Genomic DNA, 72,089 nt, shown 5'->3' with positions numbered 1-72,089 from the left:
ATAAACCGCCCTATGGCGTGACTATAAAGTACAAAACTATATACATCTTATGTTTTCATAGGTGGATAAACAAAAATAGATGTGCAATGTAAGTGGAATTGTTGACAAGAAATATGCTTAAAAGAATAAACAAATCGATTGATGCTTTTACTTTAAGATTTCTAAGAAAAAGATTACAGGATGTGAGTAGATTACCTTAAAATGGAGTAAGCGATAAGAGCAAAAACCCTTTTGCTGAGCCCTTGCTGCGGATTATTCTTTGTTAATGTGTGTAAACTGCTTAAGTGAGATTTGACTGATCAAATACACAATATGTATCATAAAGTATCTAAATGCAGGACAACATGGTTCTTGTATCCAGTTTCTATCAGGAGGATAGGAATCCATTACACTGCACTGAACTACATGGATAAAGCACATTTCTGATACTACAGTCTCAGAATGTGGTTGGAGTCTTGGCCAAAAGACTGACCCTCGTCTTCGGGCTTTCATTTCAAGGGTAAGACAATGAGTAGCTTATTTACAAGCACTGTGCCCTGCTGGAAGGTCAATTGTTTTGATGTTCCGGTGGCGCACAGTGCAGGCCCAGCCTACGAGGCCACAGAATGCCACCCTGCATGGCTTTTCATGGCCTTGTAGAAATGGTGTGAGGCAACGCAGCTCAAGTGGCTACATTGACTCGGACTGCTTCGGGGAGGTGTGACATGGGCGTTGCGGTGGATGTTCCCACTCAACGCCCATTGTATTTGACACGTTCCCAGATTTACAACATAGCGCATATCTGGGAATGTGTCAAAACTGTGTGATTCCCCAGGGCAGGCTCAATGTTTTTGTAAAGGAAGGTGTCCCTTACTGCACAAAAACAAATATATTTCCATAGCAGGAACCCTTGCTCCATGGCACTAGGGTGTCTTTATTAGTGCAAGGTGCCTAAACAATGCCAGCGCAAAGGAAAGGAAAGGGATGTGTTGTATTGACGTAAATACAACACATCCCAGCACTTTACTTATGTGAAGTCCATGGACATGTCTTTTAAACTTCAGGGCATTTTATTCTACATAGAAAATGAAGAGTAGCAACAGCACCCTCTTGAAGCAGTAAGAAATAGATCCCATCTCCTTGAGGGGCCACTTTGTGAAAAAGGGGGCAGCCACAGCTAAGTAGCCATCCACCCCATCCTATTCTGAACACCCTGCCTCCCCAAACAATATTTCCAAGCCACCAGGCTCTCGTGCACCGTACCACCACTACATATGGTGCCTTGGCAGGCATGCCACCACTGCCACCGATAGTTGTATCGTTGTCCATTCAGCCCGCCTCTGATCCCCTATGGTCATCTAAACCGTCAGCTCTCATTGGTGACCGTGGCAAGGTCTAGCTTTCATCCCACCGTTTCTAATTTCAGAATGTTCTACCCAAAGAGCAGGAAATAGCTGTGGGGGCAGTTTGTTGTTACTATGCCTCAGCAATCTAAGCAAATCAGGAAACTTCGGTCAACTTCAAAAAGGCTGGCATTTTCTAATCTCACCCTACTTCACAGATATCATAAACAATTCACACATTCCTGCTAAAACTAGAAAATATCTCTTGGACGTAAAGAGTTATTTGTCAAAGTATCAGATGACGTTGGCATCAAAAGCTAAGTTCTAATATACCTGTCTACCTCCTTTAAAAGCTTTCGTCACAGCATTGTACTAAGGATTCTGTTAGACCTAGCATCTTCCTCATGGTTTTCCCTCTAAACTGTTGTCTTCAACCCTCCTATTTTTCTGACTTCGTTGTTGCTGACTTTAGGACTCTGTGGATGCACTACTAATCAGTGCTAAAGTGTTTGTGCTTTCTATTTAAAATAGTTTGGAATTGGCTTATTCCTATTTTCCATATTTAATTTACTTGTAAATCCTTAGTAGGGTGGCACTACCTGTGCCCAGGGCATGTAAGTTAAATGCTACTAGTGGGCCTACACAACAAAAATCGATGCCCTGAACTATAAATCCCTAGGTCTGTTTATAAAGGCTGTGTAATTAGTCCGAGACTGAATCTTCAAAAACACATTTTACATTTATCAAAGAGTTACTTTACTGTCATCTTACACCTGTACATAGAGCAAAGAGGTTTTAAGGACATTGACTGATAGAAACAACAAATTGACAAATTGTTAACAAAGAACATCGTGAAAAAGTATAGATAGAGGACATCACTTTAAATTAATTAAAGACACAGAGCACATGCATTGCCTAACTAATAACAGCTCATTGTCCCCCAAAACATTTTTACATCACAAAATGATAACAATACAATCACATGAATACTTAACATGGTCTAAAGAATTAACAACATTTAACATCAATCCACAAACTGACATTGATGTCAAACACAAATGTCCATATGACGAAGATGTGTCCAACATTGATTGCATCAATTTAGGAGCTTCAAATTTGTCCTCCTCATTCTTGTCTAGATCAAAATGGTGCTATAGAGTTGGACAGTTCCAGTATCATAATTCGAGCCACTACTTTTTGGCCTCTATTAACCTTTTTGTGGGTGTGCCCTGGATGTCTATAAATTATGCTGGCGTGTTTTGACCTTCTGTGGGCCTAACAACTTTGGACGAAGGTCTTCCTCAGGGCCACAAAATTTCATGACGGACACAGTCTTGCAGTAGTGCAGAGGGTATATGCCACAGATTTTTTGCAGATGTGTGTCAGGAGTTTATTCTACCACCATTTTATAGTTGCCCTATGGGCTGCTCTTTGTATACTGTTGTGTGGGATATATCTCTGCCCGTAATTGCAGGCAGGCTTGTGAACCAGGTCATGACTGCCACAACAATACGCTCCATGTAAATACAGCTGCCTCTCTACAATTTTAAGTGTAATCTTTTCAAAACAAATGGCCCTGCATCACTGATTGTGACACCCACTTAAATAGCACTTTGAACATGTCTCAGGCCTGCCAGCCTGTGTGTGCAGTTTTAAACTGACATTTCTACCTGGCTAATAAACTTTTGTGCCAGACTCAATTCTTCCTTTTCAATACATTTGTCACCCCAATTGTAGGCCATGCAAAGCCCAGAAGGCAGGGTGCAGGGTATTCAGAAAGTTGGACTCGTAAATTTGACATGTCCTGGTAGTGAAAAACTCATACATTTGTTTGTCACTACTGCAAGGCCTACCTCTCAGATAAGATAGCTTTGGAGTTGCCTTATTTTGTTTAATAAACTGTAATTTCCAAATGGGAGGAAGAAACCAGTTCATGTTGGGTGTCTTTGAAATTGTAATGAAAAATCCTAACTTATGGTAAAGTCAGATTTAAATTTACAGTTTTGAATATATCACTTTTAGACAGTTGACATTTTCTTGCCTTCGCTATTTGGTGCCTGCAGCCCTATCTGGGTCACATAACTGGGTGTAGTTGCCATTTGGGCTTTGTGTATTCCTCTTACACAGCCATACACAATAGGGAGCTCAGGTGTGCCTGGATGAGCCATCTTTGGCAGGATGGAAAGGAGGATCTGGGCAAAGCCCCACCAAAACTTGAATAGGCTGTGTCCTGCCTCAACACAAAGGGCTAAATACCCCCTGTAATCAGTTCGGAGCCAAAGCAAGAAAATCGAGGCCTCTGTGCACTTGTAAGGCATGCCTCTAGAAGCTTCTTCACACTTCAAAGTAACAAACAGGTTTAAATACTGGACCTCAGACACCAACTCTTCAGTATACTTCTGGACCTGTGGATACTCTGCCAGGAAGAAGGACTGCTGTGCTGCTGAAAGGATTGCCACGATGCTGGATTGCTGCTCTGAAGGAACTGCTGCCCTGCTGTGCTAACCTGCTGCCTGCTACCCTCTTGCTTGGGTGAGAAGGCACTGGACCTGCATCAGTTTAACGCAGGACCCCAAAGTGACTCCAAGGGCTAGTTGGCTGGCCTCCCGACTTGAGCCTCAGGGACAGAAGACTCCAACAACCTTGACGCCAGCAGCTGAACTGTGCCATCTGTGAGTCTACCCTGCCAAGTGGTGCCACCCCAGACCTGTACCCTTGGAAGTGGGCCTAAGGTGCTCTGCCAGCCTCTGTTGATCCAGCAGAACAGACACATCACCACTGCTTTGTGGTGCAGCCCCAAGCAGAATGTGCACATCGTCACTGCTGCAATGGATCGGGTAGATTGCAAAGACCTGCATTGCATCACAGCCCATCACCTCATTGGAAATGACACTGCGCAGTACCTCCAAGGCACAGGCTCTTGCATCCATCATCAATAGCAGCCTTGATGACTTTGCCAGACTCTGTATTACAGCCTCGCAGGTCCTCAGAACCGATGCATTGCCCCAACTGCACGACAGGTCCTTGATGCTCAACACCAGACTTCACATTGCAAGCCATCGTCAACGGAATCCTCAACTATGACACAGGACCTCACATCGCTGCCTCACCTCAGACCCGACGCAGCCCTTCGGCTGCGTGACACATCTTTGACAGGGACCTTAGCACTGCTCCACAAACCAAGATTCAAGGTACTTTGTTTAGCAGTCATAATTGTGTCCCTGTAGCCAGCCCATGGTCCATCACTGTTGGCCTGAACTTGTGACTTTGTGCTGGTTCGACACAACCAGACATCCGCAGTTGGTGCTTTGTGCCGTTTAGCTCTATTTTGACTGTATTCTTTAAACTTGCATGTCTCCTGTTCTACTAATTGGATTTTTTTCTTTTTGGCCCTGTTTTATGTATTTAAAGACACTATATTTCTAACCTGGTGTGGGATCCTCTCTGTGTGGTATTTTTCACTTTATTACTGGTTGAAGTGTTGCACAAATACTTTGCACATTACTTCTAAGTTAAGCCTGAATGCTCTGTGCCAAGCTACCAGAGCAGGAGCACAGAGTATTTTAGGGTTGGTTTGTGCCTCAACTTGACAAGGATTATGGTTGCTGCTTGACTTAGACTCCCATTCCAGTCAACGAACAACCAATTTTCTTTCTGAGTTACATAAAGATAAGAGATTATTAGAGACAGTTATTGGCTGGTTATCCTCAATTCTATCCTATCAATAGGACCGATGGTGCAGTAACACGTTCGCACAGTGCTTTAAAGGGCCCACTGCACCAAAATGCTGTGTTCATTTGACTAACCCACCAATAGAGGAGGGTTTTTGTTCTTTCTTGCTCCCGTGCCCATGTCATCCTTGTCACGCCACCCGTCTAATGTTACATACATTACAAGCCTGCCTGAATGGCAACAATTTTCCTCAAATCTTTATGAATCATAACTGGATGTCAGGCTAAAATAATTGAAAGAAATTCACTTCAATATCCAAGTAAAGAGGCTTCATGACATTCCTGTAAATGTATGCTGATGATTTCAAATATATGGACATTACACACACTACAGAATTACTTTTACTCCAACTAATTTAGAAGTTTGTGCTGATTACATTTAAAGTAAGCCTTTATGTGTGGCAGATCTAAAAGCTCTTGATTTCCACATTTGCATGAGAGTTTGCATCAAAACCAATAGCACATTAAAAACCAGATGATGCTTGGACTGTTTGACTTAAAGTCAGCCACAGGTAATTGCCAGGCAGCATCCCAATCCATTTGTTTTTCAGCATGCCAGCATGCCACCTCAGTTTGCACTCAGCCATGTGCAAATCAGTCTTGACCCTGCTCCAGTGCGAACAGTCCAGTTCGAACTGCTAGGCCAAGTAAACCCTCAAACAGAACACCAGCTGTCCAGGACAAGTTTCACCCTGGACTGTTCACATTGGGACAGGCTCAAAACTGATTTGCATACCGTTGTGTCCAAACTGAGGTGGCATGATGGGTGAAAAACAATGCATTCGGATGCAGTCTGAGTGATTGTCTTAATTCAAGCAATCCATCCATCACCTGGTTTTTCATGCCCTATGTGTGACGGGTATGCCCAGACATGGGTCCTATGCTTTCTTTGCCCCTGGAACCAAGCATACCTGGTTGATCTGGCATCAAATTTCTCTTAGGGCCCTTTGTAGGAAATGATTCAGCCAACCTATACTTGGCTGATGTTGCGTCAAAATTCTACAAGGTCCCTTCGTAGATGACAATCCAACCAGCAGGAGGTCTGTCTTATGTATTTCTTCTGTCCTTCAGTTTGACCCCCAACTTATGAGTGAATTCCCAGCTCAGTCCATATCAAAGGCATTCCTGCACCTTATGTTGACACTACATAAGGATGTCTCTTAGAGCATTAGACCCAGAGAAATTTGATTGGACTGCTCTTTCTTTCACGGAGCTAAGAGTTGTCAGAGTTATTCAGCAACAAATTTAGCAGCCAATAGTGATGTATGTGGACAAAAATTTAGTGTGTAAACATTTATGAGGAAAATAATGTTCTATATTGTTATTTTCCTGGATTGAGTTGCAAATTGTGCCATAGTGAGAAAAGGGGTAAGAATTATTGGAATTTGTTTTGAATTATACAGAAATTCAAAATCATTGTAGCGAGAAAGCCTTAATGGGGGTAGATTTAATTTGAAGTTGAGCTGTTCATTGGCCATATTCATGTGAAAGCGATATTGCATGGTGTACGTGATGCCGACAGTACATGCCCATCCAAGTTCAATAAACCTTTTCCTATTTATATCACATATTTATGTTGTTGAAGTCACACCCCTCCCCGTCCTTGCCCAAAATTAATTTCTTTGTCTGCTCTTTCCTTCTTAAATGAGCTATGCATGAGGTTTAAACCTTGATGACATTAGTGGAATTGAAACAAATGTCAAACAAGGTGACCTTTTTACGGTCAGCTATTATGGCTCCATAATTTGCATAGGCTGCTCTATTAATTATTCTATATTTAATCTTATATATATAATTTTTGCTGGAATATATCAAACTTACAAATACATGACATACAGATGGATAGAAGCATTAATATATCAGCAACTTATGACGTTAGTGAAAACTCACATCATCATTGTCCTTCCATAACAGAAAGTTCTCACTGCTGCATATGCATTGAATTTGCAAATGCTGGGAATCCAATCCATGTTTAGTGGCTATATTTATGAAAAGCTCCATTTTTTTTTCTCAAAACTCTTTGTTTTAAATCATTTCAGTACGTTTTGACTACTTCAGAATCACTGTTCACCATGTCTACAACTTTTGCTTTAGTAAGAATTTGCTACGCGATCTGATTTTTACATGTTAATTATGTTCTTTTCACCCAAACTAGTCAATCACTCCTCCTCAAGGAATGCAAGATTACGTCAACAGTTTTGGCTTTACAGTAAACTTTGGGGCATAGTCTCAAGGAGCTATCGCAGAGTTAACGGCACTTTATCGCAGCCAAAGTTGTGATAAATTTATCTCCACATTCACAAGCTGGTGTTAACAGCCCACAGCACCAGTTCAACCGCGATAGCAGCCGCAAAAAACATCGCCACAGAAGACCCCCGCAACTATCGCTAATGAGATGCAGAGTAGGCGTTCCCGTGCCAAAATCCACAGCAACACCACTCCACAACATTCACAACGACCAGAATGAACTGCGACCAGAACACAAAACAGGCGATAAGGCACGTTAGCAGCAGGAAAATAACACCTGCTCTGACCTGGTGCAAAGTCGGACCACAGCCTGCACCACAAAAGGGAGCACAGCCCACAGCCACATCGGAAGGGTAACAGATGCCATGGAGCCACTGGTCATGCGGCCCCGGACACCCAAGAGGACCAAAACACCCACTGCCACCACCCCAGGACCCCAACCCCCACCCGGAACACCCCCCTCCCCCGGACCACCACAGAGGCAGCGCAGACAAAGACAGCAGACCCCCAGGAAAGGCACCAGCCTCACAGAACCAACATCTGACAATGTCATTGCCCACTACAGGCCCGAAAGGACAACCATCCTATGCATCTTGACCAACAACGCCCAACAAGCCGACTGAAACAACACAGCGAACAATCAACATCCCACACAAAGCTGCTGGCTGTGCTGCACCTGTTGGCCCCTGGTACCCCCAACCACCACCAGCCAGAGTCAGAGGAGTCACACAGCCAGCCACATCCAAGTCCCTCGCACCTGTCCTGGACATCACCACAGCCTGGTACCCCAGTCCCTATACGTCCAACACAATGTGCAGGATCCACTGGAACCAAGCAAGGACCATACGCCATAGCTGGATTCACGCATGTGTTGGGAGCAATCCACAGCACACATGTCATAGCTGTGCACCCTGCCGACACAGCACACAATCACCACAACAGAAAGCACACATCTCACATCAATGTGCAGGCAACAACTGAACACCGTGGAACCTCCACCAAAGTCACCTCCAAATACCCAGCCAGTGTGCATGATTCCTCCATCCTCCGACAGTCCATCAGCAACCAGCATTCTCAGGATGGCACCAAGGGAAATGCACAGCCCGTTGGCAAGATCCAAATGAACACCCCACTCACCTCAACTCCACAACCATGCAACTCACAACCCTGGCAAAACAACATGCCCACCCACCAGACACGACAGAACAACTCACAATGGTAACCTGGGCAAGCCCTGCACATGAGCCATCAACGGCATGGCACCTCAGCCACACACTAGCCGAATGTGGGGAGAGGTGGCAACCAAGCATGTGTGAAGGAGGAAGGAGAACCGTGATTGGGAAACTACACAATGCCAAGAGTGGCGGAGATGTGCTGTACAGACCGCAGTATGCAGAACACACCCATATCCATGGAGACATACACCTCTGGCGTATGGAGTGTAGTGGACAGTGGACGCAACCATGTCACCCTGGCCAGTGGGGGAGTTCATGGAAATGTTGCCTGTTATGTCCCCCCGTAAGCGTGCACGGAGTGGGATGGCCCGGCCTACGCCAGGCCAGTGTAGGGGTGTGAATAAAAAGCACGTAGCTCTGGGCATGGTCCTCTTCCGGGAAGCCCAACATCTCTGCCTGGGTGGTGCCTGTCACCACGCCATGAGGCCGACGCCGTCCACGTGAGCAGAGTTGCTTGCGATCCTGTGTGCCTGCCGTACCCTGGCCCACTGGTCCCCGAACCCGTTAAGCCCACCCCTGCGCAGCCAGGTCACACTGATCACCTGCCAACACCGGCATGTGTCACGGAGGGCCCACCATATGCATGTGCAAGCTCCAGCCCGAGGGCCGCAACCCTGGCAGCCTCTCAGACTATCGCAGGCCCCCCCGACGCTGGCCCACAATACTCCATCCTCATTCACATAATACACCAGCGTCATCTTCTGCCCAGTAGGTCCCATATGTGAAACTGTGTCCTGAGTCCTGAATGGCAGTGACCCGAAAACCGGGGCAGTGGCCACAACACCAGACCCCCCCGATCAGTGAGGCATAGTTCCATATGGGCATCTTGTGACACGTGGTGCCACTAACCTTGTTCAACGCCAGCCGGCGACACGTGGAGCCACTAACCATGTTCAACGTCAGCCGGCGCCACGTGGTGCCACTAACCTTGTTCAACGCCAGCCGGTGACACGTGGATGAGGGACCAGAACTACCCTGAAGACCAGTAGGTCCGACATCCAACACCTAGTTGCGAATCACGAATGGCAGAGTCCACACCAGTGATCGCACAGAGAGGAGTAAGAGGAAGATGCAGCTCAGTCCGGACGAAAACCGGGTCACCGTCAGGGAGGTGTCCGAACACTATCAACAACTGACCTAGTGCCATCAACCCTGTTCATCGCAAGTCCGCGTCCCGTGGGGCCATCCAACCTATGCTGGCGACACTCTGTAAATGGCCCGTGCTGACCGATGCCTCAGGCCTGCAATGCGGTCCATTAGGTCACACATGTGGAACTGTGTCTTGGATAAGATGTGGAGGACTCCACAACATTGGACAAGCCTCATCACAGGAGGCATCCCCTAACAGCCTGGTGCCATTAACTCTGTGCGCATTGAGTCATAAAACCATCTGGTTGGACCTTGGTGGCGTCAGAGCCCATGGCCTGGTGGTTTTCTGCATTCTCTTCTGGCTGGACCGGACTTGGTGTCCGACATGTGTCTGTTCCATTCATCTCCACCATGGTGACTGTATCAGCATGGGCCTGACCTCTGCCTCCTGTCCTGGGGGTACACCTTCCACTGTCCATCGATACACTTCGTGAGAAGGCCCCTTGTCATCCCGTGAACCTGCTCTGCACCCGTGACCCTGCCCCAGTGCACTGCAAGTCAGTGGCCCATGGCGGCAGGCCCGTGCAGGACGCAGTGCATCCGGAGCTACTAACTCTGTGCAGCACAAATCATGGGGCCTTTATGGTTGAATGGTTGTGTCCTTTACGATGTACACTATTGTTGATTTCTGACTGCTCCAGGTAGCCCTTGCCGGCTAGTGTGCACACACCCCACACATATCCAACACAGGTGTCACTCGATAAGTGCGCCTGATAATAAATGTGGCCATGAGCACATGCCCGTAGCCATTTTCCCCATCTGAGAAAGTGTGTCCGTGTGTTCATTGTGCCAGCATGATGGGCACGGGCCCTGCAACATCACAGTGTGCTGTCTTCTGCGGACATTGCCATGGTATCTCAGCATTGGCAGTGACCCTGGACATGTAGCCCCGCACCTACCCCCCTGCATGCACAGGCTGCGTGTGCTGGTTCAGCGGGGGGGCAGGGCGTGGTCCGGACCTGGGCCAGTGCATGAAGTACGGTAAGTGTGTCTATGTTTTGGGTGCTGTCGCCACCAGGGCCACAGCACACAATGTTGCAATGTGGCATGTACCAGGAGGGCGGGCCCACAGGGACGGGGACATATAGGAGCGCGAGAACTCTCGGGTTCTTGGCACATGCTTGCCAGGTGTCTTGTGTATCAGTCTTGCGGATGCATGAGTCTGTTGCCTGGCCTCATTCGCAGCGCGATCTCAGACAGCCATGGGCTGAAAATTGTGTCCACCCTGTCCAGACCATTGGCCTACACGCAAGTGTGTGCACACCTTTGATGGCCAGCGTCACGGTATTGTTGGCATGGCACTGGACATGCGCGGACAGACATCAGAATGGTGTCCCGTAGGAGTGCATGTGATGTTAATGTTAATGTTAATAAAAATTCATAGAGCGCACGTACGCCGGGTGGCTTCATGGCACTAAGGCTCGGAAAGCTGTCAGAAAGAGACATAGAAGCTAACCCTGTGCAAATAGCCACGTTTTCAGGGATTTCCTGAATTGCAGAAGGTCTGTGCACGACCGTATTTCTAGTGGAAAGGAGTTCCACAATTTAGGAGCAAGGGTTGCAAATCTGCAGCCTCCTTGACGTACCCGTTTGAACCCCGGGATAGAGAGGAGTGAGAGATGGGCAGACCTTAAGTTGCGAGTGGGGGTATGCCTAAGTATCATACTGTTAATACACTCAGGACTGATGGCGTGCAAGGATTAAAAAATGAGGCACCCCCTTTTAAAGGCACAGCGCTGAGAAATGGGGAGCCAATGTAGTTTCTTCAACAGGGGGGTTGCTGATTGCCATTTAGGTTGTCGATAGACCAGTCGGGCTGCGTGGTTCTGGACCATCTGTAGACGTTTAAGCAGGTAATGTGGCGTGCCTAAATACACAGAGTTGGAACAGTCCAGATGAGATAGAACCGTGGATATCATGACCTGAGTCAAGGCACCATGAGTGAGAAGGCGATGTATTTTCCTGATTTTGCGCATTTGAAAAAAACACTTGGACACAACCGCTCCAACCTGAGTTTTCAGGGAGAGATCGCTGTCAAGAGAGACTCCTACCTCTCTTACCAGGGTTTAATTTGAAATGGTTGTGATCCATCCAGCTTTGGATGTATAACATGGGGGCCTGGAAGTCAGTGACAGAGTTGTGCGAGCTGTCGACTCTGAGAATAAGCTGCAGATCATCTGCATAATTGAAGACCAACACATTCCTGGATCAGGGGTGCCATATAAAGATTAAACAGATGAGGAGAGAGGGCCGAGCCCTGTGGGACCCCACAGGCGGTATTGTGTGGAGGTGCTAGGAACGGTCCCTAACGAACAGCCTGAGAGCGGTCCTCCAAAAAGGAAGTGAGCCAGCGAGCCGCCATCCCTTGAATACCAGCCTGTCTGACACGGTCGGTCAGGATAGTATGGTCGACCGTGTCAAAGGCTGTGGAGAGATCCAGCAGCACGAGAGACTGGGGGGAGCTTCTATCAGCGTTGTCCATGACCGCTAGGATCACGTATTCGGTAGAATGGGCTGGCCGAAAACCAGTCTGATGAGGGTCCAAATATTTTGATGCTTCTACATAATTGGAGAGGCATTTAGCTACATGGCCCTCTAGAACCTTAGCCAAGAAAGGTAGCAGGGAGATTGGGCGATAGTTGGATAGGAGCGCGGGGTCAGCTCCAGATTGTTTCAAGAGGGGTACCACTACTGCTTTCTTAAAAGCCAGGGGGACTATGCCAGATGAAATAGATTCATTCAATAAGGCAAGTGCAGGGCCAGAATGGATTGCGAGGCAGTCTTTCAGTATATGAGGGGGGCAGTAGTCAGACGGAGCGCCTGATTTGATTTAAACTAGCAGGTCTTGAAAAATCTCATTACTGATAATGGGAAAGCAGCTAAGGGTGCTGTTGTTTCGATGTACCATAGATTAGTCGGGTGAAGAAAGGTGGTCAGGGATGCTGGCCTTTACAGTGATAATTTTATCAATGAAATATTCATTTAGTGAGTTACATAATGCTTGGGAGGGCATAGCCTTCAAAGGATTAGATAATTCGTCAATTATGGCAAAGATTTATTTCGAATTTTTATTAGATTTAAGAATACGTGTGGAGAAATGGGCAGCTTTGGCGACGAGGATGCTTTTCTTGTAGTCTTTCCGGGAAGAAGTATGTAATCATTTTTTTTCAGGGGAGTACTTCAGACGTCACTGCCTCTCTAATTGGCGTAAGGCCAGTTTCTGGATCTTGAGGTCATTGGAAAACCATCTTTGTGCATCCGCGCGACATGCTAATTTAACTTTTTTTATGGTGCATGCTTATTACTAGCATCAAATAATCATTTGGATACGTTCATTTCCATGGTATTAACATCATTACCAGGAGGTGGGACTGTATTAGATAGTGTATCAAGAAAGTCTTCTTTATTGATGGAGTTCCATCTCCTGGCGGGACCTCCTTCGGCCACATTGATTTTCCTGATGGATAGTCATTCCAGAGTGAATTTTAGCAGATGGTGATCAGACCAAATACAGGGCGTAACTGTAGGGGTAGAAGTGGACAGACCACTCACCCAGATCTGGTCAAGGATCTGACCCTTCAGGTGGGTAGGGGATAGAACCTGCTGAGAAAAGTTTAGGTTTCTGAGGAGATCAGACATCTCCGCAGATTGTGGCCCTTCCTGAGGGTCATTATACCAATAATTAAAAACACCCACGAGGAGGACCATGCCATGCTCAATCACAAGCTTAGCCATCTGTTCGCTGAGTGATAACGGAAAGTGAGACATCTGATTAGACACAGTCAAAAGAGTCATTGGCTAATTCCAGTTTTATGACTATGTTCTCGGTATCTATGAGAGAGAGACACGTCAAGGAGCAAAACCTAAAATTAGTGTGGATGATGGCTGCGACTCCCCCTCCTGATTTGCCAGATAGCCGATTGGCATGGATAATATATTAGTCAGGGGGAAGTGCTGCCAACATGTCTGGGACAGAGTCGTCGGTGAGCCAGGTTTCGGTCAATAGCAGGATATTAGGTTTGTCGGTAAGCAAGAGAAGCAAAATGTCCAGCTGATGATTAACCAGGGAGCGCGTATTGAGATAGTATATCGATATAGGCACATCCCTAAGTTTGGCCTGATTCCGGGGACTGTGGTTAGAGACGATAGAGGTCTGTAATTCAGGGAAGCTGCTCCGTTTGATGTAAAGGTCATGAGCAACTATAGGAGGCAATGTTTCTTGTGCGGGGCACCAATGGAAGGAGTGCATAGTTTTCAAGGTGGCCAGTGAATACGTGAGCAATTGTGCATGACAACTGGCCCCTGGGCCGGGAAGGGCGCGGACGGGCGCATACGGGCTTGCCTTTGGCGCGTCTCTGGCACGCCACCGGCGTGCCTGCTGCGCGCGTCCACTGCGCTCCCGCTCTGCGTGCTGCATTTCACTTCCGTTCCCCGCCCTCGGCTCCGCCCTCTTGCAGCGTGATTGGCTGCTACCGGGGGAGTCACTCGTAGCACTAGGAGAGCCGGAACCAGCAGAGCGAGAGAGCGAGTGAATAAGTAAGTTTCTAGTGCAAGTTTCAGTGCAAAATACAATTTTCAAGTTTCTTAAGATTTTAAAAACAATGTTAAAAAGCAGTCACAAAGCGGTCTAGCAGGCCTAAGGTTGCGTTTACGATTCTTGGAGCAAGGAAAGCCTAATGGGAAACTCCCGCCCTGTGTCCTGCTTTTCACCTCCGTTCCCCGCCCTCAGCTCCGCCCTCTCGCAGCGTGATTGGCTGCTACCGGTGGAGTCACTCGGAGCACTAGGGGAGCCGGAACCAGCAGAGCGAGAGAGCGAGTGAATAAGTAAGTTTCTAGTGCAAGTTTCAGTGCAAAATACAATTTTCAAGTTTCTTAAGATTTTAAAAACAATGTTAAAAAGCGGTCACAAAGCGGTCTAGCAGGCCTAAGGTTGCGTTTACGATTCTTGGAGCAAGGAAAGCCTAATGGGAAACTCCTGCGCTGCGTACTGCTTTTCACATCCGTTCCCCACCCTCAGCCCGCCCTCTCGCAGCGTGATTGGCTGCTATCGTGGAGTCACTCGGAGCACTGGGGGAGCCGGAACCAGCAGACTGACGCGTGAGAGCGAGTGAATAAGTAAGTTTCTAGTGCAAGTTTCAGTGCAAAATACAATTTTCAAGTTTCTTAAGATTTTAAAAACAATGTTAAAAAGCGGTCACAAAGCGTTCTAGCAGGCCTAAGGTTGCGTTTACGAGTCTAGCAGCAAGGAAAGCCTAATGGGAAACTCCCGCCCTGCGTCCTGCTTTTCACCTTCGTTCCCCGCCCTCAGCTCTGCCCTCTCGCAGCGTGATTGGCTGCTACCGGTGGAGTCACTTGGAGCACTAGGGGAGCCGGAACCAGCAGATTGACGCATGAGAGCGAGTGAATAAGTAAGTTTCTAGTGCAAGTTTCAGTGCAAAATACAATTTTCAAGTTACTTAAGATTTTAAAAACAATGTTATAAAGTGGTCACAAAGCGTTCTAGCAGGCCTAAGGTTGCGTTTACGATTCTAGCAGCAAGGAAAGCCTAATGGGAAACTCCTGTGCTGCGTACTGCTTTTTACCTCCGTTCCCCGCCCTCAGCTCCGCCCTCTCGCAGCATGATTGGCTGCTACCGGGGGAGTCACTCGGAGCATTGGGGGAGCCGGAACCAGCAGACTGACGCGTGAGATCGAGTGAATAAGTACGTTTTTAGTGCAAGTTTCAGTGCAAAATACAATTTTCAAGTTACTTAAGATTTTAAAAACAATGTTCAAAAGCGGTCACAAAGCGTTCTAGCAGGCCTAAGGTTGCGTTAACAATTCTAGCATCAAGGAAAGCCTAATGGCAAACTCCAGCGCTGCGTACTGCTTTTCACCTCCGTGATGCAACCGTGCAGTGCACACAAGTGTAGGTGCCTGTGGCAGGGAGGAGCAGCTGTGTGGCAATGTGACACACAGTGAGTCCGCTCCTGTGCATCGTGCTGGGCATATCATCCATGAATCCCAGGGTCGCAAACGTCCCACCACATCCACGACCGGCCTCTGTACATCTACGGTATGCATGCAGCTGGTGAAGTTACTGTAGGGTTGAAAGGTCCTTTGTCTGTACTATCAGGTGGTAGAACATCTGCAGCTACGAGCAGGAACTCGCATGTGCCCTGCACGCCCTGACAGATACGATAGCATTTGCTTGCGACTCCCACACTACGCACTGCCCGACGTGAGACCAACATGTACACATCCCACACACAGTAGTCCTTGGTGGTAGTTGGCATGCATGAAATGGCCTTCATACGTACTCCCACAACACCCAAGGCCTGCACCCATTGCACACAGACACTGCTCATTGCACCGAGCTGTGCCATTTAATCCACGGACTGTCTCAGGGCAAGCCAGTGCTGCTTCAAGCAGAGCCACTGACGCAATGGCAGACCATTCCAGACAGATGCTCGACTCCAGTCACGTGGAGCTGTACCATGCACGTCTGCAGCATGTACTGGGGGCACGGCCATTGGCAGTGCTGCGGATCAGTTACCAGCTGAGCTTCTGCCTTGCGCACGTCACCTGCGTGCAGCCTGTGTTGCATTGTTGCTTGTGCATATTCGAGTGGTCCATATATGTCTACCTCTCCAACGTAACGGTAGCTGACCTGGATTATGACGTGTGTGTGTGCCCCTTGTTGGCCCATGACCAGGAGTGTCACCAGGATGACCGCTTATGGCATGCATGGATGTTTGTCATGCAGGCTGGAAACTGGACCTGGGAGATTGCACAAGTTGTCATGTGCAGTGAGCGCATTGAGTCACTACCCGATTGGGCTTTGGTGCGCATTGGGTCCAGTGGTTGGAGTCAGCACATCAGTCCGGGTCAGCTGATGGATTACGTCGGTGACATGTCAGATGTGGTGGACGACGATCGCTCATTGGAGATGTTGGCCTACACAGCTGCACTCGCGTTCATGGACGAGTGACAAGGTACCTGCAGCCACAACTGGATGTGAGCCATTGCACGTGTCCTGACAAATGGTGGCATGTTGTGGATATGGTCACATGTCACAAGACGACAGTGGACATGCTGCATTGGCCAGGACTCATGTTCCAGGCGCGGAGAACCCCCGAGGTGGACATGGGTGCTTTCCTACGTTCCTCATTCAGATATGCTGCTGCATTTGTCTGCATATCGTGACACTTCTCTTGTCCGCTCTGACTCGCACTTGTTGATAACGTTTCCACACTTTCACTTTCTCTAACTGTGTTGTGTTTTGATTTGTATGCCAATGTGTGTGTCACGGACTCTCTGGCTCCCTGCCATACATGCATTTCTACCCCATCAGGACTGTGTCGTTGTACTTGTGCATTATCATGTCCCTGTTTCGTGCTTTGCCAGTTGTGTATGGCCGTTTACCGGCCACAAGCGGGTGCACTTTTGTCCTGTGTTTGGTTGTGCAGAAGTTGGTTTTTGTACCACATTGTGTTCGATGTTGGGGTGCTCTGCTTCCTTTGTGTGTGTGCTGCATTGTGTGTGAGATGTCCCTTCAGCTCTGATTTGGCTCACCCTTCTCCCTTTCAGGCGGTGTTGTCAACTTCTGTGCTTGTTCAGTGGTGTGACATTGCCGGGTTGTGTGACTTGTGCTCCTGGTTGGTGTTGTTACTCTTGGGCATGGTTTGTCTGCAGTTGTGCTGTGCTTAGTTGTGCATGTGTGCCATTGTGCCCATCTCCCCCTGTCCCCCAGTCCCTGCTGGTTCCTCTCCCTGTTGCTGTTGTGTCTGTTGTTTGGTGCAGTTTGCGGTCCGAGTCCTGCCACCATCTCCAGACTGATGTGGTGGACACCATTTCCTCCATGTCATCCAACTGCTGGTGTGGCCCAGGACTTCCACCTCCGGTGTTCATTGCTGCCTTCTTGTTGTTGGTGTGTTTCTGCTTGTTTGTGCCTTTCGCATCATTGCTGGAGTTCTGTTTTTTTGCCATTGTCCTCCTCTGCTCTCAGGCTGCATTCATCTTGTCCAAGATGGCCTGCCATGTACAATGATTTGTTGCCAATGGGTTTGGTGGGGTTGTCTGCTGGCTCGGGTTGCCTCCATTGTGTTTAGCTGTTGTTTTCTGTTTGGTCTGTCTTACTTTTTCAGGCTTTTGTTGTGCTTATTCCCACCTGCCGTGTGTTTCGCGGTCCTGGCGGTGCTTATTCCTGCTTTCCTCATCACGAAAGGCCTCATCGCACGTTTTCTGGTGTTGTGGTTTGTGTTTTTATCTCCGTCGAGGTGGTTGTATTTCTGACATTGGCCACGTTTTTGGCGAACTATCGCATGCTACCGCCGTGTTTTAAATTCCACATTAACACGGGGTTATTTTCCCGCGATGGGCTGCCATGTGTAAAGTTGCGTTAGCATTTTTTGGTGATGTTCATCACACGTTCTTGTGAATATACCCCTTTGTCTCAAAATGTGTTAATGATATGTGGGAATGTGGACAAGCCATCGATGCAACTGTTGCATTTGGTCGAACCCAACTGTTCTTAAGAGACATTGTGTGACTACAACAGGGTCTATCACGTGCATTTAGCCTAATTCAGCATTTGTAAAGTGACATACTTATTCTGAAATCGGTGGGTATGAGGCATGTATATTTATGCTTTTAACTAATGGTTTTTCCTCGGCCCTTATAATGTGAATTTCTTCCATTTATCACCAGAATAAATAAACTAATACATTACTCAACTAACGCTCTACATACCATAAGACCATATCAAATTATGTTTTATCACAAATTGTCACCTCGTAGGGAAGGCAGGTAGGGCCTGTTATCTTACCCTCTTATTACTCATGCCTGTTTAATATTTCATCGTTGAACATATTTTTATTTTGGAGAAGTTCCTTTGTCACAAACATCCAGGCCAGCTTGTTCTATTCTCTGTTGGATATGACAAGCCATGCCCTGCAGCAAACACGCATTTAAAGAGCACATCTACAAAAATTGAAATCCGTGGCCAGACAACCTTTCACTTCAGCCCATGGCATTCTGCGGATTTTATTTATTAGTTCGGAAATCCTTGAATGCATGCAATCTCTGGCTGCCATCTTCTTTAGGACTCTAGGGGAAAGCAGAAACAGAAGACAAATATAGCTTAAAACGCAGCTCGCAGGACAGGAGCTTGAGCTCGGAAGTAACTGTCCAGATAACGGATGACATGCTGGGCATATATATTGATCATGAACAGAGCACAGAATCCAGCAGTGCACCTGTTTTGAAGGAACACTCGCTGTCTGTATGAACATTTACTAGCCTGTTAAGTGTACAAACTATTGCATGAGCGGCAGAGAGCACAGCTTGGAGCATATTAGCAGAGATGAGTCTGTTAATTTGCCCCACGCATAAAAACCCTTGCGCCATCATGGATGCGCCACATTTACAATGCGGCGCACCATGGCGCAAGAGTTGACAGAGGCGTGACGCATCTGTTGGCGTAAAGGCAATGCATTGCTGGAGTCGTGTCACAAGCACGACGCAACTCCAGCAATGCTCAGGAATGCCTATTTTATATTGCTGCGTCACTCCTTACGCCTGCTTCAGTGAAATCTTGTAGATTTCACTGCATCACTTTAACAAGGCTTTCTTTCGTCGGAACGCCCACCCTGAATACATTATATCTGACACTGGTATAATGTAGCGCAGGGCTTTACAAAGTGACGCATCTCCCTAGATGCATCACGTTGTAAATGTGTCACAACGTGGCGCATTGTTTACGACGCCGCAAAAGTGACAGAACAGCAGCGTAAATGTGTCGCAAGGGGTTTGTAAATCTGCCCCTTTGTGTTTCTAAGCTGTGCTAGCTGTGGCTCATAAGCTTACTTAGAGGAGCATATTTACAAGCCCCTACCGCCACCACAACATCACTTATCTAAACTGTGGTGGCGATAGAAGCTTTGCCTTATTTACAAAGCGGCGTTAAGCCACATAACGTGGCTTAATGCCACCCTGTGAATAAGGCACCATTTCACACTATACTTAGCGTGAAAGGGGCGGGCAATGGGTGTTTTGGTGGGGGTTCCACCACAGCACCCATTGATTTAGAAGCTGCCCCATATTAACAAGGGCGGCGTAAATACAGGGCAGTGCCAAAATTAAGACCAGGGAAACCTGGTCTTACCTTGGTGCAACGAGGAGAAATGTTTAATTTCTCCTCGTTTTTGCTGTTTCCATGTGTGCTGCATTGTGCAGTACACATAGAAACAGCAAAACACCATTGATTGTTTATTTGAAGGAAGGAACACCTTCCTGCACATAAACAATCATTCACCCAAACGCAGGCACCCTTGCACTATAGTGCAAGGGTGCATGGTTGGCACTAGGCAGCTAAATTAGCGCCAGTGCAGGGGGAAACGCAAAGCTGCACCGTATTCCGGTGCAGCCCTGCATTTCAGAAGTGGCGGAGCGTGGCATTAAGCCAACAAGGCTAATGCCGCACTCTGCCACTTCCTTGTAAATATGCCCCAGAAAGTTTAATAGGGTTTTAAGTTAATGCGTGCATGGGTATATTGAAATAAGATTTAGTGCAAGAAAGATGCTCCATTGTGATGGAGCAAGGACTCGTATAAAAGGAGACATGCTCGGATGTAAGTCCCTCAAATAACTCGTAACTCTGCACTAATTGTGTTTGTAAATACAAATTTGTACTACATGTTCGTACATTTAAATCTAGGGGAAGCTTGCCTACGTGTTTTACTAACAAATAACCCGAGTGTCTCTAAAATGGCTGCTAAATACGGGATTCTGCATTGCACTTGCGTCTACTGCATCTATGATAGAGAGATAGAGAGGCAAAGTAGGCAAAGAAGTTGATGATAGAGAACAAGGGTAGAGATAGATGAAACAGGTATCCTGAAAGGAGCAACGTATTTAGAGAGGGGAAGGACAGGGAAAAGATTTACAACTAAAGAAAGTAAAAGTGTAAAGGTGAGGTAGTAAACTAATGGTGAGGCAAATTGAGAGGTTAGGTAGTGAGAGAGAGAAAGCAGGGGGGTATAGAGAGGTGAGGTTGTAAGGGCGATCAGTGGTAGAGAGAGAAGAGCAGCTGAGATAAAGGAAAATAATAAAGTGATATAGGAAAAGTAGTAGACAGGTGGCCGGAACGCGTGTGTTAGCTTCTTGATTCCTGGAGCAAGCTGGAATAAATTTAGATTTTTGCATCGAGCCCGAGTGCGCAGCTTTCTGTGTCCTGTGACATTGGTGTTTTGAGATATATATACATATATATTATATTTTTTTATCATATCCATTGCAGTTAACAAATGAATCCCTATAGGTGTTTTTGTGGGAAGCACCTTGAATATAGCTACACAGTCCAGGTACCACATAATTTTGGAACATGGTTGCCAATGACAATATACTGTTCTGGCCTGGCATGATCATTTTTTATTTCACAGGTACCTGAGAGAGCGCCTTTGTCTCTTTAGTGACAATCGTTTGTACTCATTTTTCATGTATTTCTCATTGTGCAATTATTTCTATAGCAGAATGACAGTGTAAGGTCCTGATGAATGCCCCTCACACCTCACATAGGCTAATTTTGGGAGGAAATATGTTGACCTCGACTTGCTGGCAAGGATGAGTTTCATCCCTGCACCACTTCACCATTTTTAATCCTACCCATGGGGGATGGAAAAAAGTTGTAGTGTCCCACCAGGAGATAGTTTTAACTTCATCATATTTATTTCTGTGAGAAACCAGGGTTTTTGTGCAGTGTTCCCCCACTTTTTGCCTTCATTTCGACTACTAGATGCAGTTTTTTTTTACTCTGATTATGCCTGAGCTCTGCTAACCAGACCCAGGGTCTGTGCTCTGATTAAAAATATGGGGTAGTTAGGAATGATTACAATTAGTACTGACTACCTACCTGTGAGTCCCAAGTATATGGTAGGGCATGTAGGTTTAGAGGCCCAGCAGATGTAATGCAGTTAAGTGTGCTCTTTTGTAGTTCCTGATGTAATTTTAAAAGACAGTCCTGCTTTTTAAGTAAATTATATGCAAATTCATATTTGCATTTAAAGGTACTTCCAAAGTCTTAAAATACCCTATTTTTACATATAGGTCACCCCTAAGGTCTCCCATAGGTGCACCAGGGGTAGGGTGCCTTGCAACTATAAACAGGAACATTATAAAATAATGTTCCTAAGCCCTTGTGAGGGAAAATCTTCCAATTACATTTTTCCCAATTGTACTGCATTAGCTCCATAGGCTAACACAGGAAGGCTTTATTAAATGTTAATAAAGTCTAACTATTGACATAAATGAGTTTAAAAGATACTTCAACGTGTCTAAATGACAGTTAGAATAGATCCAACAACTTGACGTGGTTGGATTTATAATAACTATGTCAGAAAAGAAGTTTTAGAACTTGTTTTTCTGTTGTGCCAAAATCCAACCTTTTAGAAGCCTCACTGATTGGCCAGTCTTTGACAGCCTCAGCCAAACTGCTCTAATGAGATGTGAAGTGGCCTGCATAGAGACATAGGACATCTGGTGGGAGGAGATCTGCAGCTGCAGAGCAAGAGGCAGGAAGGGTTGGAGTAGCCAAACTATAAATAAAAGTCATACTTCGGCATCCAAATTTTGATTTCAATGCCGAGTTAGACTTTTTTCTTTTTAGCAAAATGAACATAACAATATTTCAATATCAGCTTCAGGGGAACATTTAATGGATGGTGCATGCACACAATGAATGCCGCTGCTATTCAGAGCAGGAAAATTTTAGGCACCTGGGGCAGAGCAGCAATTATGTTGGGTGCAACCTTTTCAGCACAGCATATAACCATGGATCAGTGATTGAAAGCAAAACCCAACCTATACAACAGCAAAAAGCTTGGATACTTTTGCTTTAAGTAACACTTTTGTTTACCAGAATGGCATAATAAGCAACAAACAGGTCCCCATTGCCTAGGAGGGAGGTGGTGGAGCAGCCAAATTTAGTCTCCACCCTTTATTTGTCACGATTTGCAATGAAATACTCATATCTGACATTGTATTCACTGTGTGTATTAACTTCCTTAACATGTGTGAAGCATTTAAATGCATAAATGGAATATAATCATCGTAGGGATTAGACGTTTATATACGAGCGCACTGATGTTCAGTTGAAGCATGTAATCATGTCTTCTCCTATTCATGTTTTGCACTTATTCTTATAGTACCTATGTATGTATAATCATGTATTTGAAAATCATGTTGACTGCTGTGTTAACTTAGCTTGACTACAGACCTCAATTGTAATGTGTTTAGCCTTGCCAGTATATTCTTTCTTTATATTTGCAGGTGCATTATCATGCGTTTCGTTAGTTAGAGAAAGGCATTTTGTTTGTATTAGACTGTCGACAGTGAGGCTTTGCAGGAGGAACTTTGCAGTGAACGTGGAAAACTAATTGTAAAAAGAGGCTTTCTGGACATTATGTACTAGGACAGCAGGATGTTCAAAGTTGCTGTTTACATTCCCAGTTTCAATGCGATGGAAACTTGAGGGATGGTCTGGATGCTTCTCTCAAGTAACAATGTGGTTGGTTTTACGTGGTGTGAGTGGTGATAAGGATGTTTCTGAAGCTCCAGTTATTTTGATTGGTATTCCCAAAGTCACAAGGGCAGATTCTTTCTAGACTTGGAGAGGAACAGATTTATCTGCTCACTTTTCTTCCTGCAAGTGTGAAGCTTTTGACTGGACACTTTTTTTTTCTTTTTCCAAGACTTCTACAGAGGTCTATATTATGCTAACACATTCTAAGGTCCCTACATAGTAATACTGGACAGATGGTCCTGTAGTTGATCTATGTTTAGAAGAGATAAGGGAAGTGTCTTTATGGCACACCTATATAAGTTAATTTGTTTAATTATTGTTGGGGCTTTGTTATTCTGTATTTCATGTTATTATGGCTCAATCTATTGAGATATTTCAGCTGCATAGTTGTAGCTCTTGAACTTAATTTTGTTTCTGCGTATATACTGGATTGATTTGTATTCTAAAATAAAATTAAGTTAAATATATTTGGTGATTCCTGGTCCTTATTGTGGAGTCACATTAGCTTCAGAAGCCAGAAATTGAGATTGATGTGGCAACATCAAAGAAATCAAATCCATGTCAATATTGTGACATTTGGGGCATTGGAAGTGGGAGTGCCCGCCTAACCCCAACAGGGAAATGAGCAAAAATCAGGTTTAAAATTCAATGTTTGTGCAGATGCAGGTTAACTACCCCATACGGCCACCAAATGTTACAAGGCCAAGATTGCAGGTTCCTAACATACCACAAGCTCCAGTGATGCAGGTTCATCAAGCCCTGATGCCTCAGAAAAATGGGATTGGTCCTAGATTTAATCCTACAAGGTCCACAATTTTAATCAGAGTTCCTACCAAAATCAAGACCCATTTCAGAAGTTTCACATGTTTGACTCACTTGGAGGCTATGGGTCTGATTTATCACAACAATGGAGTCTGAGGGGGGAGGGAGATTGTGTACTTGGCGCAGTCTTTGGGGTAGACAAGAGTGGTCCATTTATGGAAGACAAAGTGAAAGGCCACTACGTCATTTTTGATTGACACTGGTGCTACCTGTTCCATTATTAGAACTGCAAAAGTTTCAAACCTTCTCCTCTTGGGAAATAGAATCCAAGTTGTAGGAGTTGAGAATGAACAAATGATAAACCCTGTAAAACAAGAAGCACCTGTTAGAATAGAGTCCTTTGACAAAAGCCATCATTTTGTAGTGTGTGATTCTAGTTCTGTGAATCTTTTAGGATGTAATTTGCTGTCTAAACTAAATTGTGCCATTTATTGCACACCAAAAGGACTGGAGTTCCAGATCGATGACAAGAATGTTAATTTCAAATTGATGTGTCAAGGGCCAGACATTGGACTATACCCATTGAAGATGACTGATGATTTGCCACCGGATCTCAGAGATACGGTGAAGCCTGAAGTCTGGAACTTCTCAGGAAAGGACATAGGTCTCATAAAGGGAGTTGAGCCTGTCCGTATAAATGTTAAATCGAAAACTTAATAATCAAGGACCCCTCTGTACAATTTGACTCTCGAAACGATAGCCGGGATCACCTCAATGATTGAGTCAATGATACAACCAGGCATTTTGAATGAGATAACAGGGAGTCAATGTAACTCAACCACATCATGGGCCCACAGATACCTAGCAGCAAGGACCTCATTATGCAGGATCTGACAAAAACGTATAACATTGTTGTTTCCAGTTGTCCTGTGGTACCGAATCCAGCTGTGAGTGGTTTACTGTGATGAATTTATGCCACACAGTCTTCTCTATGCCCCTGTATGAGAACAGCAATTACCTCTTCACCTTCTAGTTCAAGAACAATGTTTTGGCATAGTGCCGAGTCCCACAGGGGTATACAGAGAGTCACTTGATCTTTAAACAAATCCTTACATAGCCTTGACTCCCTGGTAATGCTGTGTAACTTTGTCTTAGTTCAGTACATTGACTACCTGTTAGAAGCATCAGATACCCAGGAAGCTTGTAAATAAGACACCACTTCAGTTTTAAATCATCTGGCTGAGAATGGACAAAAAAGCGCGCCCGAGTAAGTTGCAGTATTGCCCAAGAGAAATTCTATATCTCAGACATCACATTCAGAAGCCAGCGAGGAAGGTGTTACAAAAAACTATTTCTGCAATTCTAAAAATGAGTCCGCCAATCACCCAAACAGTATTCAGCTTGTTTTTGGGAATGATGGGCTACTGTCAAAAGCAGATCTCCGACTTCTCCCTCATGGCTATGCCCTTACAGAGGCTGGCATACAAGAATGTGTATGTGCCACTGGATAAAGATTGTTTGATTGCCTTCCTAGAGCTGAGAGAAAGTCTATCATGCCTGCATGCTGGGAATGCCTTATTATAATAAAGTTTTTACGCTTTTCTGCAGTGAGAGAGAGAGCTGTGCTCTCTCAGTGCTTGCACAGATGCATGGGGATGCATGGAGACCTGTGCCTATTTTTCTGATGCCCTTGATCCTGTAGACATATGACTGCCTGGATGCCTTAAAGCCACGGTGGCAATAGGCGTCAGCATTGAAAGATGTGAGAGTATCCTCATTGGACACTCACCTACTATCACGGTGCCCCATTCAGTGGAAATACTGGTGGTGCATACACTCACTCAGCTCTTGTCCAACAGCCGATTGACGAAATATGAGCAGATTATACTTGCAGCAGAAAACATAACACTGAAGTGGTGCACTTCCTTGAACCTGCTACCTTGTTACCCTTGCTGAGAATAAAAATGACAATGGGGAAGTAGAGCATGACTTTGTTGATGTCACAGAGCTATGCACCACGTAAAGACCAGATATACAAGATGAGCCACTGGCAGAGCCCGATTGCATATTTGTTTGTAGATGGGTCTTGTTTAAGAAAGATTGGGGAGCCCCAGGAGCTGCATAATCAGTTTGTACTGTCACAGAGCTAGTGGAAGCCTCCCAGCTCCTAGGTGTTTTTTTTTCCACAAGTGGCTGAACTGATCGCTCTTACTTGTTTCTAAACAGCTGAGGGTTACTATTTTTACTTCAAATCAGTACGGCTTTGGTGTGGTTCATGACTTTAGAGAGTTATGGAAACACAGAGGATTTATGACATCATCAGCATCCCCCATCTGTAATGGGGAACATGTGATGAGATTGCTTGCCACAATTGCAGTTGTAAAGTGTTTGGCACACATGGGCGGATATGATAATGCAAATGTCGGCAACTGATATGCTGATGAGGTTGCACTTTATTGTGCTCATTGGTCCTGAACATTCAATGGAGGATATGTGGATGAATTTGGAGATGAGGCCTGTTAGATCCTTTTGTTATCAACAACTGATGCGTCTGAAGAAGGGAAAAGGTTGTAGGAAGAAGTACTAGAGTCAGAACAGAAGGGTTGGATCAGAGTAGGTTTTTTTAAAAGAGAGGGTGACATCTGGGTTTTACCAGATGACAGGCCTGTATTTCTGGATAGCTTGCTGTTCCCAACGGCTAGACATTTTCACCATCCTGCTCATGCTGGGAAGGAAGCCATGGTCAGGTTGTTTCAACAGAATTAGCTTAACCCCTGTTCAGATTGATGGCTAAAGGATTCTGTCACATATGTGCTGTGTGTCAGCAGATGAATGTCAGGAAATGGACTTCAGTGACATTAGGCCATATAGGAAGATCAGGAGGACTATTCAGTATGTAGTTCGACTTCATTGAAATGACTGTGTGCAATGGGCTGAGATATGTCCTGCTGACTGTGTGTATTTTTTTTAAATATTGGGTTGAAGTATACCCAGCCGGAAGAAATGATAGACACACGGTAGCTAAGTTGTTGTTGAGGGAACTGATCCCTACGTCAGATTGAAGAACCCATCTTAATAATAAGGTCCTGAAAATGTTGTGTGCAGCATTACAAGTGGAGCAAAGACTATATAGCAGTTATAGGCCTGAGCCTTCAGGCATTGTGGAAAAGGGGAATGTGACACTGAAATCCAGGTTGGCCAGGGTGTGTGCGTCAACGTCTCTGAAATGGCCTAATACTTTGCCTCTTGTGTTAATGAGTCTTCGCAGCATTCCAGGTCGGAGGATAGGATTGTCTCCACATGAAAATCATCATGGGTCGAGTAATGAGACTGACTGTAGTGCCTGCAAATGCACTTGTAAACATTACAGATGGCATGATTCTTGATTATTGCAAGGGAATAGCTGATGTGGTGTATTCTGCCACCCCTCCGCATCAGGAGCAGTGAAATGACCTCATACCTGAGGACTAGTTCTTGGTGAAGAAACACGTTCGGAAGACATTTGAAACTTCAATGGAGAGGTCCCTTCCAGGTGATCCTTGTGACAAATACTGCTGTTAAATGTGGGGGCCTCCCCAATTGGATACATGCTGGCCATACTTGTAGAATGGAGTGTCCCATCTATAATGTGAAGGTACCTCTCCCAGAATTGCAGAGAGCAACTGAAGGGCAGGGGGAAGAGCTTGAACAAGTTACAGAAATTCGTTGAGAACCTCAGTGCTCTAAGAACCTGCAACAGCACACCCTCAGCCTGAGGGGTTCTTGATGTGTTAGTGTCTGGGGTCGAGACAGGAAGAGAGTCTTGGCTTATGGTGCTGATTGGCAAACATTCAGAACCTGGCGAAAAGCCTCGTGGTGTGTCATGCAGAGTGGAAAATGGAGATGGCTGGCCGAGAAGGCAAGAGGGAAAGATATGAAGTGTGCCTGCAGAACTTAAATGATAGCTATAAGATCTCAGCCTCCGAGCACGTAGAATGACAGGAGAGGTATCATTGGAAAGGGGAGAATCTCCTCTTTTCATTGGGACCCCTGCCTAGTGGATCCCTGCTTGGGGATCACCACAGGAGGGTGATTCCAAAACAGGGATCCAGCCACTAGGCACCAGGGAGGAGGAGCGGCCCCTTGGGCAAGGGCTTTTGCTCCCCCCAACGTTTTGGGCATAATTCAGTCTTTCTGCCCCACCCCCACGGCAGGGATGAAAGCACACTAGACGCCAGGGATTTTTTTTGTGTGCATAGGGATGGTGGGCTGCCCAAAATGAGCATGCCAATGCCTACACCACCCCCAAAAAGATTCCACAGTATTCTGCCCTCCCCCCGAGGCAGATGGGGACATAAGGCCCTTGATCTGCCCCCCACCCCGGGGGGGTGGGGCAAAATGCACACTTGGCACCAGGGATTTTCACAGTACATTTTGGGCCATTTCCTGTTGTGGGCACTAGGCCTACCCAAACAAGTGAGGTACCATTTTTATTGGGAGACTTGGGGGAACGTTTGTTGTTAGGAAATTTGTGGCTGCCCAGTGATCCTACATCTTTCTCACACAGAAAAGTGAAGAAAACATGATTTGTGTACCTAAACGTAAGGTTTGCAGGGGATTCTGGGTAGGAACATTTTGGGAGATTCACACAAAGCGCACCTCCCTGGACTCCCCTAGGTGTCTAGTTTTCAGAAATGTTTGGGTTAGGTAGGTTTCCCCAGATGGCCGCTGAGCCCGAGATCAAAAACACAGGTGACTCCCTTGCAAAACCAGGTAGTTTTGCGATCGATAGTCTCCACAGTACATTTTGTGGTGGTTCCTGTCACGGGCACTAGGCCTACCCACAAAAGCGAGGTACCATTTTTATTGGGAGACTTGACAGAATGCTGGGTGTGTGGAAGTTTGCGCCTCCCCACAGATTCCAGAACTTTCCATCAAAGAAAAGTGGGGAAAATGTGTCTTTTCTTATAAAGTTTGAGGTTTACAAGGGATTCTGGGTAACAGAACCTGGTGAGAGCCACACAAGTCACCCCATTCTAGATTCCCCTGTGTGTCTAGTCTTAAAAAATTTACAGGTTTGCTAGGTTTTCCTAGGTTCCAGCAGAGCGAGGATCCAAAATCCAAAGCTAGGCTCGTTGCGAAAAAATTGTCAGCTTTCACTGGAAAATGTGATGTGCCCACGTAGCATTTTGGGCTGTTTCCTGTCAGGGGCACTAGGCCTACCCACACAAGTGAGGTACCATTTGTATCGGGAGACTTGAGGGAATGCTGGGTGTGTGAACGTTTGTGGCTCCCCACAGAAATTAGAACTTTCCATCACAGAAAATTGGTGAAAATGAGGGTTTTTTGGACAAAGTTTGAGGTTTGCATGGGATTCTGGGTAACAGAACCAGGTGAGAGCCATTCAAGTCACCCCATCCTGGATTCCCTGGGTGTCTAGTTTGTAAAAATGTACAGGTTTGGTAGGTTTCTCTAGGTGCTCACTAAGTGAGGGTACATAATCAATCAATCAATCAATCAATCAATCAATCAATCAATCAGGGGTTTATAAAGCGCACTACTCACCTGTGAGGGTCTCAAGGCGCTGGGGAGAGGGGGGAGCAGCTCCGGATCAGTCATAGAGCCAGGTTTTGAGGTCCTTCCTGAACGTGTGCAGGGTCGGGGCGTGTCTGATGTTCACAGGGGGCTCGTTCCAGGTCTTGGCTGTGATGTAGGAGAAAGCTCTCCCTCCTGCTCTGTTACTGCGGATGCAGGGACCTCCGCCGGGGCAAGGTCGGCAGAGCGGAGGTTCCTCTTGGGTATGTGGAAAGAGACTCTCTCGTTGAGGTATTTGGGTTTGATGTTGTTAAGGAATTTGAAGGCGTGGGTGAGGAGTTTGAAGGTGACCCTCTTCTCGATGGGGAGCCAGTGGAGGTCTAGCAGGTGTTGGGTCATGTGTTCGTGACGTGGTGTCCCAAGTACGAGTCTGACTGCGGCGGTCTAGATGGTTTGGAGTTTGTGTAGAAGAGTTCTGTTGATTCCGGTATATAGGGCGTTTCTGTAGTCCAGTCTGCTGGTTATGAGCGCGTGGGTGGCGGTCCTTCTGCAGTCGGGGGGATCCATTTGAAGGTCTTGCGGAGGATACACAGGCAGTTGAAACTGGTGGAAGCGACAGCGTTGATGTGGCGGTTCATGGAGAGGGAGGAGTCGAGGATGATGCTGAGGTTTGCTGCGTGGTCTGTAGGGGTGGGCGGATTCCCGAGGGCAGAGTGCCACGAGGTGTTGTCCCAGGCAGAGGTGCAGGGACCGAGGATGGGGAACCTCGGTTTTCTCTGAGTTGAGCTTCAAGCAGCTGTCTTTCATCCAGGCTGCAACATTCTTCTTCCTTCATGGAAGCAGAGTCTGGTGTCTTCAGGATTCTTCATGAGCGAGAGGATGAGCTGGGTGTCATCCGCGTATGATACTATGCTGAGCCCATACTGTCTGACGATGGCGATGAGGGGGGCCATGTAGATGTTGAAGAGAGTGGGGCTGAGCGATTATCCTTGGGGTACTCCACAGTTGATATCAGTGGGTTTGGAGAGGAAGAGAGGGAGTCTGATCCTCTGGGTTCTGCCGGAGAGAAAGGATTGGATCCAGTTGAGGGCGGCTCCTTGTATCCCTGCATCGTGAAGTCTGGCTACGAGCGTGCGATGTGAAATGATGTCGAAGGCTGCGGAGAGGTTTAGAAGGATGAGGGCCGCAGTGTGTCCCTGGTCGAGCAAAATGCGGATGTCGTCAGTGGCAGCAAGGTGGGCTGTCTTTGTGCTGTGGTTGCTGCAGAATCCAGACTGGGAGGCATCTAGGATGGAGCTCTCTCCGATGAAGGCGGTCAGCTGGGCATTTACGAGTCTCTCGGTGACTTTGGCCATAAAGGGAAGGAGAGAGATGGGACGGTAGTTTTTCAGGTCCGTTGGGTCAGCCGTCGGTTAATTGAGGAGGGGTTTAACCTCCGCCCGCTTCCAGTCATCTGGGAAGATGCCGGACCTGAAGGAGGCATTGATGGTCCATCCTAGTTCGGGTGCGATGGCGGCGAAGGGCCTGTGGAATATGTGCGGGGTCTGTTGGGGCTCCTGAGTGGGTTTTCTTCATGGTCATGGTGATGTGTTCGACGGTGGCAGGATTCCAGCTCAAGATGGTTGGCTTATCGGCGGCAGTGGCATGGTGGTGATGTCCGGCATCTGTTCGCTGAAGTTGTCATAGAGGACCTTGATCTTTAGATGGAAGTAGGAGCTGAGCTTGTCACAGAGTTCCTAGGAAGGTGTGACATCCGTAGCTTCGCTGGGGGGTTTGGTGAATTGCTATATGACGTTGAACAGTTCCTTGGCATTGGTTGTGTTGGTATGGAATTTGTCTCTTGTGAAGGTCCGTTTGGTGTCTCTTATGCACTGGTGGTATTCCTTTAGGGCGCTCCTGTGGTTGTTCCATGCTTCCTTGGTATTCAGGTTTTGCCAGGTTATCTCTAGGCGTCTGCAGGAGCTTCTTGTAGTTCTGTGGTGAACCAGGTGGCCTTCAGAGGGCGTTGTTTGGCGGGGTGGTGAAGGGGTGTGAGCTTGTCGGTGCAGTAGGAGATCCAGCGGTGAAATTCTTTGGTTGCGGAGTTGGTGTTGGTTGGTCTTGGAGGAGGGTGGTGTTGAGGTGTTCCTCTGTGACCTTGCTCCAGTTCCTTTGTGGCGGGAGCGGGGCAGGCTTGGGTGGGGTGGTAGTGTTGAAGGTTGAATGGACGCCGTGGTGGTCCGTCCAGGGGGGCTGGGTGGTGTGGCTGAAGCAGACGTTTGTCCCTCCTGCGAAGATGGAGATGAGGGTGTGTCTGGCTATGTGAGTGGGCGTGTTGACCAGCTCCTTCAGTCCGAGGTTGGCGAGGTTGTCGAGGAAAGTGGTGGAGTCGGGGTCGTTGCAGTTGTCGAGGTGGAAGTTCAGGTCCCCGAGTAGAATGTAGTCTGTGGAGGTGATGGCGTGGGGTGCGGTGAGCTCTGCGATGGTAGTTGCGGACTGGGTGCGAGGTCCCGGCAGTCTGTAGATGAGGGTGCCGCATAGCGTGGTCCTGGGGCTGGTCTGGATCTGGTAGTGGATGTGCTCCGTGTTGGAGTGGGGGTCACTCATGCTGGATGTGGAGAGTCGGAGGGGGGTCTTGTGTGCAATGGTGAGTCCAATCTTTAGATCTTGTAGCCGTCGGGAATTGCAGTGGCAATGTCGGGGCTGGAGGTTTTTTGGTCCAGGTTTCCGTGAAGAAGGCGACGTCAGGCGAGAGGGTGTCAATCAGGTCCCAGATCTCTATGGCGTGTTGGTGCAGGGAGCGCACGTTGAGGAGGAGGCATGTCAGGGTTTTGGCAGTGTGTGCGTCAAGCAGGCCTTCGGCGGTTGTTGGGACTTTGTCGATAGTGAAGGCTCTCTGGCAGAGTCTGCACGAGAACTGTCTGTGGGTGGTGTTCGGCGAGTATCTTTCGCAGTCAGAGTGCCTTCCAGGATTGAGTGCGTGTAGGGTGGTGGAATCGTAGCGGTGGGGGCTAGGGGTACCAGGGTTCCTGGAGCTGGCCACGGTTGCGTCACGGACAGGCACAGATGCAGCAGCAGCAGGCGGGAGCAGGGGCTGTGTCGGGGTGGGAGGGGCCTCAGGGGCAGCAGGGGCGGGAACCGGGTTTCAACAATAAACACAATAAAATAAAGTATTAAGACTCGGGAGAGTCCGGCGGGTTTAAACAACTTACACAATATGAAATTACAACTTTAATACATGGGAGAGAGTCCGGCGGCAAGCGGAACACAACCTAGTTACCTAGAGCCTGGGAGAGCTGCTGGCCCGAACCCTGCGCAGCGGAGGACTCGAGGCTGCGGCGGTGAGGCGGAGCTGCCTGGGAGAGTGCTAGCCTGGACCGAGGTCTAGGATTCACACGCCCTCTCCCGCAGCAGTCGCCATTAAGTAGAGGAGGGGGCAGGACCCAAGGTAGGGAGGCGGGAGCGTGGGCTGTGTCAGGGTGGGAGGTGCCACAGGGGCAGCAGCGGCGGGAACCGGGTTTCATCAATCAACACAATAAAATAAATTATTAAGACTCGAGAGAGTCCGGCGGGTTTAAACAATTTACACAATGTGAAATTACAATTTTAATACACAGGAGAGAGTCCGGAGGCAAGCGGCTCACAACCTAGTCACCTAGAGGCTTGGCGGGCTGCTAGCGCGAACCTTGTGCAGCGGAGGACTCGAGGCTGCGGCAGTGAAGCAGAGCTGCTGGGGAGAGTGCTGGCCTGGACCGAGGTCTAGGATTCACCGCTAGTTTTCACTGCAAAAATGTGATGTGCTGGGTGGGTGGAAGTTTGTGGCTCCCCATAGATTCCAGAACTCTCCATCACAGAAAAGTGGGAAATGTGTTTTCTTTTACGAAGTTTGAGGTTTGCACGGGTTTCTGCGTGATAGAACTTGGTGAAAGCCACACAGGTCACCTAATCCTGGATTTCCCTCTGTATCTAGTTTTGAGAAATGTACAGGTTTTCTCGGTTTCCCTAGGTGTCAATGAGTGAGGGTCCAAAATCCACAGCTAGGCACTTTCCGAAAAAAGGGTCAATTTTCACTGGAAAAATGTGATGTGCCCAAGTTATGTTTTGGGCCGTTTCCTGTCTCACCCACTAGGCCTACCCACACAAGTGAGGTTTTTTTTACAAAGTTTAAGGTTTGCAAGGGATTCAGGGTAACAGAGCCTGGTGAAAGCCACACAAGTCACCCCATCCTGGATTCCCCAGGATGTCTATTTTAAAAAAATGTACATGTTTGCTAGGTGTTCTTAGGTGTCGGCTAAGCTACGGTCCAAATCCACAGCTGGGCACATTGCGGAAAAAGGGTCAGTTTTCACTGGAAAACTGTGATGTGCTCACATTGCGTTTTAGGCCGTTTCCTGTCACAGGAGCTAGGCCTACCCACACAAGTGAGGTACCATTTTTATTAGGGGACTTAGGGGAACACAGAATTATAGAACAAGCCTTATTAGGAGCGACCCTTGACCTTGCTTGTAGATCGCTCCCCCACCACACAGCTCCGCCTGTGGGCCATGACGCTGCCGCTGCTGTGAAGTCGAGGCCCTCCTCCACCCGCGGGCTACCACCTTCGCCTCATCCCTGGTGGCCAGTGGTAGGCCCTAGGTTTGTATCTTTGTGCCCGTTTTTTGCCTTCTGTCTTCCCCTCGCTGCACTGATTGTGCCTTTTTGCCTTCTGTCTCCCCCTCACTGCCCTGATTGTGCCTTTTTGCCTTCTGTCTCCCCCTCGCTGCCCTTAACTTGTGCCCGTTTTTTGCCTTCTGTCTCCCCCTCGCTGCCCTGATTGTGCCTTTTTGCCTTCTGTCTCCCCCTCGCTGCCCTTAACTTTTGCCCGTTTTTTGTCTTCTGTCTCCCCCTCGCTGCCCTGATTGTGCCTTTTTGCCTTCTGTCTCCCCCTCGTTGCCCTTAACTTGTGCCCGTTTTTTGCCTTCTGTCTCCCCCTCGCTGCCCTGATTGTGCCTTTTTGCCTTCTGTCTTCCCCTCGCTGCCCTTAATTTGTGCCAGTTTTTTGCCTTCTGTCTCCCCCTCGCTGCCCTGATTGTGCCCGTTTTTTGCCTTGTTCTTAGGTGCCGGCTGAGCTACGGCCCAAAGCCACAGCTGGGCACATTGCGGAAAAAGGGTCAGTTTTCACTGGAAAACTGTGATGTGCTCACATTGCGTTTTAGGCCGTTTCCTGTCACAGGAGCTAGGCCTACCCACACAAGTGAGGTGCCATGTTTATTAGGGGACTTAGGGGAACACAGAATTATAGAATAAGTCTTATTAGGAGTGACCCTTGACCTTGCTGGTAGATCGCTCCCCCACCACACAACTCCGCCTGTGGGGCCTGCCGCTGCCGCTGCTGTGAAGTCGAGGCCCTCCTCCACCCGCAGGCTACCACCTTCGCCTCATCCCTGGTGGTCAGTGGTAGGCCCTAGGTTTGTATCTTTGTGCCCGTTTTTGCCTTCTGTCTCCCCCTCACTGTCCTGATTGAGCCTTTTTGCCTTCTGTCTCCTCCTCGCTGCCCTTAACTTGTGCCCGTTTTTTGCCTTCTGTCTCAACCTCGCTGCCCTGATTGTGCCTTTTGCCTTCTGTCTCCCCCTCGCTGCCCTTAACTTGTGCCCGTTTTTTGCCTTCTATCTCCCCCTCGCTGCCCTGATTGTGCCTTTTTGCCTTCTGTCTCCCCCTCGCTACCCTTAACTTGTGCCCATTTTTTGCCTTCTGTCTCCCCCTCGCTGCCCTGATTGTGCCTTTTTGCCTTCTGTCTCCCCCTTGCTGCCCTTAATTTGTGCCTGTTTTTTGCCTTCTGTCTCCCCCTCGCTGCCCTGATTGTGCCTTTTTGCCTCTGTCTCCCCCACGCTGCTCCTGTTGTGCCCGGTTACCTCCAGGTGCCCCCACTGCTCCCGTTCCCACCGTTGCGTCCCCTGTGGCCCGCCCCCCTCACTGCCCATTCGCTCCCCCTGCCTCCCGCCTCCCAGCTGCTCCTCCCTCCCACATCCCCATATATGGCGCGCCGCTGGCACTCTAAAGGCGCGCCTAAGGCAAGCCCGTCTACACCCGTCCACGCCTGGACCACGCCCAGCGCCAGAACCCCTGGCCCCCGCACCCGTCATGACGACCGCCACCGCTACGATGCCAGCACACTCCACTCTCTCAACTCCGGACAGACCCACACCTGCTTCAAAGCTGCCCTGAAACGCACACACGGTCTCTTCACCTGCCAGAACTGCAGCTACACAAGCCTCAGAGCCACCGAACAACCCGCCAAGAAAGACCTCAACCACCTCCAATGCATGCTACTGAACACCCGCTCCGCACGCAAACACGCCGTCGAGCTCTGGGACCTGCTCGACACATCATCCCCGGACATCGCCTTCCTAACAGAGACCTGGATGAAGTACTCTTCCGCACCCGACATCGGCATAGCCATCCCAGAGGCTACAAGATCACCCGCAGAGACCGTACCAATGGAGTCGGAGGAGGAATCACCATCGTCCAAAAGAACAGCATCAGGGTCTCGACCAGCACCGACGACACTCTCAGCTCCGCCGAACACATGCATTTCCAGATCCACACAGACCCCAACTCCACCCTCAGAGGCACTCTCGGCTACAGACCCCCTGAACGCTGACCCCAGTTCATCGACTCCATCGCCAACTTCATCAGCACGCACGCCCTGACCTCCACCGACTACATCCTCCTTGGAGACCTAAACTTTCACCTGGAGAACAACAACGACAGCAACTCGACAACCCTGATTGATAACCTAGGCAACTCGTCACAAAGTCTACCCACTCCGCAGGCCACACGCTTGACCCCATCTTCTCCGCAAGCCCCCACGTTGCACTCAGCCACACCACCGAACTCCTCTGGAGCGACTGCCGCTGCATCCACTTCTCCTTCCATAAACCCACCATACACCACCGCACCCAACAGATCCCTCACCGTTGCTGGAGAAAAATCACCGAAGACCAACTACACGCAAACCTCGCTCTCAGACCACCCACCGAACCCTCCAACACCGATGACGCTGCCCGCAACCTCAGACGCTGGATCGACGACTGTGCCAACACCCTCGCCCGCTGAAGAAACCCCCCCACAGAAACACCAGCAAGAGGGCCAACTGGTTCACCCCAGAACGCCTTGCCTCCAAGCGAACCTGCCGAAAGCTAGAGAAGAAATGGCGCAGCAAACGGACTCCGGACAGCCACGCAGCCCACAAGGACCCCACCCGCAACTACCATCACCTCATCAGGACTGCCAAGAGGACCTCCTTCAAAGACCTTCAAAGACCGCCTCGACAACAAAGCACACAATAGCAAGGAGCTCTTCAACATCGTGAAGGAACTCTCCAACCCCAGCTCCAACACCAACGACATCCCGCCGTCGCAAGCCCTGTGCGACTCCCTCACCACTTTCTTCCACCACAAGATAGCAGACATCCACGACAGCTACAACACCCAGACAGCCCCAACAGACATCAACACAACATTCTCCCCGCACACCATCGACCACGACCTCCTTCTAGCCTGGACCAGCGTGAGCATTGATGACACCATCAAGACCATGAGCACAATCCACTCCGGCTCCCCGTCAGACCCATTACCGCACCACATCTTCAACAAAGCCAGTAGCTCCCTCGCACCCCACTTGCGCGACATCATCAATCTCTCCCTCAAGACCGCGACCTTCCCTTAGAGCTGGAAACATGCCAAGATCAACGCCCTACTCAAAAAACCCAAGGCAGACCCTAGAGACCTCAAGAACTTCCGGCCCATCTCTCTGCTCCCGTTCCCGGCCAAGGTCATCGAGAAGATCGTCAACAGACAGCTAACCCAATACCTCGAAGAAAACAGAATCCTGGACCCCTCCCAGTTAGGGTTCCGCAGCAACCACAGCACCGAGACCGCCCTCATTGCCGCCACCGACGACATCAGGATACTGCTGGACAACGGTGAGACCGCAGCCCTCATCCTCCTGGACCTCTCCGCCGCCTTTGACACCGTCTGCCACTGCACACTACGCGCATGCCTCCAAGCTGTAGGGATCCGAGACAAGGCTCTGGAATAGACCACCTGCTTCCTCTCCGGCAGAAACCAGAGCGTCCGCCTCCCCCATTCCGATCCGAAGTCTCCGAGATCATCTAAGGCGTACCCCAGTGGTCCTCCCTCAGCCCGACACTGTTCAACATTTACATGGTCCCGCTCGCACACGTCGCCTGACAGCACAACCTCAACACAATCTCCTATGCCGACGACACTCAACTGATCCTCTCCCTCACCAAGGACCCCATCACCGCCAAAACCAACCTCCACGAAGGAATGAAGGCCGTCGCCAACTAGATGAAGACCAGCCGACTGAAGCTGAACTCGGCCAAAATGGAGGTCCTCATCCTCGGCTCCAACCCTTCAGCCCGGGATGACTCCTGGTGACCGACGGCACTGGGGACAGCCCCGACACCCACCGACCACGCACGCAACCTGGGAATCATCCTCGACTCAACGCTCTCCATGACCAAGAAAGTCAATGCCATCTCCTCCTCCTTCTTCAACACCCTCCGCAAGATCTACAGGTGGATCCCGACAGATACAAGAAGAACAGTCACCCAGGCCCTCGTTAGCAGCAAACTCGACTATGGAAACGCCCTCTACGCGGGAGCCCCGACCTAGCTCATCAAACGACTGCAACGCATCCAAAATGCCTTGGCACGACTGATCCTCAACGTACCACGCCACGGCCACATCACCCCCACCTGAGAAACCCACACTGGCTGCCCGTCAACAAGAGGATCACCTTCAAGCTCCTCACCCATGCACTCAAGGCACTCCACAAGACCGGCCCAGCCTACCTCAACAAGCGACTTTCCTTCTACACCCCCAACCTCCAGATCCGCTCCGCCGACCTCGCACTCGCCACCTTCCCGCGCATCCAAAGAACAACCACGGTCGGGAGGTTCTTTTCCCACCTCGCCGCCAAGACCTGGAACACCCTCCCACTGAACCTACGACAGACCAAAGACCTGCTGACCTTCAGGAGGCTACTCAAGACCTGGCTGTTCGATCAGTAGCGGCCCCCCAGCACCTTGAGACCCTCACGGGTATGTAGTGCACTCTACAAATGTTGTTGCTTGTTTGTTTGATTACCAATTGGCTTTCTATGCATTTTTGCCTTCCAAATGTAAGATAATGTGTAAAAATAAAAGTCACTTTCAAAAATGTCCTCTAATTCACATGCGAGTGTGGGTACCCACAATTTCGAAGATGTTTTGTTATGGTTTGTTATTGAAATTTATAAAGTGCACGAATACCAAACGGTGTCTTGGCGCTAGCTGGAACTACTATTTGTTAAATAGCCAGGTTTTGAGAGCTTTCCTGAAGGCTACAAAGAAGAGAGTCTTCTGATGGAAATGGGGAGTTTATTCCAGAGCTTTGTAGCTCCCACTGTGCAACTTCTGCCACCTCAATTGGGCTTACAAAATTTGGTAGACAGCACCAGTTTCGCCCCTTCTGAACGGAGGCATCTATTTCGAGAAAACCAGTGCAGTGACCGCCTCAAGAACTGAGGACCGGTACCGTGTAGCGCATTATATGTGATGCAAAAGGCCTTGAACTTAAAACGACTTTTAACTGGAAGCCAGTCCTATTTCTGAAGATGCTTTCCCACTTATTGAAACTTTGGGATCCCTAACAGCAGCAATCTGAATCATCTGAAGCTTATGCAACTGCTTTTCGGGCATGCCGAGATAGACCCGATTGTAATAGACCAGTTTGACAAAGACTAAAGATGTAAACACAGTTTTCCTACTATCTGCTGGAATAAAGGGTAAGATTTTCTAAATCACCTTAAGCAAGTAATAGCTGGATGAGTAAACTGCTTTCACTTGTGTCTCAAAGTTCAGTTTCTCATCTATAATCACTCCCAGTTTATTTGCTTTGGTTGCTGGGATAGGTACTGCCCCCAATTCGTCCAGCCACCAGATCTGTGACCAACTTGGGGAGTAGTTGCCAAACAGGATTATCTACATTTTACCTGAGTTCATACATGAGCTGACTGCCTGCATGCAATCCCTTAATCTTTTTACTGGCGGCATGCTGTTTTTGAAAACGGATAGGACAATTTGCGTGACTTCCGCATAGGATGTTAATGCCATACCGAAAGATCTGATTAACGTCACCAATTCTGACACGTAGACATTAAAAAGAGTAGGGATCATTGAGGATTCCTGAGGGGCCCCACGGGGAGAGCAAAGGATGGGGATTTGTAGTTGCCTAAGGCAACTGATTGTATCCTGCCAGTTAGAAAGGAAGAAACAAATGCTAATGCATTATCCGTAATGCCAATAATATTCAGACCGTTGAGTAACAGATTATTGTTAACCGTGTCGAATGCCGCCGACAGGTCAAGAAGAATGAGGGCCGCAGCACCTCTTAAATCTAGAACTGCTCTGATTTCATCTGTAGCTTTTATTTGGACTGCTTTAGTGCTATTCTCTGCCCTAAAACCAAACTGGGATTCATCCTGAAAATTGTGTTCCTGAAGATATAGTGTAAGCTGGTTATTCATTACTTTTTCCACCAGTTCAGCCGGGATTGGAAGACGTGAAATGGACCTGTAATTAGTCGGTTCGGCTGATTCAAGACAGAAGGAAAAACCCCTTCCGTGAACATGGAATTGAAGATGGCGGTTAAACTGGGGCCGAGGATCCCAGGGACTTGTTTGAATATCATGGGGAAGGGGATTATGGGGAGAGCATAATTTAGTCTGTAGAATAAGAGTTGTTATCTTTTCCTTGGTTACTGGTCTAAATTCCGTAAATGCTGGAGCACTAGAGGATCAGAGATGTGCAAATAACTACTGCTTCTGAACTCTATGTTTGTTCCCATTTCGGAAATACATAGGTGTCCTTGATACCTATTTATTTCTCTTTATATTTTGCCAAATTAATTGCTATATACCCGTTACACAATGAAAATTCATTGCATGGCGCAGCTCAGTTATTGGCTCTGGCTACCTCAAGTTCTTGGTCAACCTACAAGTGGTATATATCACCACAACCAGAAAAGTCTAGCAAATGTAAAGGTATATCGCTTTTAAACAATTGCGATAGTTAGAAGAATTTACAGGTGAAAATGTTGGCACAAGCAGTTGTTTTTTCAACTCAATTATTTTTTTTTTATTTCAACTGTTAGTTTCTATAGGAAAACCTTGTAGGATCTACACAAATGACCCCTTGCAAAATTCAGAATTGTCAATTTTTTCTGAAATGTATATCCATTATTGATTTCACACCTATTTCTACCACTAACTGGAAGGAGATTGAAAGCACAAATAATAGTAAAAATAAGGTATGTCCCTTTGTTGATACAATTTGCAGGGGAAAAACAAGACGCTTTCTTCTGCAGCACTTTTTCCCCATTCCCCCCCCCCAAAATAAAATGAATGTTGCTATATTTTGGCTAATTTCTGGGTCGCCTCCAGGGAAATCCACAATCCCTGGGCACTTTTAAAATCCTCCGGGTGTTGGAAGAAAACAACGCAAATTTGGCATGGATACCTTATGTGGACAAAATGTTGCAAGGGCCTGAGCGCGAACTACCCCAAATAGCCAAAAAAAGGCTTAGCACAAGGGGGAAAAGGCCTAGCAGCAATAGGATTAATGTGTGTGAAGCATTTAAATGTATTAATGAAATGTAACCATCGAAGGAATTAAAGTTTTATTTACAAGTGCACTAATGTTCAGTTGAATCATCAGGTCTTCTCTTATTCATGTTTTTGCACTTATTCTTATAGTTATACTTGTGTATGTATAATCATGTATTTGCAGGTCATGTTGACTGCTGAGTTACCTTGGCCTGACTACAGTGTTCAATGGAAATGCCTTTGGCCTTGCCAGTATATTCCTTTCTTTTTGCAGGCGCATTATCATTGTGGTAAATAAAATATCACACTGTCATAATTTTTCAGATATCAATAAGATCATGCATAAAGCAAGAGGCTGAGTCTGTGGTATCAGATTCATAAAGGGCTTTATTCCAATAACTCGAGTCAAAGGGAGAATATCTCCATCACCAAAAAAGGATCTGGACGGGGCTGAAAAGTATTCTCAATATTCTCAAAACATTATTCACAGAGTACAGTATATATACATTTCTCAATTGTACGTAAGCAAGAGAGCAAGAGAGAATGAGATAAGAGCATGTGGGCGTGTAAGTAGGCGTGAAGGTGGGCGTCCATGTGGGCGTCCACTTGATGATAATGGGTAAATTGTCATGTGTGGGTGGATACCTGGAGATGATTTCGCAATGTCAGCAGAAATACTTGGCAGAGATGCGCGCGCAGCAGCATGACGTGTGATTGACGCGCAACTAGAGGGTGAAGGGGACTTGACATTTAGCTCTACATGTGGAGACAAAAGTCTGGGGTTATGTCAACCTAATCCCAAATCATATCTAATATCCTATGTTTAAAGAACTATGTTATCCACAAGGGAAGGGCTCTCGGACAAAATCTATTCTATACTGACTGAGTGCGTGTACAAGCGTCTAAGTGTCTATATGAGATGCAAGGGGCAGAAACTTTCCATGGTAACAGGGCTATGAATTACTTGCATGAAGACAGAGAAGCCGGGCCTTTTGCTTGGTAACTGGAAGAATGTTTACTTAAACTACTAGGCAGGAATGCATCGGCTGAGGGGGAAGCAGATAATTCGAAGGTGAAATACAGTTTCTTGGCAGGCAGGCAAAACTGGCCGAGGCAGGCACCGTTAGCCGCACAGGGAGTAGGACAAAGTTCATGGATACAGATGCGAGCTCAAGTTGAAGCTGTCAGAGGCAGAGAGCAGGGAAAGGCTTGAGGACAGAATCGGGCCTACTCGCCTGAACTGTAAAAATGGAGTAACTGAGCCATATAAAGTCGGTGGCCTTTCATACTTAGGAAGCGAATATCCAGCCCATTCATGGCGGATCTGACAGAGGACATGTTGACGGTGGACGCACATGGGTTTGCGTCATCAAAACTGGAACTGGAGGGAACATACATGTACTTGTGACATGCACATAGAACCGTTGGGGTCCAAGATAGGGGACATAACTGACCAGGAAAATCCACATTTCCACATTCCCTCCTTGTCCCCTACTTGCCCTTCAAGAGATATCAATCTTCATCAATCCATCGATTTGTTCATGGAGCATCATTTCTTCTTCTTTCTTCTTCCGGGATCTTGAGTGAAAACCTTGATGTGGAATACACGATGTGGCACACAGACCACAGATCGCTGGTCCACATTGTAGACATAGACAGCAACTGAATAGTATGAGAAGGCCAATACCTAGGAAGGATAGGACCCTCCATCCAAAGGTAGATAATACACTCCAAAACCAACCGGACCAAGTCCAGGTGCCTGGATTCTGGTGTATCTGGCTTACAATCTTATGAAGGCGAGTTATGGCTTTATATACAGATGGCGAATTTTCTGGTATGAAAAATGCAATAGCTTGATCCGATGACCCTACAAGCTCCGCCCCTATCGGCCAGGATAACGTCAAGGACAAGACTATTTTGAAGCACAACAATCCGCATAGCAGACTGCTCTTCTGTTAAATTGCCTAAGGCGGAAATAGTTTCGTTTACTACTGCTTCAAGGGTTCTGGTTAATCTACGTATCAGTTTACTATTGGTAACTGTACCTATATAGGGAAAGAAACCTTTATTGAAATCTGTGTATTTTTCCCATGCTGTTTCAGTGTAATCGACAATTGGGAGATCTCTCTGCTGTCTATTGTGTACTAAATGAGTATTTCTATGATAATCAGGAGGAGCTAGGAAAACAGGTGGTAGGAGGAATGCTATGTAACAGGTACCATCCCAATCTAGAGGTAGGCGTATATATGCGGTCTGGCCACATATAAAGTAGGAATGACGAGAAGCTCTAAATGTAGACTTGCCTTGATCACTGAATTTTATTACAGTGGTGCATTTACTATGGCCCATGTGTATGGAGCCATTCTTTCTTATACATAATTCCCCTTTTACTGGGAATACGGACATGGCGGGCAAGATTGGTGTAGCTTCAGATTCAACGTTCAGGATCATGAGGTTAAGTGTAAAATTACCTAATCCATATACTTCATTTCTTAGATCAGTTCCTGTTCTTTTGGGAAGTCCCTCCTTGTTAGGGTAGCAGACTTTAAGCAAAAACTAAATTCAGGTTTCCCCATACCCAGTTGTCTTGATAAACTGCGGAATTCGAATCTAGGGAATTAATCAAACTAAACCATGCTCCACAGGAGCCATTGTGTGTGAACGGATAGAGAAAAAGGGACAAAAACTCCCTTATAATTCTGATAGGGGGGGAGTCGGCCACAGACCCAGCAGTCTGTAGCATTGCCAGTCTGATGTGAATGGTGCAGCATCTGAATAAAGGTATTGTTGCGTAAGGCAAGTCGATATGATAGCTCATAGGATGGCAGATCACTAAATGTGTGCTTTATGGTATCATTAGTGGAGGAGTGTAAAAGTGAGGCAATAGGAGGAAAAATAGCATGTAGTATTAAGCTGATACATATTATCGTGATGTACATAAGAGATTGAAAAATTACAGTCACTATACATCTATTTGCTTCTTATCTAGCTCTCTTATTTTTGCTTTATGTTATTGTCCAAGATCTTATGCGAGCCAGAATACATGTTCAACCGCTTCACCACCTAGTGGACTTAATTGATCAAACGGGTTCTGACTTCTTGGATCACAATTTAGCTTTGTGGAAACTTCTGGGCATTCTCCTCTAGAAAATGTTGTTCAAAATCCAAAATCCAAGTTCAAAGTTTTTTTTCCTTTGTAAAAGAGTGGTGAAGGTGCAATCATCCTTTCCGCCTTTTGACTTTAACGGCCGTCCCCGTGGTCCAGAGCACTGACTTTGGCGCCTTCCATCCAGGAGCGATGGAGTATTCTTTGACCTGGGTGTTGTCAGGCAAGGCGGCAGCAACCTGCGAACAACAAGAGAGTAGTGCAGACATCAAGGAAGCCAGGTAATCTGTCAGCATGTTACTGTCAACATAAGTAATCTTTTAGGCATTGTAGTGCCCACATATTTTGGTGGTCTACCAAAGACCACTTCATAGGGAGATAAGCCTGTTCTAGAATGAGCTACCATTCGCATGTAAAAGAGGGCAACCGGCAGGGCTACCATCTAATCTATACCTTTGTCTGCGCAAAATTTTAATGTCTGATTATGTCTTTCTACAAGGCCTGCTGCTTCAGGATGTCGCACACAATGGAATTTCCAGGTATACCCTAACAGAAGGGACACCTGCTTCATTAGTACCAGGACATATTTGTAACCTCTACATCTGTTTATTTGGATATAATCCATTTGGAGCACTTCAAAAGGGTGGTCAGGTGGATGGAATCCACCTTGTTCCATCGGAATGCCTTTACCTGCATTGAATTGGCAACAGATCATACATGTTCTGACCTTTTGTTTCGCTGCTGCACGCAGGTGCTTGTTGAACCATATATTCTGTAAGCTATCTATCATTGCTTTCTCTCCTAAGTGTGCAGGACTATGTGTGGTATTTATAATCACTTGTACCCTTGAATCAGAAAGAAACTATGTGCATTTGCCCTTATTCATCCAACCCTGATCAGTCAGCACCCCTCCTTGTTCCGACCATTTCTTTAATTCGTCTAGAGTAGCATGTGTCTGAATGTCTTGTACATCCCTGGAAGGATCCCTAACTGTCATGGCTTTGGACAGTGATAGTATCTGTGATTTTGTCATGTCTAGTGGGGTCTGAGCTGTCTGTTTAGCAGTTCGGTCTGCCAGATCATTGCCTTGGGAAAATGGTATCTGTGGCTCTAGTATGTGCTTTACATTTTAGGATAGCTATGGCTGTTGGTAAATGTATTGCTTCCAGTAGGGCTTGAATAAGGGGGCCATGCTGTATCTTGGCCCCATGAGAGGTCAAGAAACCTCTTTCTCTCCACAAAATCGGTGTAAATGTTTACTCTCAGGTGCTTAGCTCTTATGCACGCTTGTGTCAGGGCGATGAGCTCTGCTGCTTGTGCTGACAATATGTCTATTCTTTTAGTCTCTATTATTACAGTATCAGCAGTCACTGCATATGCTGCCACTAATTCTCCCGCCCCTGTCCTCATGCATGAGCCGTCAACATATAGTGTTAGGTCGGGGTCTGGGAGTGCAACATCTGTCAAGTCTTGTCTTGGTTTAGTCACGGTATGTATTACTTCAACACAGTTGTGTGGTGAAACGCTTTCTGTACTGGAGGGCAAAAGGGTAGCAGGATTCAGTATGTTGCATCGTCTGATCTCTATGTGTGGTTGAAATAACGTTGGCTCATAATCCGTCAGTCTAGCTACAGTCAGGTGTTGTGTTTGTGTCCGGTTCAAGAGAACCTCTACTGCGTGTGGTACTTGTACTGTCAGAGGGTGGCCCAGCACTATCAAGTCACTTTGTCTTATGGCTAAGGCCGTTGCTGCAACTGATTTTAGGCACGCAGGCAAAGCCTGTGCTACTGGGTCTAATGTACTAGAAAAATAAGCACAGGGCTCGTGTTTTCCTGCATGATCTTGTGTTAGGACAGATAGTGCTGTTCCATCCCGCTCTGTCACAAAAAACATAAACGATTTGTTGTAATCAGGGTTTGCTAAAACTGGTGCTTGGCATAAAACTCTCTTTAATTCTTCAAATGCCACAGTGTGTTCTTGAGGACTTTAGTCTTTTTGTGTCTTGGGCTGTGAAAAACCAGAAATTAATTGAATACGTTCCGGTGCCCACAACTAATTCCCCTGAAAGATCACAATAAAACATGAGAAAAAGGGGAAAACACCATACCTATTTCCTTGGCTTAATTTCTAAGGGGGCTAATTTCTAAGGGGCTTAATTTCTTAAGGGGCTAGCGGGAAGCGAACCTCCTCAGGGGCCAGCAGAAAACCAATATTCTCCTCCTTCCCCCCCTTTTTGACAGGAGGAAATCTGAAACAGATTTCACTGCTGTCAAACACTATCAAACCCTGTGTCTTGTCAACACTATTAATCCCTGTGTGTAGCTACTGGGCGTAAGCAAAATTATAGGAGATACACAGCGTATTTGAAATGGCGAGAAATCCTTCAAATTAATGTACAAACCTCATTGTGTTAGCTCATAAGCTGGCCAAATGACATCTCATATGCAAATGTCCCTATTACATGAACCTACACCAACCTGAAGTCAATATTAATGCTAGGAGGCCCTAATAGGAATGCTAAATTACCTAAATATTCGGAAAACCAAGTTTAAGAACAGTTGTTAATGTTGATAATTAATAATTTATCTGCTAAAGAAATCAGTCAATGTGCAATAATTTCCACCTATACAATAAATAGCCTAATTCAAAAACAAGTCAACTTTTGGGGCCACCACTCACAAGAATGAGCTTACTAAAGCAAACTTTAAAAAGGAAATCCTGTCAGATATTTTCTCATTACCCTAAATACCGGGCCTCATTTGTCACTCTGTGGTGGCAGTCCTTATTTAAAACAGGCCTTCAAGAGTTAAGATGCAAGTGCACAGATCATAATTGTTCCTTAATGTCCAATCTGGAAACATATGACCGAGGCTGCCTGTCTATAAGAGAAAGGCAGTTATGTGAAAAATATTTTAGTCTTGCATAGCCTTTTTCTTTTGTTTCATTCATCTCCAACACCAATTAGACATACACTGATAACGTGTTGTCTGCTATTTTGACAGCATGATAATGGTAATATCATGTCTGTGAAATTTAGTAATTGTGCCAAGCCATCAGTATACCGGGCACAGAAAGCATAGATAATTACACTAACATATATAAATGAGCAGCGATGCGTAATTACAGTACCTACAGCTCAGATGCGAACATTCTGGCCTGCTTAATTTGTCAGGCTTATAATCAATAACTTATTTACCTGCCCTATACAACCCCATCTGGCAGTGGGTCATCCCAATGATGACCGCGTCAAGTCTGACACACAGGATCAGCAATAATAATCAAAAAATGACGAACACACGAACCTGTCTCTTTTTTTTTGTTGTTGTTTTTTTTATAAAAATGTGCTATGCTTCTTTGTACACAATGTACCCTCATGTCCTAGTCGAAGATGCATCTCACATCTTTCCTCACAGACCCGTAACCACTGGATCATTTATCCAATGCAACTGGTGGCAGCTTGTGGCCACAATTCAAAAATGTCTGAATTTGAAAATCGTTTTTATATAGGCACATAGCCCTTAAAATTCCAAACAAGAGCAACATTTTACTTTCTGACCAGAAGCAATATAACAATTGCTAAAAAATAAAACAAATCTTCTCCATAGACATTTCCTCGGGACACTTGTTTTGCACAGAATAGAACAAGGGAATCTTTCTCGACTTACATTTCTCAGCTGCCCTGTCTTATCAGAGAAGTTAAAAATAGCCCCTCAGCGCGGCCTGAGCCTGGGCTGCCAGCCATCTTTTTTTTGTTTTTCCTACTCCTGGCCCCAAGGCTCTCCAGCTGCAGGCATTACACAGATGCGATGTCAGAGAAGCCTTCTAAGCAGTGCCCTGTTCTGCTCCTCTCATCGGCCCCCACCTACACTGGCTACAAGGTCAGAATCTGTCTCCGATTTCTGTATCACATTCTGCTCTACACAGCCCCCACCTTCTCCTCACTCTGAAGCTGTCAAAGACAAAAAGACTACTCAATTCCATAAAAACTGCAATAATTCGCCGAATTGAAAAATTATTTTTATATACAATTTGCTCTCAGGGGGTCATAATCTTACCGACTTGACCCAGCACATTGGCTCACTGGACCACCAAGAACACAAACCTGTATTCATGAACAATTTGCAAATTCGAAATACCCACAATTCTTTTTTTTCAAGCTAAACTTTTCACTAATTATTTTTCCGTTAACACTTTGTACATTAGGGGTGTCATCAAATCACAGGAGTTGCTCCTTCTCTAGCTGCACCCCTCTCAATTTCCTATTGACAACGTAGTCAAATGTTGGACCATGTAAACACCAGCTATGCGCTGTTCATGTGGTGGGTGGCTCAAGAACCTTTGGGCTACCATGTAATTATTATATGTATTATAACTGGTCTTTCTACTGGGGCCACTCTTGCTAGGTCCTCTGAAAGGACGGGATAAATACCAGCAACGTCAGTATTTCTTTTTCTGTCAGCCTACGCTCATTTTACCAGCTCTAATTCCTCCTGTAACATCTCATCCTTGGCTTTTCCAGACACCAGTCCACTTCTCTCTGCTTCGTGAAACACTTACTCTGACCTTCTATGTCACTCCTTGCGCCAAAAACTCAATGGCATCCTTCCAAGCTGGTCTACATTTCCTCTTTCATAAGAGTGTTTCGTTGTCTGTCTACTTGTTCTGCTTTTACTCAGATACCTTCCTCAACTAATACGCTTTCTCGGGCTTTGTCTGAATCCTCCCTACTTTTTCTCTATTTTTCTGAGCGCTTACTCTGTGCGTCTATGCTATTCTTTACGCCATAATTCAACAGCGTCTTTCTGTGACTGTCTAGTTTTCCTCTTCCACAACTCTTCTTCGACTTTCATGATACATTCGGCATCCCAGGTCCCAGCTACGGGCCAACTCTGACTTTCTGGTAACTCTTTGGTGTAGTCCACCCATAGATCAAGGAATAATATGGCGTCTAAGCCATGCTTGTGATACATAAAGTGCCCTGGAGTGTCCCTAGGAGGAATAGGAACTGCTTCTTCAAGCACCCCTTTTCTAGTAGTAATCTGTCTTAACTTCGAAAAGAGCGGCATATTGACAACTGATCTGACACCTGGTCTTGAACACACTTAATACAAAAAGCACAATAATGAACAATCATTCATACCACAATATGCAGGACGTTTAACACATTAAACATTAAACATTAAAACATTTTTTTAACCTTTAAAAATGACCAACAATGATGACAGTCTGCATAACTAATCACCAAGCAGAATTCTTGACAATAACTAGATACTTCGGAATACTTGATATACTGCTAAACAGTACATATACACTGCTAAACAGTGCAGACCGGATTTGTGTACCCAAATCCGTCTTGACCGGCACAACCTATGTGCGCGTCAACACGCCTCCCCGGCGATGGTACTCACCGGGTAGCTCCTTGAAACGGAAGGCCTCGGAGAATGGACTGGACTCGACGACTGCGGACATCGGACCCTCTGGACATCGGGACTTCGAAAACCTGGTGGGCCTCTGTATACCTCGGACACAGCTCTCTCGCAGGTGGGCTCTGGGTAGACAATCTGCGTTCCTCACCGCCTCGTATGGATGCCTGGTCGCAGTCTGTCCCCTTCATTGGCCTGAGGGAGTTGGCGGGAAAACCCGCGACGTGCGCGCTTGAAGTCCATCACGGCCATGGAAGGGGGCAAAACTGGACCTTCATCTCCGGTGTGTGGGGAAAGAGATTAAACTGTTCGGGCGCCATTCTGTGGTAAATAAAATATCACGCTGTCATAATTTTTCAGATATCAATAAGATCATGCATAAAGCAAGAGGCTGAGTCTGTGGTATCAGATTCATAAAGGGCTTTATTCCAATAACTCGAGTCAAAGGGAGAATATCTCCATCACCAAAAAAGGATCTGGACGGGGCTGAAAAGTATTCTCAATATTCTCAAAACATTATTCACAGAGTACAGTATATATACATTTCTCAATTGTACGTAAGCAAGAGAGCAAGAGAGAATGAGATAAGAGCATGTGGGCGTGTAAGTAGGCGTGAAGGTGGGCGTCCATGTGGGCGTCCACTTGATGATAATGGGTAAATTGTCATGTGTGGGTGGATACCTGGAGATGATTTCGCAATGTCAGCAGAAATACTTGGCAGAGATGCGCGCGCAGCAGCATGACGTGTGATTGACGCGCAACTAGAGGGTGAAGGGGACTTGACATTTAGCTCTACATGTGGAGACAAAAGTCTGGGGTTATGTCAACCTAATCCCAAATCATATCTAATATCCTATGTTTAAAGAACTATGTTATCCACAAGGGAAGGGCTCTCGGACAAAATCTATTCTATACTGACTGAGTGCGTGTACAAGCGTCTAAGTGTCTATATGAGATGCAAGGGGCAGAAACTTTCCATGGTAACAGGGCTATGAATTACTTGCATGAAGACAGAGAAGCCGGGCCTTTTGCTTGGTAACTGGAAGAATGTTTACTTAAACTACTAGGCAGGAATGCATCGGCTGAGGGGGAAGCAGATAATTCGAAGGTGAAATACAGTTTCTTGGCAGGCAGGCAAAACTGGCCGAGGCAGGCACCGTTAGCCGCACAGGGAGTAGGACAAAGTTCATGGATACAGATGCGAGCTCAAGTTGAAGCTGTCAGAGGCAGAGAGCAGGGAAAGGCTTGAGGACAGAATCGGGCCTACTCGCCTGAACTGTAAAAATGGAGTAACTGAGCCATATAAAGTCGGTGGCCTTTCATACTTAGGAAGCGAATATCCAGCCCATTCATGGCGGATCTGACAGAGGACATGTTGACGGTGGACGCACATGTGTTTGCGTCATCAAAACTGGAACTGGAGGGAACATACATGTACTTGTGACATGCACATAGAACCGTTGGGGTCCAAGATAGGGGACATAACTGACCAGGAAAATCCACATTTCCACATCATGCTTCTCTTAAGTTAAAGAAAGGCATATTGTTTGTATTAATTTGTTGATAGAGAGGCCTGGAAGGAGGAACTTGACAGTGAACATGGAGAACTAATGGTCAAAAGATGCCTTCTGTTCATCATGAACTAGGATGGCGGGATGTTCAAGGTTGCTGTCTTCAGTCTCAGTTTCAATGTGATGGGAAAATTAAAGGAGGGTGTGGATGCTCCTCTTAAATCAAAAGTTAGTTGGCTCTTGGTGGTGCGAGAGGTAACAAGGATGTTTCTGAAGCTCCAGGTATTTTAATCTGTGTTCCCACAGTTAGAGAGCAGACTCCATCTAGACTTGGAGAGGGACAGACCTCTCTGCTTACTGTTTTTCCTGCATGTATGAAGCTTTAGACTAGACTCATTTTTCCTTTTCAAAAAAGTCTACAGGTGTCTATTTATGTAGACACTTTCTAAGTTCCATACATAGAAAAACTGGATAGATGGTCCTGTAGCTGATCTATGTTTAGAAGAGAAAAGGGAAGTTTCTTTATGGAACACCTATTAACTTTAATTTGTTTCATTTTGTCACTATTCAAAATATAATTTCATTTATATGCCACTTATTACCCCTTATGAGGCGTTGAAGAGCTTTTCGGCGAGTAGCACGCTACTGCGGAACCCAAAAAGGATTAGTGGTGAGTTTGTATAGGGATATATGAAATTAAGTTGAGTGGTGGATATGTGACTTTGTTATTTGGATTGGAAAGGGATGGTGGAGGGATAGAAGACAGAAGGGTTTAGCATTTGTATAGCGCCTACTACCCCTGATGAGGGATTGAAGTGCTTTTTGGTGGGTAGCACGCTTCTCCAGAACCCAAACAGGATTAGTGGGAAGTTAGTATAGGGAAATATGAAATTAATTTGAGCAGTGGACATGTGAGCCTGTTATTTGGATTGAAATGGAAAGTGTCGGGATAGAAGAGGGAAGGGTCTAGAAAATGTTTTTTCAGAGATCATAGCAGTAGGAGGAGGTTTGGAATGAGTAAAGGAGAGGTGTGGTGGGGGAGTCAGAGGGAAGGAGTTACAAAGGCTTGTTTGGGAGATCTGAATATTAAAAGAGGTTTGAGATGATGCAGGAGGGGTAGAGGAGGGAAGTCTAGAAAGGGTTATTTTGGGGATCATAGTTTTAGAATGGGGTTTGGGATGAGTCATAAGTACATGGAAGGTATATATGCATAAGGAAGATAATATATGTAGACTTAAGTTGTATTTAATAAATCATAATTTCAAGTGTTGCTGTACTTTAAGCTAATTTTCTTTGTTTTTTTATAATTTATCATTATTGTTTTTTTTGTAATTCAATAGTGAAGCAAATGTAGATAAAATAGTTATGATAAAAGTGTACTTATTTATGCAGTGACCTAAATACATGTTAAACATAGAATGATGTAACCATAAGTAATATGTACATTTGTTAAGCGGAACTAACGCATATCCATATTTTTATAAACATAATTATTATACACATTTATACAAAGGATTACACATATCTAGGTGCAAATATATAGTCCAAATAAATGCTTATATACAAAGGGATATGCTGTATATTTATGTTTGAGTATGGTGGTTATGTGGGGAAGAGTTACCTCTTGAGTAGGCCAGTGATTATTGTTTTTGGATGGAGCATATTGGGTTTGTAAAACAAAATGTTTAGGTCACCAAGAATGCATAGGTTAGAGAGTCGTGTGATAAGGTTTGAAACTGTGTCTAGAAGTGTGTCTGGGAATGTTGCATTGCTTGGCGGAGGTCCGTTAAGGAGTAGGAAGTTACAGGAGGATGATGGTGTAGGATTGCATGTGGTAAAGAGGGCCTCACTACCTTGTATGGAGACGTAGTCAGTTTTAGTGATAGTCAATGTTTGCATGAATACAACAGCTAGGCCACCTCCTCTTTTGCCTATACGATTTTGTGTGATAGTTTGATAGCTTAGAGGGACAGTTTCATGTAACACTGGAGCCATGTCATCTACCAGGCATGATTCAGTTATGAATAGTAAGTCAGGTTGTGTGTCAATGAGAAGGTCGTAAATGTGATGCTTCTTTTTGAGAGTGATTGACATTTATCAGTAAACAATTTAGAGAATGTATTTTGGTGATAGTGTGACTTTGCTTTGTAAAAGAGTGAGCAGGGTGTTGTGGACTTGTAGCTTGTGTGTCCTTAGTGCTGGTATTAGCTGAATGAGGATAGCAATAGTGTGGCTGTTATGTATCGGATTCCTCGTCCAGGAGGCTAAGAAGGCATTTTCATTGGTCTGTGTGTGTAGGTGGTGGAGATAGTGGTTGAGAGTGAGTTGGTTAGCTGTGTTGTTTTTGTAGAGTAGCCTTGTTGTACAGTAGGCATGGAGATGCAAAGTTGTGAAGAGTGGCATATTGCCTATTTTGTTTGCGTCTGTTTAGGATGAAAGGTGTATGGGTTAGGGGTGCTGGGGCAGCATGTCATGTGGGTCATGTTGTAAGGTTTTAAATTGTCCAATGGATGAGAGGCGATTAAAAGTGAGTTGCTGTGTTGCTGTATGTGTGTTAGGTGTGGGGAAAAAGAAATCTTGGCAGTCGAGTTGGTTTAGGGAATGTACTATTTGTGTAGTCAGGAGGATGCAAGAGGGTGAATGTTTCTAGTTTTGGATGGAAAGTATTATGAGGAAGTGTGTTTGTGGAATTTCGTTGTGCTAGTGTGCGTGTTATGTTTCGTTTTTGAGGAGTAGTGAGAGGAGGTGATGATGTATTTCTTTTCTGAGAAGTATTTGTATGTAAAGTATTGCTGGCGAGTGGAAACTGCAAGGTAAAGGTGGTGGTGATGTATTTTGGAAAAGAGTGTATGGTGGTTTGTGAGAGGGGATAAACAAGATTTGTATGTTTGTGCTAGATTCGATTGCTAAAAGAGATAATATGTCTGATGGAATGGAGTGTAAGGGTTGTGTGGTTGTGTTTTTTTGGTAGAAAGAAGAGGAGGATGTTGGTGACTGAAAATAGGTTTGGTAGTGAAAGAAAGGGGTATGTTAAGAATAATTGAAGCAGGGAGTATGTGTCTGGATGGGATATATTCTGCATCTTATTTTATTATTGCTCAGTCTACTGAGATATTTAGGATGTCCTGCTGCATTGTTGTATCTCTTGAACTTGTTTTATTCTGGTTCTTTACTAAATCGAATAGTATCCTAAAATTAAATCCATGTAACTATATTTGGTGATTCCTGCTCTTTCTGGTGGAGTCACATTGACTTCAAAAGCCAGAACTGTTTTGCTGCTGTTTTCTCCCTTACAGCGCTTCAAGTCAACCAACAAATGTCCATGCAACCAATTGGGAAAAATCTTCGCTAAAAGATTGCGGTGTAAATGCCAGCGCGCTGTCACCTCATCTATGGCACCAAAAATATTTGCAGCATCCAATACAAAAAATTAAAATTATTTTTACTCCTTTAAGTTGAATACTGTCATCCTGAAAGTTCTGTTGAACAAACGACAATTATACAGCACAATTGCACGTAAATAAGAGGCAGGCGGTCTGCCATCACTTTCCATCTGCCTGACCATGGAAAACAAAAACATGTTCAAAAACACACAGGGCAATACAGCGACGGTCAGGGAGCACCCGAAAGATACAGACAAGTGGGGCAGTAGTCGGGAGCAGCCAGACTTTACATGTGTGAATTTATTTTTGGATGTTCACAACTGCGAAATAGCACAGGCTGATACCCACTGTGATGGACAGCCTGAAGCTAGTTGAATGATGGCACTAATAGCCAAAAATGGCTTTAAAAAAGCCCTTATGTATATTTTGTTCCATTTGCTGTGGTGTGTGCCGTCGGGTCTGGTATGGCTTTTAACTCTTGTCAGATAGGAAGCTGTCTGCAGGCGAGGCCTAAACAGTTCCTGTCATAAAGGAAGCAAACGGCACCAATACCGTGGCATTTCTTGCTTTATTAAAGTCAACAAAAAATAATACTAGCTGTGTGCAGGAGACAGAGAGCATCAGTACTGAGTATTACCCATGGTTTTGCTAAAAATTACACAATAAACAGAAACGCAGACAACCTGTGTCGCCAGGGCCCTCAATAAAAGCACAACACATAGAAACTATACATCATCTATATTTTATTGAGTAAGAAAAGTGGCCCAGAATCAGGGCAGTCCAGAATTGTTTCTCAATGGAGGCCTTGACTCTTAACACCGTGACACCAAACCCAAACCAGGAGATGATTGAAAGCTTTGAAGGTGTGAATGAACTGGGATTCACAACATGACTTGCAGCGGTTGTGCCTGGAATGTGAGAAGCCCTGGGGACCACTTGTGGCCCAAGGGATCAGCTTCCACGCTTCAGATTCCACCTTCAGACCCTGGAGCCGCTTTGCATGCTTCTGAAAGATGCATGAAGGGCAATCTTATATGAAACTGTAGCAGAGCAGCATATATTTAGGGATTTTGTATTTATTTCCTAGAAACCTCAGGAGCAAGAGTGCACTTTCTTTCTCACATCAGATGTAATATCAGTGTGTGAAGAACAGAGGCATGGATGGCTCCTGTGTACCCTCCGTAAATAGGAAGGAACAGCTTGTCAGCAGACACAGCTGGGAATACCGAGACAAGGGGGTGCCTGGTGAACTGATCCATCATGCCCAGGCAGTACCAGCTGGTGGGATGTGCAGTGTAATGCGACTTAGCATAAAATGAAGGGCATCGCTTTGCAGATATCAATTGAGGAAGGATCCAGGGGGTGCTCAGGTGAGATTCATTAAAGGTACAGCAAGGTATTCAATCTATAGGATGATCCTCGTGGCTAATGTATAAGGAAGGTGCACCAGGCTGAATATTTGCTGAAGCTCCTAGAATACTATAAGAAGGAGTTACATGTTTTAGACATAGACTTAGATTAGCACCGTTAACCTCATACATGTTATAAGTGTTGTAGGTACTCAATGTAAGGTGAGCAGCTTCTTGGCTACCACCAAGGGACATCGTAGCACAATTGACAGGCATAAAGTGTTGCTCCACTGATACTGATTTTAAAAAAAAATATTTAAATGAAACCTGTAAATGGGAGGGGAGAATAAAACACACACATAAAGGGAGTGCAGGTGGAATAGGCCGCCTCTAGTGATGAGATTTTGAATCTTTATTGAACGACTGCGAGGAAACCGGTGGCCTGGAGGTCCATTCCAGTGGTCTGAGTAAGCCGGATCTCCAACCTGAGCCACACGGACTGTACCCATTACCTGACCCTACTCCTTCAGATGCCCCCTGCCACCGCTGCTCCTCTCAGTTCAAGGCTCCAAATCCCGTCTTGCAAACCCAGCACCTATGTATCTCTTTTTCTCTGCAGTAATGATGCTAGGCAAGCACTAGGTTTCTTTTATTCAGGCATACAAACATAATGAAGCAGAGAAAGAATAAAGAGCAAAATTCAGCATAACATTTGGTGGTCCTTCCTGGAATCCCAAAAGAAATTGCTCAGGTCATTGGTATTGTTCCCATTCTTAATTTGAACTTGAATGGTTGGGGCGTATCTCAGGGCCCTGCAGTCCATGGGAGCCACTGCCCTTCTGGGGCTCCAAGCTCTTCAGAGCGCCTTTTCAGCACTAGGTCAACAAATATCTCTGAGATATGGGCGACTCAGGAGCCCCTCTTCACATTCTGCAGGGTGGCCCCATCATTTTGCTTTACGTCACTGCTCTAGTGCTGCATAGCACTGCCTTTAAGTAGTAAGTTGCCTCAGTCTGTTATGTGCTTGTATCCGACATGGGAATTGGTCATTCTGTCACAGGTTTGAAGCACAAGAGACGACCTCAGCCTTTTATTCTTATAAGGTTCAGATGCCTAGTACAATGACATGAAAATATTGGTATTTAACTGTGTTTAAATTTTCAATGAATTGCCATGTTAAGCACCGGTTTTATCATTATTGTATGCATCTTTCTTTCTGTGGATTTCTGGGATAGACTGTACAATTATTTTCCAAGTAAGAACGGCTACAAAAGCTGCTGAAAGTGAATGCAAACACATTTCTGCCAAAGCTCTACTGGGGTACTGGCTTTTAACATGTAGCTAGGCAGGCAATATGAGGCCATAATTGCATGACTTATTTCGAGTTATAGTGAGTAAAATTAATAATTGAATTTCATAGTATGAAAATAAAATAGAGGGTGTGTAAAATTTGTGTAATTTGCTTTTGCATAAATACATGAAATTCCACAAAAATTATAAAAAATTGTGCAAAATGCAAAACCAACATTTAGGGTGATATTTTAGTAAGAAATACACCTTCGATTCCATTTTGGACAAGAGGACGCATTTTGCATGAGAACATAGTGAAAAAAAACACAAGGTCTGCAAGTAACAGGTTTGTGGCTTAATCTTGCAAATTTCACATAAGAGCAAGACGAAATTTGTAAAATTACACAAGGTCATGCCAGCAAATCAGACATTTCTCCTGGGCCTAGAAACCACTGACAAGGGATAAGTGTAGTGGGCTGGCCCCAGATGTTCAGGTGATGAAGTAGACGTAGCAGAGATGATTTTATGTAGTTTATTAAATCCATAAGTAGAAGTAACAGCAAGCTAGGACAAGCCCATAACAGGCCCCACCAGGAGCAGCCTCCTAGCTGCTCAGCCCATCTTCCCAACTGTCTCACACACACCAGGCACCCAAGCATTCCACTCACACTAACATTCTACACGGAACACTCACACTGGCTGAGCAGCTAGGTACAGAATGAAAGGGAACATATTAACATGACCTGAGGATACTACACATCCTTATTAAAATTAATAAGACCTAAACTAAACCCAAACTAAAATGAAAACAAATAAATACAGAAATGTACAAAAGATGTAAAGAGTCCATAAACCTAGGGATGCATGAAGAAATACATCACGAGAGGGAAAACAGACACACTAAGGAGGAAGGAAAGATGAAAGCATAGATCAACACACAAACACCATCCTCCTCCTTTAATACTGAACAAGAAAATTTAAGAAGTGAAATAAGAGCTCACATAAAACAAGTGACTATGATACCCAGACTAGAATCCTATGGGTAGAACGACACCCAAGGAAGTACTTCTCACGTGAGAAGACTGTGGCGAAAACCCAATACGCCACCCCTCATGTGAGGGACACTATGGGACTTAAACCCAAGTGAAATAAACATTGTTTGGGAGTGACACCCAAATGTACAGAATACGTCACATGGGACTAAAACCCACGGACTTGTGCAGCATGTAAAACAGAAATGCAGCACAGTGTGGCATCAAAAGATGGCTACCCACACACACGACAGCGAATATTTAAATGAAGGGACTAATGCCCAACACAAACGTAACAAAGGTGGGACTCACACCCCCTTTAAACAAAAAATTACTGTGAACGTGGGGTGATGGGACTAAAAACCCACTCCCATCCCTAAGCAGGGATAAAACTACCATTAAAGGAAATGGGAATAAAACCCACTCCTATCCCTTAGGCAGGGATACGAAATTTTAAACATGGAGCCATGGGACTAAAAACCCACTCCCATCCCTTAAGCAGGGATACAACATTTTAAACATGGAGACATGGGACTAAAAACCCACTCCCATCCCTAGGAAGGGATAATATATCTGAAACAAGGGGACATGGGACTGAGAACCCACTCCCATCCCAAGACAGGGATACAATATCTGAAACAAGAAAATGCGTACATAAGAGACATGGGACTAGTACCCACTCCCATGCCAACAAGACATGTACGTGTGAAAAACAAATTAACAAAGATGGCATGCAGCAATTACAAGACACTGTAGGAATAAAACTCATTCTCCTGTGAAATAAAACATTTTTGCATTAAATCTTTAAAACATGCACCACAAACTCGTATTTCAAAAAGTCAATGGTATGCCTGTCACCGCGATGATGAGGGACAGGCGTTCCTAGGAACAACTGAGCACCAAATGAAAGTAGTGGCACACGCAGCTTGAGTAACAAATCTGCAGAGAAGACGCCCAGCGAAGACTAAATGGCAGGTCTTGTTAAGAAAAACACAACACAGGATCTGCCAGCAAAGTTCTGTGTCCAGTGCCTGAACCAGAGAGAACTCAAACCCATCACCACGTGTTGAAAATGCCAACTGTTGCGCTTACTTGTAAAACGTTGGGCCGAAAACACAATGCTGTCCAACACATCATGCGTAAGCTTATTGCGAAGACAATGAGGAGCGTAACAATCTCTAATCTTCGAAGCGGGAGCAGACTTCATCATGCAATTAACTTTATTGAGCGCACAAAACATGGTTGGCATCTTACTGGAGGAAACATAAATCGCAGACTGTAAAATGCGACTACTACATCTGCACACGCCAATTCCAAGATGGCGGTACGCTGAAGAGACGTGTGCCGTGTGGCTATCGGCGCGCTCTTGCTCCCAAACGTCCATAGGCAGCATGCATTCCGAAGTTGGCGATGGAGGAAACATCATGAAGGTTCTTTTGATGCTCTGCGTGACACCAACAACAAGGAGAGGTGCGCGAGCGTTTTTTCAAACTTGAATAAAGCGTAACTGTCAATATTAGCAGGCCTTGGAGCATACTCGAAAATATTCTTATCAATTAATTCAGAACTACACTTTGATCAGAGTGTCGGTTTCCTCTAAATCTGGCAGAGACTCTGGGATTCAAATTAAGTTCATTCGTACAATTGTCAAAGCGCCAGAAGACAAATAAAGCGAGCAGTGACACTAGTGAATCTCACACAGGTGCAGCGCTTGGTTCCATAGGCGGAGTATACATTAGTAGTAACGGCCTTGACGTTGGTTGTGGCATAATGTAGATTAAAACAGTCACGAATGAGCCTTACTGTCACTAGAAACACTGCACTTCGCACTAGGGGAAAAGCAAAGTCAGTCACTGAATACCTTGGTTCTGGATGCCCTGTGGACATTTGTAGTGGCAAGTAGGTACTGTTTGAGACAAATCTTCTTCTGCTTAACCCAGGCAGCTTTGATGATGAATTACCAGGAGATGTAGACGCAGAGATGACAACAAAGCACGCCTGGGCAGGGCTGTCCGGTGTGGTGGACACTGGTGGGGCAGTCAGGCATGCTTGACAGGTTTCTTATACTCCAGTTGCGTTGCTTGACAGGTTTCTTTTCTTTTCTTAGAATTTCTTGGAGCTTGTTTCTCTTTTTTTTTTCTTACTTGTAGTAGGTTCTTTCCTACACGTAGTCCTGCTGCACTCCACATCCTTAGTTGACATCAGACTACCTTTAGCGTGAGATGAGCTCCAGATCGTCGCCATAAATGTAGTGGGCTGGCCCCAGATGTTCAGGTGATGAAGTAGACGTAGCCGAGATGATTTTATGTAGTTTATTAAATCCATAAGTAGAAGTAACAGCAAGCTAGAACAAGCCCAGAACAGGCCCCACCAGGAGCAGCCTCCTAGCTGCTCAGCCCATCTTCCCAACTGTCTCACACACACCAGGCACCCAAGCATTCCACTCACACTAACATTCTACGCGGAACACTCATACTGGCTGAGCAGCTAGGTACAGAATGAAAGGGAACATATTAACATGACCTGAGGATACTACAATAAGCTCACCCAGAATACAAGATAATGGTCTCTGTTAAACCAGGACTACGCTCTACACTATTAGTTGAGCTATGAAAAAGTTGGTGGGCTGTAGCTACACCGGCCTACATAGCACATCGATGGAGTTCGAGTCATTTGGCTCTGACTTCTTTCCACCTACTTCAGAAGTATAGTAAAAAATGACTCGCCTAATGTCCAACTTGTGTTTAATGCAATATAGCAATAAGCACAGCAAATGATCAAAGACAATGGTTTTTTTAACTGACTAGAATTTTCGCTAAAAAATGACCATTTGGAACATCGCACTAAAATTCATGGAGAACTAGACCAGTATATATATTCTTTTTCTCAATACATGTTAATGGAGCTTAGTAATTTGACAGAAATGTGTTACCATGAGAGGAAACATATCTAATGAGCAGGTGGTAGGACCTCCTCCCTTTGGAAGTGATGGAGTCATTGATGAGCATACACAAAGGGCCTTATTTATGAGAAGTGATGCATCGCTGCGTGAAAACAGCGATTTGTCACTTCTCAGTGCGCACTCCTTGCGACATGATGGATGCATCATATTCACTGTATGACACATCATGTCGCTAGGAGTTACAGAGACGTCAGTATTTCTGACGGCTCTGTAGGCGCAAATGTGACGCATTGCTGGGGTGTGTCTGAAAACAGATGAAACTCCAGCAATGTGTCCTTTCACATGGGGCAAGCCCTATGTGAAAGGGGCTCCATCAGTCTTATGCCTGCTGTGAGGCAGCCATAATATATTGATGCAATGGCGTCCTAGAAGTGAAGCACTGAAATTTCATAGATTTTAATGCACCATTTCTACGAGGCTTTTTGTGGGGGAACGCCGTCCCTGCATACATTATACCTGTGGAAGGTATAACGTGGCACAGGGGTTTACAAAGTGATGCACCTGCCTAGCTGCATCACTGTGCAAATAGTGTGCAACATGGTGCATTTTGTACGCCACAAGTGCGTAACAAAAAGTGACGCACCAGTGGCATAAAAGTGACTGAAGGCCTCCTCAATAAGGCCCAAAATACTAGGCTCATTATTCTCCAAAAATCCTACTTCTCCTTGGCAGTTTTGAAACTGAGGTTGTGCAGCTTGGAGAAATGCAAAGGTGCAAATCTGAGCCTACTAAAGTTGGGAAATTAGCGAGCATAATCAGTGCCATAGGAGGCTTCAAACTCTTTTAAAAGAACATTTATATTAATTAACATAATTGTTACATTAAGAGACACATATCCAATTATTAACACAGTGTTACAAAGCAGTATAGAAACATGATAGCGGCAAGATTTAATATTTCCAAATGTAAAATAATGATAGTCTTATTGATGGTAACAGTGCGAAAGTGCTCAGACTCACTAAACCCATCCAGGTGCACAACACTAAAAACTTAGCTTCAATCTGATTACCAGCAGAAGCAAAGACATTCATGTTTCCTGCAGACAACAAGCATCACAAGGATCTCTGGAACAATGCATAAACCTTCTAAGCACTCATACTAGGAACCAAACCTCTGACCTGAAGCTGATCAATAGTGCATTGGAGCAGATTATTGATCAAATAGGTTTTAGGGTGCTGAAACCTGCAGGATACACACTGATTTTTGAGGGACTGCCTTAACCTACTGCGGTACCTTACCACCGAAATCACTTGCCGCTCGGAGGCTTCTACTGTGCATATCATTGGCTGGGTTCTCATTTTTTGTGCTCCAGACCTGTGAGGACGCTGTGCTGCCTAGAGGGGTGAAACGCTGTGGAACACCTAAACTTTGGGACTGCGAGGGCCACGGTGCTTAGCGCCTGACTCATTTGCCACACCTGGTTCCTCTTCCCAACCCCGCCTCCATCACCTACTCAATGCCTCGCGGCCCCCGCTTCGCGGGAGCCGCTCGGAGGCTTCTACTGTGCATATCATTGGCTGGGTTCTCATTTTTTGTGCTCCAGACCTGTGAGGACGCTGTGCTGCCTAGAGGGGTGAAACGCTGTGGAACACCTAAACTTTGGGACTGCGAGGACCACGGTGCTTAGCGCCTGACTCATTCGCCACACCTGGTTCCTCTTCCCAACCACGCCTCCATCACCTACTCAACGCCTCGCGGCCCCCGCTTCGCGGGAGCCGCTCGGAGGCTTCTAATGTGCATATCATTGGCTGGGTTCTCATTTTTTGTGCTCCAGACCTGTGAGGACGCTGTGCTGCCTAGAGGGGTGAAACGCTGTGGAACACCTAAACTTTGGGACTGCGAGGACCACAGTGCTTAGCGCCTGACTCATTCGCCACACCTGGTTCCTCTTCCCAACCCCGCCTCCATCACCTACTCAACGCCTCGCGGCCCCCGCTTCGCGGGAGCCGCTCGGAGGCTTCTACTGTGCATATCATTGGCTGGGTTCTCATTTTTTGTGCTCCAGACCTGTGAGGACGCTGTGCTGCCTAGAGAGGTGAAACGCTGTGGAACACCTAAACTTTGGGACTGCGAGGACCACGGTGCTTAGCGCCTGACTCATTCGCCACACCTGGTTCCTCTTCCCAACCCCGCCTCCTTTTACCCTGGCACTCCTCCTCCTTTATAAGGCTCCCCCTACACGCGCTAGCGGTACGCGTGCGGGACGCAGCCCGGGGCGAAGACCGGGCAAAGAGCGGGCCGTTTGAGGCCGTTCGAGCAAGGGCGAGCTAGGGCCTGGGCCCCCCTTGGGTTGTCTGCGGTCTTCTTTATATCTGGAGTCGTGTGTGAGACCATGACAACTAGAGAAACAAGGAGCAAGAGTGCTTTGGCGACTGGGAGGACAATAGGTACACTGGATACGTACTTTGCCAAAGCTGGGTCCCTTCTCGTCGATGAGATTTCCATTCTTGAAAGACGCATTTCCCAAGAAATTGACTGGGTGAGGAGATCTTCTTTGGGTCCTCTTGCCCACGCCACTACTCCCGTGAAGTCACCAAACTGTACATCATTAACTGCAGGGGGGGTAAATGGCATGCTTGATACACCAGCTCCACCTGATACTAATTGCTCTGTTACCTCCTCTATTGATTGCAATAACTCAGGCAATGTAGACCTTAGCATACTACCTCTTCCATCTTGTAAGGCCCCCACACCTCAGGTCACTGTTGAAGGAGCTGTCTCTAATACGAATTTAAGCTCTATTAGGGAGTCGATGCAGCTACTTCAGGAGGAGAAGGAGGGAGCTATTTTGAAAAAGCAAAAAAGGGCCTACACGACAGGGGGGAAAAAACTCAAAGCTTCTAAACCCAACTCTAGGTCCAGGGGAACCCAACAGGATTTAACTAGCAAAGAGTTACATTTACCACGTAGATCCGGAGTCTTGCACCACCAAACTCCAGGTAAAATTCTCTCTAGCCAACACAGCCCCGCAGGGGTGGAGGATCGTATTTTTTCAGGCCTCCGCACCCTACTGAGGGAATTGCTTACTCCCCTGGAAGATCGCCTGGCTAACATGGAAATCTGTCTAATGGATTTACGTAAGGGACTATTAGGTCTAGCTTCAGGCCAAAGAGTAGGTATGCACGGAGTAGTTGTGAATTATGTTGGGATCTCTAACTTAGCCACTAACCCTGGCACCCTGCCTCCTCTACCACCTAGTGCCACTCAAATAGAAAACATTATTCCAGTCCCCTTGCTAAAATCTGCTCCTGTAATATCTTGTAGCCAACAAACCCCGATAGCAACCACTAGTAGGTTGAATTTAGCCGGCCTGGCTCCTACATCTGGCCTGGAGAAACCAATAAATGATGTAATCAATTCTCCAACCAGGCAAGCTAGCCCTCAAAACTGGCGTAAAGTGGTAAACCTGCCCCCTGAGGCGGCACCATATTCTGTTGTCTTGAAGGGAGTCCCCATGCTTCGTGCAAACGCGGTGGAATCCCACAACTCCCTACACAATAAGGTCATCAGTTGGTTAAATATTCATAGGCCATTACCACCTAGTCTTAATGGAGAAATCCTCATGGTAAGAAGGGTTCCATGGGTCGGTTATACCGACAAGAAAAGCGTTGGGGATTGTATAATTGTAAACTTTAGGAACCCCAACATTGTGCCTTACATCTGCAATTGGTCTGGGAATTTAGGAATTACATCCATTGAAGCGGTCCATCTGTCATACTTTTACCCTAATACTAGTAATTCAATCATGAATAATGATGATGGTTGGACCCGGGTTGGTTTTGCTGTCGATGGATCCAGATATAGGCCCACTTGCAACGTTCCTACCAACTATGGCAACTATATACACCCTAATAGATATAGTTGTCTAGACCAGGTAGATTGACTCTATCAGGGACAGGGGTCCGTGAGTGGCAAAATGGACATTGCTACTCAAGAATCTCGTGCCTCTCAATGGGAGAATCCGACATCTATTAACTCCCATGGTCAAGTAACTAATTCACCTAAGAGTGTATTAGGCCTTATTATCAACAACCTGACATCGATAGCCTCACCCGCCTCCAAAGCTGGTCCTATTGCCCCACCGATCTTGGAAATACCATTGCATGTGCCATTGGCTCCAATGATGGACGCGGTACCGCGGAAAACTGGTGGACACGGTCTAGAACTGCCTGATGGTGTTCTAAAGGTTCTTTCTTGGAATGTTGCAGGCATTGCTAACAAATTGGACACGAGCGATTGGGACTCCTTAATAGGTAATAGTGATATCTGCCTCTTCCAAGAGACTTGGGCGAGGGAACCACTGTGCAGAGTGGGTTATGCAGTGTTTGAAAAAAATGCGATCTGGTCTGGTAGAGGGAGGCCATCTGGAGGGTTGGCGATTTGGGTAGCTAGTCACATCGGGTGTAACGAGGAGAGTCTACCGACTCTCTCGCAGGACATACAGTGTGTCTTACTTAAGTGGCCTAATGTTTTAAATCTAGCAATTATCAATGTGTATTCCCTCCCTACCAGTGTGGCCATGGAATCCCCCACATTAGACGATCTCACGTGTTTCTTGGGTCGTCTCCCTAATGACTATAAGATAGTGTTGGGTGGCGATTTTAATTGTCATTTTGAGCCCCTGGAAGGTCTAAAGGAAGGTGCCCTTACGGCGGAAGATGACTTCTGGGGTGTTTCCCCATGCCAATCTCCTCTTGTCAAATCTTGGTCCCCTCTAGCTGTACAAATCATGTCCCTAACATTAAACTTTTCTTTAAGGGCATGTAATGGTCGTACTACTTCTGATACTCCCTCTGCATGCACTTTCAACAGGAAGAATCATGAATCCAGGTTAGACTATATACTTGTAGAGATTGGTCTTTGGCCCAAGATCCTGGACTTTAGAGTAATGGTAAGAACGGACAGGGACCATAACGCACTTATAATGGACATGGTGCATCCCATAGGTGCTGCTCGATCACTCTCCGCTGAGTCCAGTTATGATCCTGGGAACCTGGTTCTTAGCTCCAATAGACGCAGGGTTAAATGGGGGAAATTGGCGAGCTCAGAAGAGTCGATAAGTAAAATCTACCAGCTAGCACTCCCCAAGCTAAAAGAATTGGACATACTAAATACGCAGCCAAGAAACTTGGAATTCAATGAGAAGCTAGCCCTAATTCATGAAGATCTAGTGGGTGTTTTGGGTGAGGTTTTTTATCCAGTGGTACCCCTGAAGAAAAATAAAACTCGAACCCCAACCTGGTATAACTCATCCTGCAAAAAGATCAAGTCTGAACTAATAAATACAGTTAAAACAGGTTCGGATAAGGGCAAAGTTGTTGAGCTCAGACGGAAGTATAGGAAAGCCATGGCATTGGCGCGATCGGAATGGGACTGGAACAGATGGCAGGACCTCACATTGGCACTTGAAGCGAAGGATCTGAGAAAATTCTGGTCCTTGGTAAACACCGGTTCAGCAGAACCTAAAGCTGCAATGGAGCCAAACATCGCAGCATCTGTATGGGAGGCCTATTTTGGCCAACTCTATCAAGAACCACTTCAATATGCTAATGATGGGGACGTGGTTTCCACTGTTGTCCATGACCCAGCATCCGAACTAGAATTCACTCTTGTTGAGATGGTCAGTGCAATAGAGGGTCTGGCGAGGGGGAAGGCCCCTGGTCTCGACAGGCTGCCTGGCGATCTTTTTTGTCTCCATCCAGAGATATGGGGCCCTTATTTTCTCATTCTTTTTAACTCCATTCTGGGTGGGATGGAGATTCCCTGTACTTGGCTGGGGGCTGAGATAGTGCCTATCTTTAAAAAGGGATCCCCTCTTCTCCCAGCCAACTACAGGCCGATAAGTCTCATAGATGTCCCCCAAAAAATCTACTCTCGCCTCCTCCTGAACCACCTCACTGAGTGGATGGAGGAAAATAAAATCCTTAGTCCCCTCCAGGCTGGCTTCAGGAAAAACACGTCCACCATGGACCAGATCTTCCGTCTCGTTCTCCTCTACTGGAAAACCGTGAGTATCAAGAGGGGAAGGCTGTACATGGTGTTCGTGGACCTGAGGTCAGCTTTTGACCTGGTTCCCAGGAAGAAATTGTGGGAGACTCTAAAGGAGCTGGGCGTTCCGATCCATCTACTAAATGCCATTATTAGGCTTCATGAGAACAACTTTGCACAGGTCAGGTACGGGAGGATGGGAGCATTGTCATCAAAATTCCCGGTTCTTAGAGGGGTCAGACAGGGTTGTGTCCTCGCGCCAACCCTGTTTTGCCTCTATGTTAATAATGTCATAGCACATCTCGACATTATTAAAGACAATGATGCCCCATCTCTGGCAAGCAGGAGGGTACCCGCTATTATGTTTGCGGATGATACCCTCCTGCTGTCCAAATCTCCGATGGGGATCCAACGGATTTTAGATGGATTTGGTCTTTTCTGTAGGCAATATGGTTTAGAAATCAATACAGGGAAGACCAAATTCATGATATTTAATCCATCACCTAAAACTAGACCTAATCCATCTCTGAGCTCAGAAAGATTGGAGAGGTTGAAAACCTTCCAGTATTTGGGGGTAACTCTTCATGAGAACCTATCATGGGAACCCCAGGTTGCTAGAAGCCGGTTAAAGCTGTCCCAACTGTCGGGAGGAATTTTAAAGGTGGCAAATTCCTCTACTTATAAACCTATTAGTCCGGCAGTTGAGATGTACAAAACCCAAGCAAAAGCAGCTGCATCTTATGGAGGAGAACTCTGGGGGTATAAAGCGGGTGTAGGAATTGTCAATGTTGAAAATAATTTCTTAAGGCGCCTCTTGGCACTACCTCGTGGTACACCCCTTCTCCCCCTAAGATTGGATATGGGTTTACCCTCCATAAGAGATGATTTGGAACTAATGCCACTAAGATTATGGCACAGGCTTTGGTCTACCGCCGAGCTCGCACATTATAGGCAGGAGCTCGCTTATGTTATGAATTTGAACCTCCGTGATAAAATTCCGTGGCTGGCCTCCATAAAGAAAGAACTTTATCGGTTGGGACTCCCTGAACTATGGGAGTTCCCTGAACAAGGCTGCCATAGGGTCTCACGCAAACGTCTTGTGGGTATATATAGGGAGAAATGTTTTGCTTCCCTGGTCTCTGCACCCAACAAAGGTATTTTGACTGATCGATTTTTGGATTTCAAGGATTCATATCAGTTCGAAGGGTTCATGGACATTATTTTCCCTATTACAGCCAGAAAATTGTTCATTCAATGGAGGCTAGGGACTCTGCCTATTAAAACCTTCACCTATAACTGGTCAAAAAGGGACGATAAAATCTGCCCAGGTTGTTGCATCCACGATGAGGTAGAAATTCATATTTTATTTTTCTGCTCAGCCTATAATAGACCAAGGAAATATTGGCTAGTTCCACTATGTAGAAACTTGGGCATAAGGAGTCATTTGTGCTCGTTCAGAATATTGAAAACGAGCACTGCTCCCCACATAGTCTTTGCAGTTGCTAGATTTTTAATGGCTATGTGGCAGATAAGGTCCAAACTACTTAAAGATTGACTTTTGTGGAAATGAATCTTAATTGTCCTTCGCAATTTGAATCCTTTGTATACTGATTTTATGGATTTTAACAACGGTTTTTATATTAAGTGGATGTTTTATGCTGATATTGTATCTTTGCATCTTTTATGGCCTAATTGGCCGAAATAAAGAAAGTTAAAAAAAAAAAAAAAAAAAGAAATCACTTGGTCAAAAGATATAATTAATGAGATAGTTCAATAGCGAATGTTCTTTTTAAAACTTAGGACAACTTAAAGGTTTCAGGTTGAAACCTAGTTGCAGCCTACTCAACATTTCATCTTTTAAACAGTGATGATAAAATAAGTACTACTGAGGAGGGTTAAAATAGCACCTTGTAGTTGCAGTGTTAAATAGCAACAAGCTGTATTTCTTCTTTGTTCTTTACTTACAGCCATCTTTGTGTCTCTAGTCTGTTCTACCATTAGCTCTCTGGCTTATTATTCTTTTCCGCACATATTATCAGTGAGAAAGTTATCCTTTTTGCCATGATAGCCCCCTTTTTTTATTGATACTAGTTGTAACTGATTCTGATTGTGCCCTGGCCTCTGCTTACCAGACCAGGGCCATTGCTCTGATTAAAAGGTATATCGTAAAAAGATTTAATTACAGTAGGTACTGACAGCCTAGCTGTAAGTCCTCAGTATATAATAGGGCATGTAGGTCTAAAGGCCCAGTGGAATTAATGAACTCAAGAGTGCACTACTGTGCTGCCTGCTGCCGTAAATGCATCCCTGCTTTTCAGGCTGCCTTTACAATAAATGTAAATGCAAATTTGATTTTGGAATTAAAGGTACTTCCAAAGTCTCAAACTACCTTATCTTTACATATATGTCACCCCTAAGGTCTCCCCTAGGTGCCCAAGGGGTAGTGTGCCTTGTAAGTATAGGTTGGGACAGGATAACATATGTTTTAAATGCCCTGTTAAGGGATAAACTGCAAATTTCATTTTTCCTCATTGTAGTACAATGGATTCATAGGATAACATGGAAATACTTTATTAAAGTGTAACTATTGAAAGAAAGGAGCTACAAATATACTTCAAAGTATAAACATTATAGAACAAATCCAACAACTTGCCACTGTTAGATTTAATATAGCTATAACAGAAAAGAAGTTATAGAACTTTCTTTTCTGTAAGCCAAAATCATCCAGCCTTCTAGCAGCCCTGTTCTAATTGGTCAGCCTCTGCCAGCTTGAGCCAAACAGTCTTAATGAGGTATCAAGTGCCCTGACCAGAGACAAAGGATTTCCTTTGGGAGGAGAACTGAAAGCTGCAAAGCCACAGGCGGGATGGGGTGAAGTAGCCAAACTGTTCTTCAAAGAGAGACAGGAATACTGGCAGATCTAAATCAGTACCACAGTATTCAGTGAAACCTATATATGATATTCACTGAAAAAACCATAAGTTTCAGGGACGTTATAGTTAGCTGGACATTTCCCTCATACAAAACCAATGAAATTCCCCTATTATAGTTAGTTCAGCGAAGTATAACTCGCGCCCCCGCTATGCACAGCTGATGACGTCACATATTACATCACTCATGACATGGTCAGTGACATCACTGATGACATCACTGATGACATCTCAAATGACATCACTAATGACATCCCTGATGACATCATTCAGTGTCTGTGTGTTTCTGTAAAGTTTAATTTTGTTTTATATATATGCCAAGCTGTATTGGGGAATGCGTGGGGGTATAAGTGTCTGTATGGAGGATTTAGTAGGTGCGTGACTGACTGTATAAGTGAATGATTAAACGTATCTTACTGAATGCATGGGTTAGTGACTAAACAGTGTGAATGTCTGTATGCGTCTGTCTGTTGATGTGTAAGCGGATGCATGGTTTTGTGAATAGGTACATGAGTGTCTATATAAGTTATTGATTGGTTGTCTGAGTATCTGTATGGGTGCCTGAGTGTTTGTGTGGGTGGGATGTGTGTGACTCTGTGCCTAGATGTGTCAGTGGGTGATTCACTGGGTGCATGGTTTCAACACTAGGTCTGTGATGGACTGTATGGGTGGGTGAATATGTGTATGGTTGTGTTAGTGAGTGAATTTTATATTTCATTAGTACATGTGTTATTTACTACATATGTGAACGGCAGTATATATGTATGTTGGAGTACAGAAATGACTATAACTGAGAGTGTGTGATAGTGTGAGTGGCTGTATGGATGAGTGTGTGCTTGTATCATTGATTGTATAAGACCATAATAATGTGCTAGTATTTGTATGAGTAATTGAGCTAGTGTGTGTATAACTGTATAGGTGAGTAAATGGCAGTGTGATTAATTATTTGCATGACTGAGTATGTATGTGAGTACCTCTATGGATGAGTAGCGGTGTGTGAGTGTCTATATAGGTGTATGAGTGCATATGATAGTCCTGTACTGAGTGACCATAAGTATGAGTGCCTGTATGGGTGAGTGAGTGGATGGGTGTTTAGACCTAAGACTCTGTGAGGGGGTATGTACTTATTGGTGTTGGAGTGTCTATGGTTTTGAGAGTGGCAGTATGTAATTTAGAGTGGGTGTCTCAAAGGTTATATTAGATTGTGAGAAGATGCATCAAATGATCACATGAATGACATCATCAGTGATGTCATCAGTGATGTCATTTGAGATGTCATCAGTGATGTCATCAGTGATGTCACTGACCATGTCATGAGTGATGTAATATGTGACATCATCAGCATTGCATTGCGGGGGCGCGAGTTATAGTTAGCTGAACTAACTATAACAGGGGAATTTCAATGGTTTTGTACGAGGGAAATGTCCAGCTAACTATAACGCCCCTGAAACCAATGGTTTTTTTCAGTGAATTTCAAAGGTTTTTTAAATGCTAATTCCTAACTATAACATACCTGAAACCTATGGTTTTTTAAGTGAATTTCAAAGGTTTTTTAAATGCTAATTCCTATCTATAACTTATCTCTCAACCTATGGTTTTTAATGATTTTCATAGGATTTCTAAATCTTTATTTTTCAGTGTATCAATTCCTTTAATTATGTTTATTTATATTGTTTTTCACCATTTGTTAAAGCTTTTTTTTTACTTATTTCTTTTAAAAATTAAAAAATATTATTTGTTTTTAATGAATTAAAAAAAAAAATATTTGTACATTTTTTAAAACTATTTTTTATGAATATGTCTCGTAGTCCCGCAGTCTTTTTGTCCGCAGGGAATCACAACGCGGTAGTTATAATGACCGCGTTGTGATTCCGCATACCATTACTCTGCAAGTCGTAACAATGACTTGCGGAGGGGGGGCGCTGGATGTTGGAATAGTATAATTTACTATTCCAACTCCAGTCTGTGTGG

This window comes from Triturus cristatus, chromosome 8 (assembly GCF_964204655.1).
Source record: "Triturus cristatus chromosome 8, aTriCri1.1, whole genome shotgun sequence".
Classification (NCBI taxonomy): domain Eukaryota; kingdom Metazoa; phylum Chordata; class Amphibia; order Caudata; family Salamandridae; genus Triturus; species Triturus cristatus.
The sequence above is the reverse complement of the archived record's forward strand: the minus strand, read 5'-3'. Positions refer to the sequence as shown.